This window comes from Bos indicus, chromosome 20, assembly GCF_029378745.1.
Source record: "Bos indicus isolate NIAB-ARS_2022 breed Sahiwal x Tharparkar chromosome 20, NIAB-ARS_B.indTharparkar_mat_pri_1.0, whole genome shotgun sequence".
NCBI classification, from domain to species: Eukaryota; Metazoa; Chordata; class Mammalia; order Artiodactyla; family Bovidae; genus Bos; species Bos indicus.
Window position 1 is genome coordinate 70,656,335 of NC_091779.1, and position 70,435 is coordinate 70,726,769.

The window sequence follows — 70,435 nt, forward strand, 5'->3', positions numbered from 1 at the left end:
GGATCAAACCCAGGTCTCCTGCGCTGGCAGGCAGGTTCCTCACCGCTGAGCAGCCAGGGATGCCATCCTCTGGATACTTTTAAGACCTTCTGTTTGTCTTCAGTTTCACTGTCTTGCATTTAGGTGCAGATTTTCGTTCATATAACTTGCTCTGGATTTGTGATTCTGCATCTAGGAAATCTTGATTCTCACCAATTTTATACAATTCTCAGCTATTAACTCTCTACATGTTCCCTCTCCTTCATTCTCATACTTATCGCCTTTGTGAGCCCCGACTAATAATATGTTAGCTGTTCTTACAGTACATTACTAACTGCCAAACTCTATTCACATTTTTACTTCTTTGACTCTGTTACATTCTGGGTGATTTTTTCAGGTTTTTCTTCTACTCCACTTATTCTCTCTTCATCTGTGTCATATCTGCTATTAAACCCATCTTTCAAACTTTGCTTTCTACTGTTATATATTTTTTTCATTTAGAGAAATAAACAAATACTCTTTTGCTTCTGGTATATGTGGTTGCTTTCAGTTTTGTATATTACAGTGCTTTATTTTGTAACACTTTATTGAAGTACAATTGACATACAGTAAGCTTATATATTTAATGTACAACTTGACACATTCTGACTGATGCCTGAGATTAAGAAATTATTATCACAACCGAAACCATACACACGCCCTAGTGCGTGCAGCCTCTTATTGGTGGACATCCGTCTGCGTCTAACTTGTGTGCATGTTCAGTCACTCAGTTGAGTCTGACTCTTCGCGACCCCATGGACTGTAGCCTGCCAGGCTCCTCAGTCCATGGCATTTTTCCAGTCAAGAATACTGGAGTGGGTTGCTCTTTCCTCCTCCAAGGGATCTTCTTGACTCAGAAATAAACCTGCATCTCCTGCATTTGCAGGCAGATTCTTTTATCACTAAGCCACCCGGGAAGCCTTGTTTCTAACTTGGGCTATTACAAATAAAGTTGTTCTGAATATTTATATACAAGATTTTTTATATAGCTATGCTTCACTGGTGAATTCTGCCAAATCTTTAAGGAGGAAATTAGACTATTCTACATAAATTCTTTCAGAAAATTGAAAAGGAGAGAAGCCATTCTGGAAGTTTTTTAAGAAGTTGAGCATACACCTACCAAATGATCCAACCATTTCACACCGAGGTATTTATCCAAGAGAAATGAGCAGAATGGGGCACTCTGGAGTGAGACCTCTCCCTTCTGGACAGGTTATCACACATACCTGCCGTTGAGGGACGGGCCTCCTCCCTTCTCCAGGGCAGGGTCCTTCGCCCCCTCTTGGACTGTGTCCTTACCCCTCTTATTTCAGTGGCCTATATCCTGCAGTAGCTTTTGGAGAAGAATGCATAGGTAATAAATGTTCTGATGCTGTTTACAAGGGAAACATCGATCCTTTCCTTATACCTGATGACAGTTGGGCTGGATAGAATTTTCTTCAGGATTTTTAATACATTTCTCCACATTCTTTTTGTTTCTGGTGTTTCAGTGAAAAGAATCTGAAACCATCTTGGTTCTTAGTCTTTTCTTTTCTTTTTTTTCTTAGTCTTTTCTTTACAGAAGCTTCTCTTTGTTCCTGACATCCTGAAATTTATAAAGAAATGCCTTGATCTGAATCTATGTCACCCATTTTTCTGGGACACCAAATATTCTTGGAAGTTTTCTTGAATTATTTCATTGATGATTTCATCCCCTCGTTTCCTCTCTTTTGCTAGTTTTTGTTTTTCTTTTCGGAACACTTATTATTTAAATGTTGGTCTATTTCCTATAATTTTGTCTTTTTTTCTTCTCTATTTTATTTGCTTCCTCAACTTAATCTTCTAATAATTTAATTCTTTTTAAAAATTTCTGCTGTTTTAAGTTTTTTCCAATTTTTCTTTTTTTCTTGCTGAATTTTCCTTTTCACAGCAGTCTCTCTTTGTTTCATGAGTATAACCTTTCTCCTTAACTTATTGAGAATATTAAAGACCTGCTCCTCCAGGTCTCTGAGGCAGCCTAGGGGGCATCACACCAGGGGGATTAGAAAGAGCTTTATCGCAGACCTGACAAGAGAGAAGGGAAGAGAAAGCCGGCCCCTTGGTGACGCTGTTTCACAGGAGCAGCAAGTCCTCATCAGCGCGACCAGCAGCCGTGGAAAGTGAGACTTTCTCACTGAAATGATGACACTCATGAAGGTCACTTGGCAGTGATTCTGGGGATGGGCAAGTTACGAACCTTTTGCAATTATTTTATATGCATTACGTAAATGTCAGTAGAATATGACGGCCCGGTCTCTGAGGAGGCCACCTGTCCACCAACATTGTCCTTCCACCCTTCACACTGAGACCCGAGTGAAACTCCTACCTGTGCCCTGAATCCCTGCTCCCTTGAAGGGTCGGCTCACTGCACGCTTGCAGGCAGTGAGGACTCTGAGCTCTAAGCTGATGGCTGCTCTGTGTCCTACAGCGAGAAACGTTTTCAGATGCAGTGGCAGGTTGGCTGTGGCAGAAACGGTCGTTGGCACCAAGTGATGAGACCACCTGCTCTGTGGCAGCTGCGTGTCTGGGAGGACTTGGGCTTGCTCAGAGTTTGCATAAAGCTGTGCACAGTGTCCGTCACACCACGGGGTCCAGGGCACCTGGCTCCCCATCTCAGGACCCAGTCCCTGCACTCAGTTTTATCAGACGGAGCAGAGGCCCCTGGAGGGGGCTTGGCTTCTACCCAAACCCATAAGCCCCCAAGGAGAGTTCAGGACGGGAGCTCTTTGAGATGCTCCTGAGAAATGCAACAAGGCCGCGGTGGAAGACACTCAGGGCCCCCTGCCAGCCTCCAGGGAACAAAACCACCTGAGTGTGGTCCATGAGCTCACAGCAAGAGGGTGAGGGCACAGGGCCTGGCACTTGAAAGTAAAGGCTGCAGGAAAGGCTGCCCCTGCCAGGAGAGCCAGGGACTCACACGGTGCTCAGCGGAGCAGGCGCATCGGCCATCTTCTCGGTTGGTTACCTTGTCCTTGGTTGCTGTGCGGAGGGACAGGCCAGACCGCCAAGCCCCTGTGGACCCCAGGCTGCAGGCCGGGCCTCGCCTCCAGGCCTCGGTGTGGGGCTGGGTGCTCAGCTTCTCCCCAGCTGCCACCTGAGCCCAGATCGGCCTTTGTTTTCCCCTGGCTTCAGGCAGGGTTTCACCGATGGAGCCGAAGACATCTGAAGTCCGTTAACCCTGTTGTCCAGTCCCGGGCTTCTGGTGTGATTTTAAGGGCTGCACCGGCACTCTGGTGCAGGCCTCTTACTCAGAGCTGCAAATGCCAGCTGGTCTCATCCAGGAAGGCCCTCAGCACAGTCTGGGGAACAGCCCCATCCTTGCATTCAGGAGGGCTTTCAGCTGCAAATGGACGTGGTTGTCTGGGACCCACATGACTCCCTTGATGGCTCAAGAGGCTGGACTCCAAGGCAGCTACTAACAGCTCAGGCTGTTTCCATTTCTGGCGTCCATTTCACATTCATAAGAACATCCCCCTCCTGTTTCCCATCCACAAAGAGATTCCCTATGCATATTCATTTAATGTTAAATTGATGGATTAAATTATACCAAGCTCAAAATCAATCCTGCACATATCCATCAGAATGGACCGAATGCCCCAGTGGGGACCGAGCGCAGAAAACGCATTCAGAGACGCTGATAAGTCTGGGTCCATTATATGTCATTTTAAACAAAGAGCCAAAAAGAGCCCTTTGGAGACGCTCTATCAGTGATTAAACAGAGACGCCGCGTACACGGGGAGATTGATGGTTAGCATTCCCGGCCTCCCAGTGACGATGACAGGGAAGTGCTTCTCCGTGTCGCTGTCACAGTTCACAGGCGAACAGATGTCTCTGTGCTGAGTTTTCCCTTTGTCTTTCCCAAGGCACCGTCGGTTAACAAGTGCCCAGCGGGGACCTCCCACTCGGCACCAGCTCAGCGAGCAGACACACAGTGTTTGAAGACTCTCGTCTTTCCACCTCCGGAAGCGTCGCAGGTGAGTGAGTGCAGGTCAGTGGCTGGCTCTCTTTTCAGGGCCCCGGAGCACAGCAGGGGCAGCCAGGGCTGCGGGCAGAGGAGAGGGACTGTAGTCACTGCCGCAATGGGGTGGACAGGGGAGCTTTCTGGAAACTTGAATTCTGGGTCTCGTTCTGGAGAAAATACTCCAGAACAGCCTGTCCATCATCTTCCCTCTCTCCTTACTAGCGAATTTTCCTGCCTTTCCAGTTTACTGTTTTCAACCCACGGCTGAAAGTGATGGAAGAGACCCTGGAACGCAGCCCACATGGGGACACGTCAACGCGCCTGCAGGAAGGCAGGCACAGGAGACCCTCTCTGGGGCATCTTCTGTCTCTCCCGCGTCGCATCTTTCCAGTACAGCCTCCAGCAAATGCCTTGGCTTCTCCATGATCACAAGCGTAAGCTGCTCAGTTGTGTCTAAGTTTTTGCAACCCCAGGGACTCTAGGCCGCCAGGCTCCTCTGTCCACAGGATTCTCCAGGCAAAAATAGTAGAGTGGGTAGCCACTCCCTTCTCCAGGGGATCTTCCCGACCCAGAGACTGAACCTAGGTCTCCTGCATTGCAGGCAGATTCTTTACTGTCTGAGCCACCAGGGAAGCCCACAGTCACAAGGCTTATACTTATTAAATTGTTCCAATAATTGGTTTTAAGTCACTTTCTTCATCAGTGGAAGTCAATAGAGTAATAAGGTGTATTTTTAAAAAAAAATCATTGGAAATTTTACTTCCTTCCACATAAGATGTAGTGGATACCAGCAGGACATTTCATTATAAAATCTAAAGGGGAAAAGTGAAATAAATGACAAAAATCATAGTTTTAAAGACTTTGGATAGCAGCAAGAGCGGTGAGAGCCAGACAACGTGAAACTTCAGGGCTGGGCCGGAGGTAGCACGAAAGTCCTGTATCTCCCAGCACTTGGGAGATGAAGCCCCACTAACGGAGACATCTGCAGCCAGCATGTCAGCTCTCCCATCAAGACACTTGCCAGGTTCTGAGTTCCCAGCAAGACAATGGCTCAAGGTGAACTGAGTGCAGCGACCACTCAACTCAACCCAATGCAAGTCCCACCCGGATGGGTATCATCTCCCCTTGCACTGTCTTTCTAAGGCGGAGCAGATGAGACACCTCCAGGAGAAATGACATCGCCTTTAACCTGGTGGTTCTCTTAATCCTATTGTCCGGCACACACTCAAATTTTGTGAGAACTGTAAAGATGCAAAATATAGATAATAATTAATAGAAATATAACAGCAATTAGAAACATATTTACAGATATTTCAGATTTGGGAGTTATCAAACAAGATCTATATATATATATATATATGTATAAAATAGGCAAAAATAGAATGGATTAAAGATAGGAAACTTAAATAGAGACTAGGAATCACACAGAAGAATCTAATTGGCATTCTGCAAGGTAAAAATATGAATTTAAGAGCTCATCAGGAGGGTTTGCTAATTCATTTAATATAGTTGAAAATAGGATTATACAACTGAAAGACAGATTAATAAATAATGCCTTAACTGAGAGCTTCCCCAGTGGCTCAGCAGTAAAGAACCCACCTGCAATTCAGGAGACACAGCTTTTACCCCTAGGTTAGGAAGATCCCATGGAGGAGGGTATGGCAACCCACTCCAGTATTCTTGCCAGGAAAATCCCGCGGACAGAGGACCCTGGAGGGCTACAGCCCATGGGGTCCCAAAGAGTAGGATACAACTGAAGTGACTGAGCATGGCCTTAACTGAAACCCAGAGAGGAGAAAAAAGAAACACACACCGGACTATAAAGGATACATGGGACATGTTAAAGCAGCAATTGTCAGATAATCCCAGCCCACAAGAGAAAGGATGGAACGCAGCTATATATGAAGACATGATGGTTGAGGTATTTTTTCAAAATGAAAGATACCAGCAGTCAGGTACAAGACACACATTAACACAAATACGATAAAAATCCACACCTGGAAACATTATCGTCAGGCTGTCGAAAACCAGCTACAAAGGAAAAAAGTCTAAGACTTAGCCGGAGGGAAAGGGATGTGCACTTTCAAAGAGGAGAATAGCAGGATGGGTGAAGGACTTTTTGAGAGAAGCTATGGGAGCCACAGGACACTTGTGTGCGATCTGTGAGTGCTGAAAGGAAAGGACAAGCGCTGTTAGCCAGAAACCCAGCCCCGGCACAGCAGCTTTTAGTTATGGAGGCTGGAAAAGACGTTTTTGTAACCAAACAAAATTATGAAAATTTATCTCCATCAGATCTACAGTACAAGCATAATCAGGCAAAATTTTTGCCTCAAGGAAAGGCAGCCTACAAGACATGAAGCCACAGAGAGCACCAGAAAGGACACGTTTCAGAGTAAGTCTGAGAGTTATTCATCGTTTAAAGCAATAACAACAGACATCTCGCAGCATGCCCAGTGAAAGCAGAAATAAAATCTAACACCGACAGCACAGAAAGCAAGAGTGGGCACACGGCGAAAACTCTAGTAAGGATCGTCAGCTGTTCAGGAAGCAAAGTGGTATGTAAAGTGGACTTTTATAAATCAAGTATGCATACTTGAAACCACAGAGAAATGAGAAATAGATAACTATAGTGCTGGTAGAGGAGGGGGAAGTAAAGTAATAAAAATACTTATTAACCCAAAAGTGGAAGAAAGAAAAGAGTAGAGGACAGCTCGAACAAACAGAACAGAAATCCGGGGATATTAGGCTACGCACCTAGCCATCAATGCGAAAGTGAAGGCGGCTCGGGCGGGTCTGACTCTGTGCCAGCCCGTGGACTACACAGCCCGTGGGACTCTCCAGGCCAGAATGCTCGAGTGGGCAGCTGTTCCCTTCTCCAGGGGATCTTCCCAACCCAGGGATCGAACCCAGGTCTCCCGCACCTCAGGCGGATTCTTTACCAGCTAAGCTACCAGGGAATCCCAATGCCAGTGGACTAAACACTTAAATTATGACAAAGTTAGTCAGACTTGTTTTTATAGAAAAATAATTTCCCCTATATGCTCTTCATGAGAGACATACTTTAGACACAATGACATCCACTGAAGTAAAACGTGGGGAACCAGCAAACACATGCTGAAAAGAAAGGCAGTGAGGCTATTTCATGTAAGAAAAATACATTTCGAAGCAAGCTTTTTCCTTGTGGTAAAGAGAGACATTTCGTAGTAATAAATGAAGCATATAACAGAAAGATATTAAAAACTTAAATTTGTATGTATAGCTTAAAATATAAAAAGTATAGAAATAATAGGTTAATCTACGACCCTAGGTAGAGATTTTAAAGATACTTTCCCAATAACTGATGGAAAAAGCGACCAAGAATACGGATTATAATCACACAAGCAGACGGGGACGGAAGGGACGCATGTCGAGCACTCCACCCGCGACTGAGGAGCTTACATTTCTTACGAGCCAACCTTGGGGCGTTCGCTTTGACCAACTACATTCTGCCCATAACGTAAGTCTAAGCTGTTTCTAGGACTTCAGTTTGTACAGAGTATGTTCTCTGCTCTGTGTGAGTAAACCAGGAATCAGCGACAGAAACACCTGTGTTAAAGAAGAAACCACAAGGGAAGTGACAATTACTTCTCAAATCACAGTTGGAAGGCAATTGAAACAAGACATACTGACACTTGTCATATGCAGCTAAAGTCTGCATAAAAGGTATATTCATAGTTTCAAAGGCATATATTTAAAGTAGAAAATAATACAAATCGGTTATCTATGCTTCTGTCTAATAAAACTGGGGTGGGGGGAAACCCTTGTAAGTAAACCCTAAGAAAGTAATAGGAGAAGGCAAGTAATAGAATAGGCAGTACAAATCAATCACACAACAGACACGCGATAGAAAACAGTCAAAATCGGCTCTAAGACTCATGAAATTAGTAAAACTCAACAAGAATGAACAAGAAAACAGAAACCACGAATTAGAAAGCTTGGGGGAAAACAGTGTTACTATAGAAGGCAGTGGCACCCCACTCCAGTACCCATGCTTGGAAAATCCCACGGACGGAGGAGCCTGGTGGGCTGCAGTCCATGGGGTCACACAGAGTCGGACACGACTGAGCGACTTCACTTTCACTTTTCACCTTCATGCATTGGAGGAGGAAATGAAAACCCACTCCAGTGTTCTTGCCTGGAGAATCCCAGGGACGACGGAGCCTGGCGGGCTGCCGTCTATGCGGTCGCACAGAGTCAGACACGACTGAAGCGACTTAGCAGCAGCAGCATAGACTCTACAGGCTTGTAAGTTAGTTAAAAGATATTATGAAGAAATTTATGTCATTAACTGTGCAACTTGGAAGTAAGCAGATCACTTAAAGCCAGAAGCATAAACCACTGAAATGCAAGTATGCTTGCTTCTTTTAAAGACATTGATTTTTTAACAAAAGAACTGCAAGTCCAGATCCCTTCACTGGTGACTTCTTCTGAACAATCAAGAAAGAAAGAGTAACTGCAGTATAGAAACTCCTTCAGAGGATACAGAAAAAGGAGATACTTGAGATTCATTTTATGAAGCCAAGACAGCACTGATGCTGCAGGCTGACAAGCTTCTGCAAGAAAGGAAAACCACAAACCAGTATCTCTCTGCACAAGTTCTCAGCAAATCAAGTCCAGCAAAGCACAAAGGACTTAGTAAGTGGGGTTTCTGTAACAGCAACATTTGATGGTAACATCATGATCAAGAGGTTTTATCCCAGAAATTCAAGATGCTTCACACTCAGGATCAAGGAACTTAATTCACCACATTAACACTTCCCTGGTGGCTCTGGCCGTAAAGAACCTGCCTGCAATGCGGGAGACTCAGCTTTGATCCCTGGGTCTGGAAGATCCCCTGGAGAAGGGAATGGCACCCCACTCCAGCATTCTTGCCTGGAGAACCCCATTGTCAGAGGAGCCTGGTGGGCTGGTTCAAAGAGTCGGACATGACTGAGCAAATAACACTACTATTCTTCAAATAACTATTAGAAACTATAAGTGACGTTATCAAGTTTGTAGGACAAAAGATCAATAAATTAAAAAAAAATCACCTGTGTTTTCAAATGCTAGCAGCCCATGGATTTTATTTTACTGAAAAATAAAATTTAAAAAAATTATTGATGTTGTTTTACAACGTGTCAGATTTTATTTTTCTGGGCTCCAAAATCACTGCAGATGGTGACTGCAGCCATGAAATTAAAAGACGCTTACTCCTTGGAAGGAAAGTTATGATCAACCTAGATAGCATATTCAAAAGCAGAGACATTACTTTGCCAACAAAGGTCCATCTAGTCAAGGCTATGGTTTTTCCTGTGGTCATGTATGGATATGAGAGGTGGACTGTGAAGAAGGCTGAGCGCCGAAGAATTGATGCTTTTGAACTGTGGTGTTGGAGAAGACTCTTGAGAGTCCCTTGGACTTCAAGGAGATCCAACTAGTCCATCCTGAAGAGATCAGCCCTGGGATTTCTTTGGAAGGACTGATGCTAAAGCTGAAACTCCAGTACTTTGGCCACCTCATGCAAAGAGTTGACTCATTGGAAAAGACTCTGATGCTTGGAGGGATTGGGGGCAGGAGGAGAAGGGGACGACAGAGGATGAGATGGCTGGATGGCATCACTGACTCGATGGACATGAGTCTGAGTGAACTCTGGGAGTTGGTGATGGACAAGGAGGCCTGGCGTGCTGCGATTCATGGGGTCGCAAAGAGTCGGACACGACTGAGCAACTGATCTGATCTGATCTACAACGTGTTAATTTCTGCGGTACAGCAGAATGACTCGGTTATACACGTGTACACGTGCCAAGTCGCCCCGGTCATGTCCGGCTCTTTGCGACCCTATGGACTGTAGCCCACCAGGCTCCCCTATCCATGGATTATGCGTTCTGTTTTATATTCGTTTCCATTATGATTTATCCCAGGAGAGAGGACATAGCTCCCTGAGCTGCACAGAAGGTCTTGCTGTTTATCCGCCCTGTGTGTGATAGTTTGCCTCTGTTAACCCCCACTCCCCCCGCATCTCTGCCGCCGCCTCCCCTTGGCAACCGCGAGTCTCTTCTCTACGTCTGTGAGTCTGTTCCTGTTTTACAGATAGTTCACTTGTACTATAGTTTAGATTCCGCTTCAAGGGACATCATACGGTGTTTGTCTTTCTCTGTCTGACTTACTTCGCTTAGTACGATCACCTCCAGCTCCATCCGTGGTGTGAAAACTGCATCATTTCATCTCCTTATGGCTGAGTAGTGTCCACTGTGTACACGCACCACGTCTCCTCCACCCGTTCACCTGTTGATGGACATTTAGTGCTTCCAGGTCTTGGCTGTCGTAAACAGTGCTGCAGTGAGCCTACACTGAAGTGCATGTGTCTTTTTGAATTGTGACTGTCCTCCAGATCTGTGCCTAGGAGCGGGCTTGCGGGGCCGAGTGGCAGCTCTGTGCTTAGTTTCTAGAGGAAACTCCACGCGGCTCCCCATGTGTCTGCACCAATTTACCTTCTCATCGGCAGTGCAAGAGGGTTGCCTTTTCCCCACACCCTCTCCAGCACTGGTTATTTGTGGACTGAGAAATAAACTTTCTAAATCTCTGTTTGCAACGGCTTCAAAAACACATAATAGTAGAAACCCATTTTTGTTAAAATGTGCAAGAGAAGCACACTGAAAGCTAAACATTTCTTGGACAAATTAGGAAGACACATAAATGAAGTATTACAACACGTTTTGCGCTAGGAAATTCAACATCAAGAGGCCCGTTCTCCCCACACATGCCTATCTATTAAATACAACCCTTTAGAAACTCCAGAGAGTTTTTAGTCATGGAAACTGGCAGGCTAGTTAAATTTGACATTTAATAAAGCAAAAGACCTAGAAGAGCCAAAGTAAGTGAAGTTTGAGGACAGTCCTTCCTGACCTCAGGACTCGCTGAAACCTGGGGCTACCAGAGGAGTGTGGCCGGCTGGAACAGGAGCCCAAAGAGACAGAGGGGAGAACCCAGACACGGACCCGTATTTTCAAGAACAATTGACTTTTAACAAAGACTAAAGCACTCTACCGGAAAAACAGAAGTCTTTGAACAAATGGAAATCCACACACAGAAAAAATCAACCTCAACCCAAACTTGTTTCACACAAAAAATTAACTCAAGATGGAACATGGGCTTAAACGTGAGTGTGAAAGCCACAAGCTTCTGGAAGAAGGTATAGACAAGATTCCCAACCCGGGACAGACCCAATCTCCTGAGATAGGGCACAGGAGGAAATGATCTTTAAAATTATCAGTTAGATTTCAACAAAATTTAAACTTTCAGCTGAATAGCCAAACCATATTTTGGGAGGCAATGTTCACAACATATGTATTTGGCAAAGAGTTTATGCTTGGAATATATAAAGAATGAACTTCTTCTATGATGTAATAATATAAACAAAGATCACATAAAAATGGGCCAATGGTTGTGCACATATTTCATTAAAAGTATATGAATGGAGAGCAAGCACATGAAATAATTCTCAGCATCATTAGCCACGGGGGACGTGCACATTCAAACCACAGCCCTCACCCTTCCAGACGGCTCAAACTGAAGCGACTGGCAACACAGCGTTCAAGGGAGTTGGCAGGGAGGCAAAATGATGCAACCATTTGGAAATACCAGACCGTACCTTACAAAAATAAGCATTCTAGGACCCTGTGACCCAGGAGTTCTAAGCATTCACAAAAAAGGATGACAGTACATAGTCACAAAAATATGTGTGTGCAAGAATGTTCATAGTAGCTTCATTCATAAATGCAAGAAACTGGGATAGACGTGGTGTCCATTAATAGGAGAATGGATAAACAAAGTAACATATTCCAGCAAGGACTACAACTCAGCAACAAAAAGGAATTACTGACTAACAAACCTAACTATGTGAATACATTTCACAAACGTTATCTCAAAGGACAGCAGCCAAACACAAAGCATACACGCATACGACGCTATGTAAGTAAGATTCGGGGACCACCTGAATTGTTCCGTGGAGAAAATAAATCTGAAGACTGTTACCTGGGAGTGGGGGATGGGGTGCATGCTGGCTGAGCGAGAGCGTGAGAGAGGCTCTGTGCTGGTGTGCTGTTCTGCCTCTTGGTGGAAGTTTGCACTGCACAGACACACACGTGTCAAAACTTACCAAATGTGCACTCAAAATGTGTGCATTTAATTCAAAATAAAACTGCTAAGTCACTTCAGTCGTGTCCAACTCTGTGCGACCCCATAGACGGCAGCCCACCAGGCTCCCCCATCCCTGGGATTTTCCAGGCAAGAGTACTGGAGTGGGGTGCCATTGCCTTCTCCAGAAAATAAAACTAGACATACATAAATCTTCAACTCTGCTTAGTGATACACACACTGAGAAGTTTAAGAATCAATCCTGATGTCAACTCACTTTGAGATACATCAGATTTACAATAAGCAGGCGAGAGAGGAGGATATACATGCGACACGCCAACTATCGGAGAGTAATCTAGGTGGTGAGTGCTCTCTGTATAGTTCTTATAACAGAACACTGGGGATACAAGCAAAATACTCACTTCAACAAACTTTAAAAAATCGTAAAATCATATCAATACACGCAGAAAGAGGACACTGAATACTCGTTTATGTTTCAAACCCTCAGCAAACCAGGAATGGAAGGCGTTTTACTAAGTGAAGAGCACCTTACACACACACACACACACACACACACACACACCCCTCCCCTCCACACACACACCACACACACAACACACACACACACAACACTCACACACACGCCACACACACACCACAAACACACACACACCACACACACACATCACACACACATCACACACACACCACACACCACACACACACCACAAACACAACACACACACAACACACACACCCCACATACCATACACACACATGCACAGAGCAGCCAACATCAAACCTAGTGGTGAAATATTGAACAGTGTCCCCCTGGGGTCAGGAACAGACAAGAACATCTGCTCTCACTACTTCCATTAAAAATTGCTCAATGAATCCTCTCCAAAACACTACGACCAACTTCAAATTTAAACAAAGAAGTGCATACATAAATGGAAAGTTGGCATGTAACAGAATTGCCATTGTTCACATATATTTTTATGTACATACAAATATAAAATAGTCTACAAAATATTAGGAATAAATAAATTTGTAAACCACTTGATACAAGGCCAATATATAAAATCAGTTAATAATATTTCTATCGCTACAAAGTAATTGGAAAACAGAATTTTTTAAATGCCAACAACATCAAAATATAAAACATATGTGCAAAACCTATACATTTAAAATAATAAAATATTTGCTGAGAGACATTTAAAAAGACCAAAATAAGTGGGACAATATAACAAGTTTGAGGACTGGAAAACTAAAAAAAAAAAAAAATAGTTAAAACACTTATTTCCCAAACTTTCTCTGTAGATTTAATTGGTATTTCAATCAAAATATCCCAACAAGTTCTTGTAGAAATTGACAAACTGATTTGATCATTTATGTGGAAATGCAAAGCACCTAGAAAACCAAGCCCATCTTGAACCAGATGAACAGTTAGACGTCTTAAACCACTTGACCTGGAGGCCCACCACAAAGCTACAATAGCTGATTTTGTGGTGTTGGCATGAAGGCCAAAGGAAGACTGGACGAAGCGTGGAAATGAAAATGGCATGAAGGCCAAAGGAACACTGGACAAAGCGTGGAAATGAAATTGTTCATAACAGCCCCTTAATTGCTGTTGTTGTCATTCAACTGCTGAGTCGTGTCTGACTCATTGCAACCCCGTGAACTGCACCCGCCAGGCTTCCCTGTCCTTCACCATCTCCTGGAGTTTACTCAAACTCATGTCCACTGAGCCGGCGATGCCCTCCAACCATCTCATCCTCTGCCGTCCCCTTCTCTTCCCACCTTCCATCTTTCCCAGCATCGGGATCTTGTCCAGTGAGTCAGTTCTTCACATCACATGGCCAAAGTATTGGAGCTTCAGCCTCAGCATCAGTTCTTCCAGTGAATATTCAGGACTGATTTCCTTCAGGATGGACTGGTTGGATCTCCTTGCAGTCCAAGGGACTCTCAAGAGTCTTCTCCAGCAGCACAATTTGAAAACATCAGTTCTTCAGCGCTCAGCCTTCTTTATGGTCCAACTCTCACATCCATACATGATTACTGGAAAAACCACAGCTTTGACTATATGGACCTTTGTTGGATAAGTGATGTCTCTGGTTTTTAATACATCCCTTACCTAATAGTCCCTCCCTAGAGCGTGGATGTTGCAGGCTCTGTGGTGGTGTCACCTTCTTGGCCTCGGTGGTCTGTGTCAGCTCCCTTGCTCTCTTCATCAGCCATCTCAGCGGGTGGACAGCCTATCGACCTAAACATTGAACACTGAATTGCCGAAGGTCAGCGATCTTTTCTGGGCACCCAGAGATTCCAGAGAGAAACCGAGAATCTGTCTTAATTGCTCAGCGCTTCTCGGTGGGCCAGGACGTGCTCCTTTTCAGGTGTCTTTGAGGAGCTGGATGCCTGAGCAAGGTCTCACCATACAGGCAGGAGCTGGAGGTAGACACTTGCGAGTTACCCCTGAGGCTTCGGGGACAGGGACTCATAGGGGACAGAGGAGAAACCAGGACTACCGTCTACACCCACGTCCGGTGCACCGGGCAGGCAGAGGGCCCCGAGGGCCCCGGGGCAGCGGGGCGCCTGGGGAGGACCACATGCATCCAACAGGCTCACCTCCGAGGCTGCGACAGGCCACAGCTCAGAACGGCACGCCCGGACAGATGCCCAGGTGGCTTGGATGCGGGGAGGGTCCAAGTTTACCAGGACCTGGAGCTTATCCATGTGGGGCCCTCTTAAGAAAAAGCACTGGAAAGTATTACTAGAAGGTGAGGGACTGGCCCTGGCGGGGGCCCCAGAGCCACCCCTGATGAGCTGCATGGTGGAGCCCACTGCAGGGGTGGAACCAGCTGTGTCAGCATCACTGCGGGCTGTGGTTCCTGGAGTCAACGCTTCCAGTGACTTTCCAGGCCCAGAGCAGGGCTGGTCCTCGGCCCCTGCCCCCGTACCACTGTGCACACACACACCCATGCTCACAGACAGACCCGGGGCCAGGGGTCCCATCCCAGCCCCGTCAGGGTCAGAGTGACGGAGTGCTGAGCAGGGGTCCCCATGCCAGGATGAGGAGCGGTCACTGGCCAGCATCCAGGCTGCGGGTGCCCTGAGGGGAGCCCGAGGCCCTGCCGTCTTCGTGGGAAGCTGACCACGCATCTGCTCACCCCTCCATCCTCGCACCAGGGCCCAACGTGTGCCATGCAGCCGCCCCTCTGTGTCGGTGAGACGTCAGTAGGAAGCGGGAAACATGAAAGGAAGAGAAACGCTGCCCCCAGAAGGGCTGCCCGCCCTTCCTGGACTCTGCAACCCTTCAGTGGGGAGGAAGGACAGGCCCCCGCAGTGCCAGAGGCGGGGCGGGGCGGGGCGGGGCGTCTGCAGGGACGGGGATGGGGACCAGCCCCGATCCCGGCCTGGCAAGTCGCGGGAGTGGTTGACTCCAGGAGCCACAGCCCACGTGGGCCCTCGGTCGCCTTCAGCCCGGGGACGCTGACATGGCCAGTCCCAGGCATTCAGGGCAGCAGATCCACAACCCAGTCTGGGTGGGTCTCCAGGTTAGGGATTGTTTCCCTGGGGGCTCAGCTGCTGAAGAATCCGCCTGTAATGTCGGAGACCCCGGTTCAATCCCTGGGTTGGGAAGATCCGCTGGAAAAGGGATAGTCTACCCACTCCAGTATTCTTGGGCTTCCCTTGTGGCTCAGCTGGTGAAGAATCCGCCTGCAATGTGGGAGACCTGGGTTCGATCCCTGGGTCGGGAAGACCCTCTGGAGGAGGGAAAGGCTACCCACTCCAGTTTTCTGGCCTGGAGAATTCCATGGACTGTATAGTCCATGGGGTCACAAAGAGTCGGACACGACCAAGTGACTTTCACTTTTCATTTTTTCCAGGTTAGGATGCAGGTTCATCTCACAGAGCTGAACCTTTGTCGGCTTTCTCCTGAGAGAAGTTTCCAGGGAGCTGAGGATGGGAAGGACCCTGAGTCGGGACAAGCCAGAGCCAGAGCTTCCGTCCAGAGCTAGACTCTGCCAGCACTGTGGACGGGGCTCCCGCCGCAGCCCTGGTGCCGTCAAAGCAGCAAGCAGCTGCGTTTCCAGCCGGCGTTGTGGTCAAGCTCCCCACCCTCACAGAGTCAGGCTTCACGCTCTCTGGCTGGGGAATCTGCCCAAAGTCCCAGGCTTCCCCTCTAAGAGTCAGTCTCAGAGCAGCGAACGGTCGGCCTGTGACACGAGGAGAGAGGGGGCCCTGGGGATTCCAACTGCGTTCATGGACCACCCTCAGGGCCTCCAGCCCCTGAGAGAAGGTGCCCTGAACCGGCTGCAGGCCTGGGCCCCAGACTCACTGCTGTGACTGAGGGGCCGCCAATGGAGGAGAACCCTGATGAAATGCAGGTCCCCAGGCTCCTTGGGCCCCAGACTCTGGACGACTGAAACTTCCCTGGCAGCCCGGGGGGTGGTTTGCGTCTGATTGAATCCTCTCCTCCAGGAAGGGTCCCCTCCGGAGTGCGGCTGGCGTGATGGAGCAGAAGAGACGGCTGCTGGATTATTTATAAGATGCTGCTCCGCCCCAGCCTGGGGAGGAGGCCAATTCATTCCCGGGAGAGCAGCTGTGAGCGCAGACAGGCCTCAGGTCCCGCGCCGCCCGCCCATGCGTATTGACCACTTAGAGTGCCTCGGTCCACAGGGAAACAGGCCAGCAGGCCGATTCCTCCCTGACCTGGAACGTGGCGTCAGGGGACCTGGAGGCAGGGCCCGCGGGGCCTGCCTGACCGGCCAGGGCAGCACCACTCACGGAACCGAGGGCCTTGAGGGTCCCGGAGCCCGCGTGGCTCCCCTAAGTCAGCCACCCCTTCTCCGGTCAGGCACAGCAACACCGGGCTCTTGGGGCGGCCGCTCCCCCTCCCCGAGGGCCCGGCCCAGGGCCCTGCCACAGCCTGCAGACACATGGGGCTCCTCCTCCAGGCCCCACTCCCTCAGGGTCCCTCAGCCGGCCCTGCAGAGTACGGGGCAGCTGCCCATGGCCACTCCACCCCTCCTGCGCCCCTCCCCAGAGCCGCTCCCGGCTGACCGCTCACTGCATCTCCATCTGGCCCAGCAAGCTTTCCTGGTGTCCCGAATCCCTGCCACCCCTGCTCCCACCTCCACCAGGAGACAGAGGGGCCGTGCTCCCACCTCCACCAGAAGACAGAGGGGCCGTGCTCCCACCTCCACCAGGAGACAGAGGGGCCGTGCTCCCACCTCCACCAGGAGACAGGAAGGCTGTGCTCCCAGGTCCACCAGGAGGTGGGGGGTTGCTATCCAGGTGACTCTGGAAGTGGGGTGCATCAAAGATGTGCTGGAGGAACCCACGAAACTAACTGCACCTCCTCACAACCGGCACTGGGGATGTGGGCACGTGGGTGCCTAGCATGACTCCCATGTACCTCAACCACCACACCTTCTGATACAGAAAACAGGCACCTGATGGAAGGCTTACTTCTGGTTGTATACCGGGAGGCACACGTAATAAATAGCACACACAGGCATGTGCACGCTGGCACACGTGTGCACACACGCAGGCACACGGATGCTAGAAAGTCTGCATGTTTGCTCTGGGCTCCTTCTCCTGCAGCCCACACTTCCTCCTCTCTGACGTTCTCGTGGTCTCAGTCATTTGCCGCAGTCCTTGAGGAAAACAGACAGCTCAGGATGTGAAGAGCTGTGGCAAAGAGCCCGCTCTGACAGAGCTCCTCACAGAGGCCCCGGGAGATCCAGGGCTCAAAGCAGGCCTTGCTAGTGAATCCTGACAGCTCAGCCATCCTGGGGAACGCCCGGGTGTCCCCCAAGAAACTCCATCCTCAGGGATCCGTGGCCTACGCTTTCCTTCTGCTCCGGAGAGTCTTAAAATCGACTAAGAACACCTTTGCAAATGGTAAAGGAAGATGCAAATGGTGAGCAAAACATCTGAGGGGGTGGGCCCCGGGCGCTTCCCTGCCACTCCGCGAGACGCCTCCGGGGCCGTGAGCGTTCACGCCTGGCTTCGGCAGCCTGGAGGGTCCCCTGTGCGGGGACACTCCTCTGAGCTGTCCTGCTTTGCCCCGTGGCCTCCGTCAGGTTTCAGGGATTGTGGTGCATGAAGGAGAGGAGCCCTGGGCGCTCCTCTGGTTTCCCAGCTGCTCACACAGACCACGATGCCCCTGGGGGAAAAGCAGACTGTCAGAGACGCCCAGTGGCTCCATTCGGTTTTCCCGGACACCGCTGGAAGTTAATGTTGAATGCCTCTGACCTCTGACACCAGGAAGACAGAGCAACATTTGTTTAGTCTGGCACTGATAGAGTAAATCTTCACTGGGTAACACTGTGCTGGGCTGTGCTCATCACATCAGTCGTGTCTGATTCTTTGCGGAACCATGGACTGTAGCCCACCAGGATCCTCTGTCCATGGGATTCTCCAGGCAAGAATACTGGCGTGGGTTGCCATGCCTTCCTCCAGGGGGTATTCCCGACCAGGGGTCGAACCCGGGTCTCCCGCATTGCAGGCAGATTCTTCAGCAGCTGGGCCACCTGGGAAGCCTGGGTAACGCTAGAGACTTAATAAACTTGGGCATAAATAGAAGTCAAGACTCAGACAAATGGGGAATCTGAAACAAGTCTTAAAATCACATGCAGAAAAATAAAACATGGCTTAGATGACTATTTTTACAGTAAGAGAAGACTAAAAATTATAGATAATAACAATGATAAAAAAAAAACCCTGGAAGATACACCAGGCCAGTTTCTTTTCTTCTAGACACCTGCAGGGGTATCTGGATTTTCTTTCTCCTCGAGTCACTTGTGGTCGTTTGGCCTCGCCATGCATTTGCCCACTTCATCTAAGTTGTTGAATCTATCGTCATAGTTTTTCAACACGTTTCCTTATTATCAGGTTAACCCGTGTGAGACCTGAGGTGACGGTCCCTCTCGCTCCTGATTATCAGGTTAACCCGTGTGAGACCTGAGGTGACGGCCCCTCTCGCTCCTGATTATCAGGTTAACCCGTGTGAGACCTGTGGTGACGGTCCCTCTCGCTCCTGATTATCAGGTTAACCCGTGTGAGACCTGAGGTGACGGCCCCTCTCGCTCCTGATAATCAGGTTAATCCGTGTGAGACCTGTGATGACGGTCCCTCTCGTTCTTTATTATCAGGTTAACCCGTGTGAGACCTGTGGTGACGGTCCCTCTCGTTCCTGATCATCAGGTTAACCCGTGTGAGGCCTGTGGTGACGGTCCCTCTCGTTCCTGATCATCAGGTTAATCCGTGTGAGACCTGAGGTGACGGTCCCTCTCGTTCCTGATTATCAGGTTAATCCGTGTGAGACCTGTGGTGACGGTCCCTCTCGTTCCTGATTATCAGGTTAATCCGTGTGAGACCTGAGGTGACGGTCCCTCTCGTTCCTGATTATCAGGTTACTCCGTGTGAGACCTGAGGTGACGGTCCCTCTCGTTCCTGATTATCAGGTTAACCCGTGTGAGACCTGTGGTGACGGTCCCTCTCGTTCCTGATTATCAGGTTACTCTGTGTGAGGCCTGTGGTGACGGTCCCTCTCGTTCCTGATCATCAGGTTAATCCGTGTGAGACCTGAGGTGACGGTCCCTCTCGCTCCTGATTATCAGGTTACTCCGTGTGAGACCTGAGGTGACGGTCCCTCTCGTTCCTGATTATCAGGTTAATCCGTGTGAGACCTGTGGTGACGGTCCCTCTCGTTCCTGATTATCAGGTTAATCCGTGTGAGACCTGAGGTGACGGTCCCTCTCGTTCCTGATTATAAGGTTACTCCGTGTGAGACCTGAGGTGACGGTCCCTCTCGTTCCTGATTATCAGGTTAATCCGTGTGAGACCTGAGGTGACGGTCCCTCTCGTTCCTTATTATCAGGTTAATCCGTGTGAGACCTGTGGTGACGGTCCCTCTCGTTCCTGATTATCAGGTTAACCCGTGTGAGACCTGTGGTGACGGTCCCTCTCGTTCCTGATTATCAGGTTAACCCGTGTGAGACCTGTGGTGACGGTCCCTCTCGTTCCTGATTATCAGGTTACTCTGTGTGAGGCCTGTGGTGACGGTCCCTCTTGTTCCTGATTATCAGGTTAATCCGTGTGAGACCTGAGGTGACGGTCCCTCTCGTTCCTGATTATCAGGTTAACCTGTGTGAGACCTGAGGTGACGGCCCCTCTCGCTCCTGATTATCAGGTTACTCCGTGTGAGACCTGTGGTGACGGTCCCTCTCGTTCCTGATTATCAGGTTAATCCGTGTGAGGCCTGTGGTTACGGCCCCTCTCGCTCCTGATTATCAGGTTAATCCGTGTGAGGCCTGTGGTGACGGCCCCTCTCGCTCCTGAGACTGGCAGTTTGTCAGTCTATTTCCCATCAGACGTCAGGTGTGATTCCCGTCCTGTTTTTCTTGACTAATTTATCTGACTCTTTATCATTTTTCTGACCTTTTCAAAGAGCCAATTTTTTTTTTCATCAACTTTCTGTTTTCTATTAGTTCCTCCCTTCTACTTCTTTAATTTCCTTTACTTGATTCTTCTGGTGGATGCTAAGATCATTGATTTCAAATTTCTTTTTTCCTAATTTATCTACTTAATGTTAAAATTACCCTTCAAGAACTGCTTTGCTGCAGCGCGTGATTTTTGATGTGTTATCATCTCTTTATCACTCAATTCAAGATGTTTTCTAAATTCCTTTGTGAAAATCTTCACTGAAACAATGGTTTAAAACCTTATTTAATTTTTAAGTACCTGGGGATTTTCCAAAGTCTAATTGTTGATTTCTAATTCAGTCGTTTTGTGGTCAGAGGATATACACTGTATCATTTCAGTCCATTTAAATGCACTGAAACCTGCTTAGTAGCCCTACACACAATCTGCTTTGGTGAACGCTCATGGACTTGGGAAGAATAAATTCTCGTATCAGGCATGATGCTCTGAAGGGCTCGGGCAGACCCTGACAGTTGCATTTGTCCCCGTCTCCCGCATGTTTACTGGCTTTCAGCTTCCTTGATCCCTCGGTTACAGTATCTTCAGCCACAATTGCGTAAGTGTCTATTCTCCTCTTGCTTCTGTAAGCTCATGTTTTATGTATCCTGAGAGCCACATGTCAGTGCATACATATTTATGGTTGTCACGTCTTTTTTTAAATGTCCCTCATCACCCCAATGTGATTACTTCAGCTTACTTATAAGTGTATTTAAATAATATTTTCTATCTTTCAATATTATGTTCAGAAACTTCTTAAAGGCAGCATTATTTTAACCCAGTCTGACAAAATCTGCACTTGGTTTAGTGTGATTAATTTGTTAATTTAAGTAATTACTCACATAGTTGGGTTTAAGACCAGCCTCTCGCTACACGTTTTATAGCTTTCCTATCTGCTGTCGTTACTTCTTTTTTCAATTAATTAATGTATTTTAATTGGCGGGTAATTACTTTACAACTTTGTGATTGTTTTGCCATACATCAGCATGAATCGGCCGTAGGAATACACGCGTCCCCTCCATTCTAAAACAAGTGTTAGTCGCTCAGTCGTGTCCAGCTCTCTGTGATCCCATGGACTGTAGCCCAACAGGTTTCTCTGTCCATGGGATTCTTCAGGGAAGAACACTGCAGTGGGTTGCCACTCCCTTTGAACCAAGTCTCCTGCGTCGCGCAGATTCTCTGCCGTCTGAGCCAACGCCCCTGTTTCTCTGTAATCTTGTGGACTGGGCGTTTCTTGGTGCTCTAGCTCGTATCTTCTGCTGACTCAGTGGCTGCTCTTTGCTTTTTGTATCGTCTGCTCCGTGGTTTCAGTACGGCTTTATCATGGTTTACCTTTATAAACCACTGTGGCACTGTACAGAAAGAAACGCTGCAACAACACACTCCCATCTCGCCTTTTCTGTCTCTCACACGAGTATTGGCATACAGATGACTTCCACACATGCTTTACATCATGCAGTGTATTGTCATTATTTTTGCTTTTGAGTGTCAGTAATTGTCTTTATAGGTTGAAAAACATGAAAAAAATTCATGACCCACATGTTTACTTTTCCTCGATAATCTTAATTCCTTCCGATGTGGGTTTCTGTGTGATATCGTTTTTCTTGCGGAATTATATAATGAATTTTGCTACCAGTTCTGCTCATGGTAAAGGCCACTCCAGCTGTGACTGACTCTCTTTGGCCTTCACGTCTGTGGGAAACTCTAACTGGGTGCAGAATCCTGTTGCAGAACGCTGCCTGTACCCAGCACGTCAGCGCGGGCACCACGTCGTCTCCTGCCTCGCGGTTTCTGATGAGAAGCCGGCCATTACGTTAGTCTGTCGATTTGTGTGGACATGCCCTCCTGTCCTGGACCACTTTTAAGAGGTTTTTCCCTTTATAATTGGTTGTCAGGAATTTGATTAAAATGTGCCTTGGTGTAGTTTTATTTTTTCTTTGAGCTTTTAAAATTTTTTCTTTGGTTTTTTTTTTTTTTAAGTTCTGTAAGTTTATAGTTTTCACCAAGTTTGGAGAAATTTCAATCATAATTCCAATGTTTTTCTGCCTTGCATCTTTTTCTTATATTTCAATTACACATATGTTAGCCCTCTTAATAGTAAGCCACAAATCAATGAAGACTTGCTGTCTTTTATTTTTCAATTTTCCTCCACGTTCTTTTTCATTTTTTAATTTTATTAATGTATTTATTTTTGGCTGTGCTGGGTCTTTGTTGCTCCAAGCAGACCCTCCAGTTGTGGTGAGAGGTGCAGAGGCTTTGTGGACCCTCTGCATGTGGAATCTTCCCAGGACAGGGATCGAACCCATGTCCCCTGCATTAAAGGCAGGTTCTTAACCACTGGGCCCCAGAGAAGCCCACGTGCTGCTCTCTCTCCAGCTGCTGCTGCTGTTGTGTGGACAGTTTCTGTTGGTCAGCCAGCAAGGTTACTTCTCCTCTATGGTTTCTCAGTTCCGTTCAGTTGCTCAGTCGTGTCCAACCCTTTGCAACCACATGGACTGCAGCATGAAGGCCTCCTTGTCCATCACCAACTCCTGGAGTTTACTCAAACTCATGTCCATTGAGTTGGTGACACCATCCAGCCATCTCATCCTCTGTCCCCTTCTCCTCCTACCCTCAATCTTTCCCAGCATCAGGGTCTTTGCAAATGAGTCAGCTCTTCACATCAGGTGGCCAAAGGATTAGAGCTTCAGCTTCAGCATCAGTCCTTCCAATGAATATTCAGGACTGATCTCCTTTAGGGTGGACTGGTTGGATCTCCTTGCAGTCCAAGGGACTCTTAAGAGTCTTCTCCAACACCACAGTTCAGAAGCATCAGTTCTTTGGTGCTCAACTTTCTTTATGGTCCAACTCTCACATTCATACATGACTGCTGGAAAAACCAAAGCTTTGACTAGATGGACCTTTGTTGGCAAAGTAATGTCTCTGCTTTTTAACATGCTGTCTAGATTGGTCATAGCTTTTCTTTTACGGTTTCTAGTCTATTCCTAAGCCCATCCAGTGATTTTCTTCACTTAAGAGACTTTGGGTTTTCAGCTCTGGAATGTCAATGGGCTTTTTGTAGCTTCCATTTCCTTACTATAAAATTTTTGCAATTTTCTTTAACTACTTGGAAATATTTAAAAGAGCTGTTTTAAAATTCCTTTTTGCTATTTTTATCATCTTTGTCATTTCTGGATTTTTTTCTCCTAAGAACTTTTCAAATTTCCCTGATTCTTTGCATGTCTCATCATTTTTATTGGGTGCTGGGCATTGTGATAATTATGTCTTTAAGTGGCTGGACTTTGTCTTCCATTAGTGAATGTTGAGGGTTTTTCTTCCAAAAGGAAGTCAATTTTCCCTGGATTAGGCTGGTCGTCTGAAAGCTAATTTCAGGCTGAGCTGGATACAGGTTAGCTGTTAGCCTAGACCTAGTTTAGCCCTGCAAGTGAAGTGTGCATTTCCTGGGATCTTTATTGAGAGTCCCACCAGGCACCAAGTTTTCTGCTCTGCCCGGTCAGACCTGGAGTGTGTGCCTGCCCGTGCCGCCTGACAGGTCTCAACTGTCCACTGCCCAGAGGCGGTGAGAAACGAAATTAGCAGACGAGCACTTTTAGAAAGGTCCTATGAACGTGTCCAGGGACTCAAAGAACATGGACACAGGGATCTATTTATTTTTGCTGACTCTTTTTAAGATCGTCTCAGTCTTTGCTGTTTTGCAGTTGTATGATGTATCTGAGAGTGAACTCGCTCTTGCTTGAATGTTGCTCAAGGTTAATCGGGATTCCCGAACTTCTGGGCTGTTGTCTGTAGTCAATCCTGAGAAATCCCCACTTTCCTCTTCACACACGTTCTCACACCTTTCCTGAGACACTGTGATTAAACAAATCTGTTATCTCCTAAATCACCTTGTAAAGCTAATCTGTTTTTCTATCATTTCCTTTTAAAATCTTTTTGTCTAGGGAGTATTGGGACCTATTTTATCATTCACTAATTCTCTTTTCAGTCTTGTTAACTTTCTGTTAATCACATCTATTGGGGGTTTTTTTTTTCAGTTTTTTAATATTTTTTTCTGGAAGTTTTATTTAATTATTTTACAACTTAGCTATGTCATTTTAAAAAATATTCTTGATCCCTGCAAGTATTTCCCAGCTCGTTTTTAATTTGTTATTTTATAATCTGTGTTCAATGATTCCAATTTCTGAATTCCTTTGGGCCTTTTTCTGTAAAGCTTGGTTGTACAGTAATGTGTGTTTCCGTATTAGATACAGCGAGAGTGGGCTTGAGAAGGGATGCTCTTCTCTAGTTAGAACAGAAAGAATTTCAGGGAGAAAAGGGAGATCTGTGCCTCTTCTTTATCGTCTAAAATGACAGAATCCATAGTAATTAACACATACTGCACTTTTAAATTTATACATTTCTGCTTTTATTTTAATTTCCACAAAAGCTTCCTGTAGGTGACTTTACTGCCTCTTCCCTGGATGAAGAACCTGAGGTTTGAATAAGTGATGTCCGGGCAAGTCCTGCACTTGCTGCAAGCTGTTGGCTCTGGAAACGACCCGATGCTGGGAAGATTGAGGGCAGGGGGAGAAGAGGGCACCAGATATGAGATGTAAAGACCTGATGCTGGGAAGGATTGAGGGCAGGGGGAGAAGGGGCCACAGATATGAGATGGTTGGATGGCAGCACCAACTGGATGGACATGAACTTGGGCAAATTCTGGGAGATGGTGAAGGACAGGGAAGCCCGGCGAGCTGCAGTCCATGGGTCACAAAGAGTCAGACACGACTTGGCAACTGAACAACAATAGAGTCCTACAGTGGGAAGCACCCAAGCCGAGCTCACCCTGGCCAACCTGACCGCAAGCACCACGTTGGATGCAGCTAAACTGGACAACTGTCTCATGGGAACAGAGACAAGGAGGAAGCCTGGGGAGGACAGATGAAAGTGAGGCTGTGGGAAATCCCGAGAATGAGCACAGGAGCCTCAGAGTGAGACACACAGACAGAAGTGACGGGGAAGTGCCACATGCCAGCAGAGGCAGAGCAAGAGCCCACGGAGTCCCCAGGAGAGGTGTGTGCGAATCTGGAACATTCTGGGCTTTTGTTTCTTTATCAGCCTTAAGATACCACCTGCCCTTGACTGATGGCTCAGAAGGTAAAGAATCTGCCTGCAATGCAGGAGACCTGGGTTTGAACCCTGGGTGGGAAGATCCCCTGGAGGAGGCAATGGCAACCCACTCCAGTATCCTTACCTGGAGAATCCCATGGACAGAGGAGCCTGGCAGGCTGCAGTTCATGGAGTCGCAAGGAGTCAGACATGACTGAAGCACCTTAGCACACACGCAAAGTGAAATTGAGCTCTGACTTTTTCTCACGGCAATAACACTCCCTCCTTCCTAGAGGACTTGTTAATGCTTTAACGTGGGAGCTGATATCCCTGTAACAAGGCACCCAAACCACCAACCCTGGACCCTTGGAACAAGGAACACTGCAATCCCAGTCAACAGCAAGACACCAGGAGTGTTTTGAGCTACCTCTTTAAGAGAAGCTCAGCACATGAAACCCCCTGGCCCCCTAAATTTCTAGGGCTTCCTGTTGGCTCCTGAAAACAGAAACATCCTCCAGTTCAACCTGCAAGGCACTGGCGCCCACTCGGGCAGCGGCTGGCACTCTGGTGCTGGTGCCAAAGTGGTGCCCGGCACCTCAAGTGTGAAATCAAGGACTTTTGAGCACAGGTCCTCAGCATTGTGGGCCGACACTACAGAAGAGTTCAAAGCTTATCTTTTCTAGGCTCACAGTCCATGCTGGGACGACCCACTGAACTGTGCAGATAGGACGCATCTGTCTCTTCACACGGAACTCTCTCAGCCCCGTTACAAGGCTGGGGTGGAGCCAAACACTGACCAACGGGGAGCCCGCAGGAGCGCCAACCCCACACCCCACACTGGCCCCTTACTCCAGCTGCCCACCACCTCCCGGGATCCGGGCCGTTCACCTCAGAGCGCTGGGATTACTGCCTAGGTCGCTGCACTAGTCCAGGCTGGGAGAACGCATTCAGCAGGGATTAACTCCTATTCTGTCTCCAAACTGGAAAAGAATGTTCTTTGTCCTCCAATATTTGGGAACCAGAGCATCTCAGTGGAGCCCATGGGGGCTCTCCAAACAGAATCCTTCCTTTTCTTATAAACAAATTATGCCAACTCTCTCCTCTTCCAGAAGTAGCAACGGCGCCATCAATTATGCAGCTGACAAGAACGGATTTGGAAGGACACTCAGGCTAGCGTGTCATGAATGTTTCAGCCATGTGGTCAAGACTCCAGCATCTCTAAGCGCATCAGCCATCATCACCAGGACCTCTTCTCACGGAGAGACCTGGAAGGTAGACCCGGCCAGTGGGCAGAAGGGTGAGTGTCCAGGAGAGGGAGCCACACGCACACGTGCCCAGCTGCATTTGGCTTTCTTCACTCTCCTCATTTCTTTTAAGTAAAGGGATTAAAAATGGATGGTAAAGTCTCATCACTCCAGCCCGCGCTTTCTTTGACAAGCTTCACTCTTGTTTCTTGCTCTGAGCCTGGAAAGGTTAAAGGACAGGGGACGGAGTCAGGAAGTCTCAGGCACCACAGCTTTTGTTTCCAACTGCAGGAAAATGAGAGGAGCCTGATGATGTTAGAAATGTTGTATTGTACAACAGGCTTCCTTCTGAGAGCTGAGAAAAAGCAGTTTTGCATAAGAAGTCAGCAACAGAAGGGGATCAGAATCAAACCCTCTGCCAAGTTACCATCAGAAGAGGAAAGTAGAATAAAGAGCAGAGCTGGGTCCCTGCAGATAATGAAAACATGCAGAAAGATGCACAAAACCAGGGCAAAATCTAAAGCTGCTGACTCAAAGTAAGCTGACTGCCACGGACCCATGACCTCAAACGTGGGGACAAGATCCTTCAAAGTCAGAGAAACTCAGGAAAGAGTACATAGGACCTAAGATACGGTTAGAAATAAGAGGAAAACATCGTTTCGGCGATGAAGACCAGAGCGGAAACAGGAACAGAGAAAGGTACGGCAACGAGAAAGCAAAATAAGCAGTGACCGAAGAGAATCACATCTTAGTCATACAAACACGTGAAGAGAGAGGCTAAAGAACTCGCCAGAACATGACAGATGCTGAAGACGCGAGGAGACCCCGCGGACGCGTGACAAGAGACCCTGAGAGGTGGGGTGGGAGGCCGGCCGGCGTCAGAGGACGGGGTCCAGGGAGGGCGCCACCCTGGTGACCATAGTAAGAGCACCGCATCCTCACGTGAGAGTTACTGAGAGAGAGGCGGTGGGAGGCGATGGTGTGTTAACTGACCACGGCACAGCACAAACGTCCCAGCCCCACAGTGCCCACCTCAGACTCCGCAGTGTTAGGGTCAGCTACGCGTCCCGCCGCGGGACTAGCAGGGCAGGTACTAACCAGGGGGACCCGGCCCCTCCCCAAGGCCGCCTGGCCCCTGCGGCGGGGCAGTCTCCACGCCCCCGGCCCCGGGGCCACGAGACACCGCAGGACCCGGGTTCAAGGGTTAGCACCGGAGGTCTGAGTGTCCCGAGGGGACAGAGTGTCAGAGCAGCCAGAGCGTCCTGAGGGGACACAGCCGGGAGGGCGCCGCCCAGCCTGGGAGCGCGGGATGAGGGACCAGGACCGGCTGCCCACGGACCCCTGGACCAGCGCAGAGGTGAGGAGCGGGAGGAGGCCGGGAGCGCCCCCCTTGGCCGCACCCTGGCCGCCCCAGGGAGGTCCAGCCGCGGGGCGCTGGGGAGGGGTCGCAGGTTTGCTGGTCTCGATCTTGCTCGGCCACTCTGGTCCCCAAAGGTCTGGCTCCTGGAGAGGCTGGCGTCGCTGGTGCCCCCCGCCGCAGTCCCCTCTGGGAGTCCCAGGTTCCTGTCCCTGCGGGAACGAGACCCCCAAAGTCTGGCAGTCGAGGGTCGCTGGTTCCAAGGGCCACAGCGCCGCCGCTGGGTGGGCGTGGGGAACGCAGGGCGGGGGCGCCCAGGGATGGGGGGTGGGGACGCGGGGCGGGGGCGCCCAGGGATGGAGGGTGGGGAACGCAGGGCGGGGGCGCCCAGGGATGGAGGGTGGGGACGCGGGCGCCCAGGGATGGGGGGTGGGGACGCGGGGAGGGGGCGCCCAGGGATGGAGGGTGGAGAACGCGGGGCGGGGGGCGCCCAGGGATGGAGGGTGGAGAACGCGGGGCGGGGGCGCCCAGGGATGGAGGGTGGGGACGCGGGGAGGGGGGCGCCCAGGGATGGGGGGTGGGGACGCGGGGCGGGGGCGCCCAGGGATGGAGGGTGGGGAACGCAGGGCGGGGGCGCCCAGGGATGGAGGGTGGGGACGCGGGGAGGGGGCGCCCAGGGATGGAGGGTGGAGAACGCAGGGCGGGGGCGCCCAGGGATGGGGGGTGGGGACGCGGGGAGGGGGGCGCCCAGGGATGGAGGGTGGAGAACGCAGGGAGGGGGCGCCCAGGGATGGAGGTGGGGACGCGGGGCGGGGGCGCCCAGGGATGGGGGGTGGGGACGCGGGGACGGGGGTGCCCAGGGATGGGGGGTGGAGAACGCGGGGAGGGGGCGCCCAGGGATGGGGGGTGGGGACGCGGGGAGGGGGCGCCCAGGGATGGGGGGTGGAGAACGCAGGGCGGGGGCGCCCAGGGATGGGGGGTGGGGACGCGGGCGCCCAGGGATGGGGGGGTGGGGACGCGGGGAGGGGGCGCCCAGGGATGGAGGGTGGAGAACGCGGGGCGGGGGCGCCCAGGGATGGAGGGTAGAGAACGCGGGGCGGGGGCGCCCAGGGATGGAGGGTGGAGAACGCAGGGAGGGGGCGCCCAGGGATGGGGGGTGGAGAACGCAGGGCGGGGGCGCCCAGGGATGGAGGGTGGAGAACGCAGGGAGGGGGCGCCCAGGGATGGGGGGTGGGGACGCGGGGCGGGGGCGCCCAGGGATGGAGGGGAGTCAGCCGGAGGGGGAGGGGTCGGTGGGGGCCGGGGTCGCCTAACTCCCAACATTATCCCAAAGTTACAGCTGCGCGGGGAGGGGAGGGGTTGCCTCTCTCGTGCCTCCCGCCCCTGTCCCCCACTCCCCACCCTGGGTGCGCAGGGAGTGTCCGCGGTCCTCGGCAGGCCTGGCTTTGGGCAGGGGCAGCCCGGCTGGGGGCAGCCCCTATAAATGGTTCCCTCGGAAGGTGACCTCGGGCTCAGGGTGGACAGGGTGGTCAAGCTGGGTCCCTCTAGCAACCCTGCCCCAACGCCACCCACCCCCTCCCCCACACACCTGGCTGGGGTGCGGGGGGACGCTCCTTCCTGCCCTGCTGCCCCAGGCCGGCTGCTAGATCTGGAGGAGCCGGCGCCCCCTCCCTGAGTCTCCCAGTCACAGGGCCCCTGGATTACTGAGGTGCCCCTCTGACTGAGCTCTGTCCCTCTAGGGTGACCAGCTCTTAGAAGTCTGCCCAGGGCTTTCTGAGCTTTAGGACTGAAGCCCCAGAACACCTCTCACACCAGGACCACTGGACACCCCTCCCCAGCCCTTCCCGCACCCCGCCCCACCAGGGCCGTTGCAGGACCTGCGTCCTGTCCCACCCAGAAGGCCTGTCCGTCTGGAGAATGAGGACACAGGGGCATCCTGCCCCGGCGGGCCTGAGGCAGACACTGTCCAGGGGCCTCAGACATGGCTGGGGCAGTGGGGCGGAGGAGCAGATGGGCAGGAAAGAGGGCTCCACGGGGTGGCAAGCGGTCCCTGTGAGTCCCAGAGCAGGGCCGGGGTGGGGGGCTTCCCAAATCTCCATAGACAGCTCTCCATGCCTCATTGTCCCCTGATTCCCTCAGGCTCAGACAGAAAAGAATCCGCCTGCAGTGTGAGACACCTGGGTTTGTTCCCTGGGTCGGGAGGATCCCTGGGAGGAGGGCATGGCAACCCACTCCAGTGTTCTCGCCTGGGAATCCCATGGACAGAGGGGTCTGGCAGGCTACAGTCCATGGGGTCGCAAAGAATTGGACATGACTGAGCAACAGCTGTAGTAGAGTCATGGCAGGGTAATAGTGGGAGAGGTTTTAGGGTCATCGTCTGCAGTCAGACGCCAGACTCAGGAATTCCTCTCTGCCACCTCCCGCGGCCAGCTGGGAGGCCTTCTCAGCCTCCTGCTGGGCGACTGGGACAGCTGCTGCAGCCGCTCCCGAGGCAGGGGACTGAGCAACTGAGGCAGGATGGAAGGGCTCGGCAAGTATCTATCCTACTGCGGACTGAGATGGGGCTGAAAATACCACCCAGCATGACCTGACGGTATCTTAGAGAATAACTGTGCCGAGACCCTCCAGGCTGCTGTCCTCTGCCCTGGGACCGGGCAGCTGTGTGGAGGCCAGGAGCGCCTCGACAGCACCCGCATCTCATGCAGGTGTGGCCGGGAGCCGGGTGGAGACAGGTGTTCACAGTGAGTGCTTGCACATCTACATTCCTCAGAGAAATAAAACACAGGTCCTGACGTTCAGAGTGATGTTTCAGGATCTTAGTCATGAAAGCAGGAAACCCATCTAAACTTGGGATCTAATTTGAAGGGATTTTAGTGATGTCTCCATCTAATCTTGGGTTGGCTCCTATCAGAGTCAGATAAGGTAACAGTGCAGTAGAAATGTAATCGTGGGCTTCCCCGGTGGCTCAGAGGTTAAAGCGTCTGCCTGGAATGCGGGAGACCTGGGTCCAATCCCTGGGTCAGGAAGATCCCCTGGAGAAGGAAATGGCAACCCACTCCAGTACTCTTGCCTGGAGAATCCCATGGAGGGAGGAGCCTGGTGGGCTACAGTCCACGGGGTCGCAAAGAGTCGGACTGAGCGACTTCACTTCAAAGCAGTGTGAAACAATGTGATGCAATGTGATTATCTTAGCTCAACTGCCAGTACAAGATGCGGCCGGGTAGCAATGTCCTAAATCAGGAGAAGACAGGTGGCTGTCCGACGCCGGCCCAGGTTCCCAGCAGCCCCTCTGCTCACACCTGCCAGCAAGGACGCCGGCACCCAGAGCTTCAGCCCAGGAGCAGCCCCGGTCATCCACCTCTGTGCCCCTGGACATGGAGGGTGCCGGGTCCCCGCCTGCTCTCCGACCTCTGTAAAACCTGCGGGCTCGTGGCCTTCCAGGTTTGGCCTGGAACCTGAGGGCTTCTCCCTGCAGAGACCTGGAACCGAGTCTCAGCCAGCTGTTCCCAGTCACCAAAGGTGCAATTCTTTTTATCGAAGGTGACCACGTCCACCCTCTGGAGACCTCCTGGGAGCCTGGAGTTCTTTGGAGGGGACCAGGGAAATCAGTTGAAATTTCAACCCTGGCTGGACTGCAATAGGATGGTGAGTCTCCACTGGAGTAGGGGTTCACACTCCCCCTCCAACCTGCCTCCATCAGTCTCTCCATTTCTTTTTACCCCCGGCCACAGGTGGGAGCACGGAGGCCTTGGTGAGCTGGACAGGGAGCCCCTGCAGTCTCTACCCTCCCTAAAACTTTTGAAAATGTGCCATGAAAAGCGTGACAAAGGAGAAGTATTTTTCTTGAACATTACCGGCATCATCGCTTTGAGGCACGACATAAGGAAACCCCCAAGTCCCGACATGAGCGTTTGTCAGCGTGGCTAGGCGTCCCTCTCATTCCAGTTGCTGTATTTTTGGTGAGCGCGTTCTGCAGACGTGATTAATGGCCAGGGCTGGCTCTCAGTGAAGGCGATCGTCCAGTGAGGGGTGCGCTTCCTCACCGGGTCCTCACGGGACAGAGGAGACTCTGATCGCCTCCTCCTCGTAGGAGGGCACCAGTCCCATCCCGGGACCCCCCTTCGCCATCTCCCACCCTAATCGCTGCCCAAAGACCCACCACCGACACCATCCCATCGGGGCTCAGGGCTTCCGCATGTGGGTGGGGGACACAGACGTTCAGTCCACAGCAAGGACCTTGAAGAGGTTCCCCCTGGGTTGCCTGGGTGGGCTCTAGATGCCGTCACAGGGGGCTTTGGGAGAGGGAGGCAGCGGGCGGGCTGACGAGTGGAGAAGGTGATGGGAAGGCAGTTGGGTGGGGGTGTGAAAGTGATGGACCCGAAGGCTGGACCAGGGTGGCCACGAGCCGAGGAGCGCCAGCCGCTGCTGGAAACCGAGGAGCAAACTCCCTGTTAGGGCCTCCGTGAAGGACCTGGAGCGGCCCACACCTGGCCGGGAGGTCTCTGCCCCTCCAGGAAGGAGCGGGGTGTGCGGCGGGGATTAGTCCCAGGGCAGGGGAGGGGGAGAGGGACCCATGGAAGCTAGAGCTCTTCGTCCCTGCAGCCTGCAGTCACCGAGCTCCGGGAAAGTCCTGCACACGCCTCACCAGGGCCGCCCCGCCCAGCCTCCTGGCTGGTCTCCACTGATGCCGCCCCGGTTCGGCCCCTCCCCCAGCTGACGAAGCCCCCAGATCCGAAGTGACCCGCCGCTGAGCCCCAGTCCCTCACCCCGAGTGAGGAGTGAGTCTGGCCTCTAGAGCTGAGTTGTTGAGCAGAGGCTGATGCCGAGCTGGAGGCGGAGGGCCCGAGAGCAGCCCCCCAGCACTCATGTGCGGCGGCCTTCTAGCCACTTCCTGAGCGTGGAGAGCGTCCCAGACCGCAGGCTGCAGGAGGAAACACGTGCCAGGGTCCAGCCTGCAACACTGTTTGTTGAGTTCAACTTCTGATTGGTGGCCACTATTAAGTCTCCGAGACCTTGGCTTTGGAGGCTGAGCTTGCATCCTGTGACCTTGCTGCTCTGACGGGTCAGTTCCAGCCCCTCTTTCTGTGGCTCCTTTGGGGTTTTCTGCATCGACAATGATGTCACCTGGGAACAGAGAATTTCATTTCTTACTTTCTGATCTGCCTGTTGTTTTCCTCTCCTTCTTGTTCGGACTAGAACCTTCAGGACGGTGTTGAATAGCGGCGTTGAGAGGCTCACTGCTGCCTCCTTCCTGACCCTGTGGGACAGCGATTAGTCGTCACTGTTAAGTGTGACATCACTGATACTGTTTGTAAGTGTGAAGACTACCGTCCCTTCCTCGCCTAGTTTGCTGAAACCATTTACCGGGACCGTACGTTGGCTTTTAAATTTGTGTATCACAATGCACCGCTCTTTCAAATCATTGTTGGACTCAGTTTTCTAAAATTTGCCAACACTCTTTTCACTTATGCTCATGAGGAACACTGCACGTGGTTTTTCACACGGCACGTCTTTGGTTCGGGGGTCGAGGCGGCGCTGGCTTCACGCGCTGAGCTGAGAAGTTTTCTTTCCTGTCCAGTTTCTGAGGAAGCTCCTGTGGACCCAGCAACTTCTCCTCCTTAGACGTGTGGCTGAATTCAGCAGGGAAGCCATCTGGGCCTGGGGCTCCCTGTCGGGAAGACATCTGCCGACGGCTGCTCGTTCGTATGTGGGACACGAGGGTTCTCTCTCTCCGCCCAGCAGGCTGCAGGGGTCGCCTCTTTCAGGGCTCTGTCTGTGGCATCTTGGCTGTTGACTTACTGTCATAACGTCGCTCCAGTGGGCACCACCTGCTCTCCGTGCCCTGGGCCTGTGGTTTCCATGAGTCTCTGCCCAGTCGACCCAGGTGGTGGGGTCACCCCATCAGCGCTGGCCCCCAGCTGGCATTCCCTCTGGGAGAAACACAAAGCCGCAGGGCCCACGGAGGGTGCAGGGGGACTGTTCCCCCAGGGAGGGCCCATCCTGGCACATCCCATCCTAGGACACCCCGTCCTGGCACACCCATCCTGGCACACTCCTGGCACACCCCGGTCACTCTGGCCACCTCCCTGGGCTCCAGGGGCTCCAGTGGGCAGCAGCCAACCCGTTCTCCTATGTCCCTCCAGCTTGTGAGGCCGACTCCCCTGAAGGTGGGGGTGACTCTGCATTCCAGAGCCACAGCCCAGGACCAGGAAGGGTTGTCGTGAGCCCCCGCCCCAGCGGGAGAAAGACATCACCTCAGGGAGGCAGCCCCCCTGCCCCGCAAGAGGCCTCCTGTCCCCTCCGCCACTCCGGTGCTGGGGTGCAGGCCCTGGAGACCCCCTTGAGGCACCCCCCAAGGTGATGCCCTCAGTCTCCTGCTCCGTTTACGGCCGACCCACCCCTGTCTTCCGTAACCAGGCACCCTCTGGTCTGTTTTCCAAATGCCCCTCTGCACCCCCATCATCCCAGCAACAGGTTCCTGAAGTTCCGGATGCTTTCTGCACCTGTAACCACCCCTCCATCCCCTTCCAGAGCAGCTACCAGGCTTGGAGACACGGGGCTAGATTTACTGAGTAATTGGTATGACAGGGTCCCCACCGTCTAGGTGTTCACGACTATGTCTGTGAACCGTTGGGAGTTCCGTGTGCCCTACTATAAGCGCAGCTGCTCTGGGCTCAGACACCACGGTGTGAGGAGCCCTGTGTCCGCGGATCCCCGTCCTCTTCGTGGTCCTGATAGGGGTGCTCCCGCTGTTGTGAGCATGGAGACAGAACCTCAGGAATCGCGAGGTCTTGTCAAAGGCGCACGGCTGAGGCGTCAGGATGTGAGCCGCGCCTGTTTCGTAAAAGTCTGCTTTCAACACCCTGCATCCATCTGCCCGTCTCCGTACATCCTGGAAAATTCTAGAAATTCGGAGACAGACTTGCTGTCTCTGCACCGGGAACTGCTGAAGGCGCTCTAGCGCTTATCAGGGCGGCGCCCCGCGGCGGGCGAGCGGGCCTGGGCCTCGGCTCTCTCCCTGCTGCAGTGCTTAGCGTCGAGAAAGTATGAGAACGTGGCTCCTGGCTTTGGCCGAGACACCTGACTTCAGGTTCGCGCGGAAAACGCAGCAGCAGGTGCCAAGGAAGCGAGGAGAGAGTCCACCCGACGGTGAAGCGCAGCAACTGCTCTGGGGTAAGTTGCTGGCACCTTTAGGGTGGATCCCAGAGAACCCAGGCCTGGGGATCCTGTCTTTCTTGGGGGGAATCTCTGTTTTTCTTTCTTAAGCATAAATACAAAAAATCAGATCTTGCAAAGACACTAAAATGGCCAGTAGAGAGGAGAGCGGAATGCTCTGATCAGAGGAGAGCGGAATGCTGGGTGGACGAGGCGGGTTTATGTTTCCAGGGGCCTCCCCTGTGGCCCAGTGGGTAAAGAATCCGCCTGCAGTGCAGGAGACCCAGGTTCGATCCCTGGGTGGGGAAGAGCCCCTGGAGAAGGAAATGTCAGCCCACTCCAGTATTCTTGCTTAGAGAATCCCATGGACAGAGGAGCCTGGTGGGCTGCCGTCCATGGGGTCGCAAGGAGTGGGACACGGCTGAGGGACTAACACTTACTCACGTTTCCCAGACAAGCTCTCAGTCAGCTGAAAGGCCTCGCCGTTGATGCTCTGACGTCACAGTGGCCGCCCTGAGCTTCCCGGACCAAAGCAATCGGGTTGTGCCCACGCTCATCAGCGCTCAGGTCGAGCGTCAACCGTGGCCCCTGCTGCCCGAGGGGCTGAACCTTCCCAGCCTTTCTCGTCACCACGGCCAGCGGGACCCTTCCGGGGCAGCGGGAGCCACACAGGGCCCTGGAGGGTCCCACCGCGCCTTCTGCCCGGCCCTGGCGTCAAGGAGAGGGCACGGCAGGCAGCGGACATCAGCCGTTAAGTTAAAAAGGCAGGAACCCCCTGCTGCCCAGTGGTTAAGAGCCCCCCTACCGACGCGGGGGACGTGTGTCCATCCCCTGGTCCGGGAAGACCCCGCCTGCTGCAGGGCAGCTAAGCCCGTGGGCCCCAGCTGCTGAGCCTGTGCACCCCGGAGCCCATGCTGAGCAGGAGGAGAAGCCCCCACGGTGAAAAGCCCGACCCCCCAACAAACACTAACCCCCTTCCTGCAACTGGAGAAAACCCACACACAGTGACAAAGACCCACCGCCAGCAGAAATAGATAAATAATTTTTGAAAAAATAGAGAGGACTCTTTTTAGAAAATGAAGAAAAAAAAAGGGGGGGCAAAAGGGACGTGGGTTCAGCACATCCGTGACCCTGAGCGGCAGATGCTGTCCAAGGTCCCCGCATGCTTTGCCCAGTGCGACCGTCAGGACCGACCCCGGGGTGGACGCGCCCCACTCGGCACATCACTGAGCCAAGCGCAGGGCCTGGCCCCGCCCTGGAGGGGCTGAGCCCCCGGAGGCCCTTCTCCTCCTTCAGAGGTGTCCTGCTGGGGCAGAGGTCGGGTCTCACAGGGCTAGGCAGAGGCGAACTGTGGCCGTCACAGCCACGGAGAGGACAGGGACCCTGCCGGGCACGGCCAGCTATGGGCGGACATGCAGCCAGGAACGGGGAGCAGGCCGCCGAGCTCACCCTCAGGGCCTGGCCTTGGTCGCAATCTGCCAATCACCTCTCCACACCAGAGGCCCTGGTCCAATGGGGCCCCTCCCGGTGGCCTGGACCGTGTTCTCACGGCACCCACGTGGCAGATGGAGGCCCCGTCGCCATGGGGACACCGCCCTGTATCACTGCCGCAAACGAGGTCCTGAAGCCCCTCTGGGACCCACTTGCCAGGGAGCAGAAGCCGGCTCGCAGGGGACAACCCGCAGGCCCAGCGCGGCGAGGACCAGCACGTTACCGCTGCCTCCCAGCCCGCGGCTGCTCCTGTACGTGCAGAGCTGTGCTCACGGAGGCGGGGGCTGAGCTGCCGCCTCCATGTTCACGGCACAGCCCTAACCCCCCGAGTGGCGGTAGCGGAGACGAGAGGCAGGTGAGGTGACGGGAGGGCGTCAGGGTAGCCTCGGACCTGAAGTGATCCCTGCCCATGTAAGAAGAGACCCCAGAACTGGCTCTGCCAGGCGAAGCCACAGCGAGCAGGCGGCCGGCTGAAGGGGCCCGCTGGGCATGGAGCACACCAGCACCCCGCCCTGGACGTCCACCCTCAGGCCTCGGGGAGAAACGTCTCGTTTCAACTGCCTCATCCACGGTGCTTGTTTGGGGCTAAGATAGAGAGCAGCCCAGAGCCCTCCAAAACCTCTGCCACCTTTAGCTGAATGGGAGGCCTTCACTTGCCAAACATAGGCCAGAAAGAAATCCACGACCGGAGAGGCACAGGTGGGCTCAGTCGGAGCCATCCACATATGAGGGAGCCCCAGATGGCAGGGTCCCCTCTGCATGGATGGCGGGGTCGCCTCTGCCCCGGGTGGCGGGGCCCCTCTGCCCCGGGTGGCGGGGTCCCTTCTGCCCCAGGTGGCGGGGTTCCCTCTGCCCCAGATGCCAGGATCTCCTCTTCCCCAGATGGCAGGATCTCCTCTGCCCCAGGTGGCCGGGTCCCCTCTTCCCCAGGTAGTGGGGTCGCCTCTTCCCCGGGTGGCGGGGTCCCCTCTTCCCCGGGTGGCGGGGTCCCCTCTTTCCCGGGTGGCGGGGTTCCCTCTTCCCCGGGTGGCGGGGTCCCCTCTTCCCCGGGTGGCGGGGTCCCCTCTTCCCTGGCTGGTGGTCTCCTCTGCCCCGGGTGGCAGGGCCCCTCTGCATGGATGGTGGGGTTCCCTCTGCCCCACATGGCCGGGTCCCCTCTGCCCCGGGTGGCAGGGGGTCCTCTGCCCAAAGGGGAAGGTGTGCCCAGAGCCCACAGCTGTCAGGGTGGCTGCTGCAGCCCCACACCGCCTCACCGTGGTGTGCTTCTGTGACAGCAGCGCCTTCCCGGCAGCGGGCCCCTTTCACCGGCAGAGAGAAGGTCTCCGGGGCAGAGACGGTGTCTCGATGGACTGTCCCTCTGATGACAAACCAGCGCCTCCTGCTTGGAAGCCGTCGAGCCCTTCAGTGAAACGGCTTCAGAGGCGCCAGCCGCTCTGGTGCCGGGAGACAAGAAAGCCGGGGCTCCCGGGCGGGGAGAGAGAGAAGGGGCGGCCCCCGGGCTTCGGGAAGCACTTGAAAGGTGAAAGCAGGGTTCTGTTTTGTGGCTGAAATGCGAGCATGTCAGAAGCTCTCATCCACCTGTGCTACCGCCCTGAGGCTCGACAGTGTCTCCTGCTGAAGTCCACTCCCCGGAGGACACGAGACGGCCTCCTTCACCGAGGCCCGGAGGGCAGGTGGCTGCTTGTGTGGGTCAACTGCATTCTCTTTTCAGAAATTCCGGCCCGAGGTAGCCTGAGGAGACCCCGGCGCCTCACCTGTCACCGGGGCCTTTGCCCCTCGGCCGCGGCCCCGCCCCTTCCGCCCCGCGGTGGGCAGCCAGCTCCCTCTGAATTAAAGCTGTAAGGCGTCCGTCCCATCTGCACAAAGCCTCGGCTTTGACACATGCAATTATTATGAACACAGAGGCAACACGATTGCTGAGGGCGCCAGGAGGAGAGTTTAATCAGCAGACGGGGGTTTCTCCGGCCGATTTATAATTTCACTCCTTGCTAGTCCTTTACGTTCTTATGTGTTCAGATAATTAGATACACTAGTCCTTGCTTCCCGAGAGGCCAGAAAGGGCAAAATTCCTATTCTTTTTACATTGGAAAGATTAAATTATAATATAGAAAATCTGTAACTTTGGGTAGAAATGACAAATTCACACTACATTAATTTCAGTGCTTACAAAATGTTACAAATAATTCGTGCGTCCTCTCCTCTCTTGTAGGTACATGTGAATTAATTACCTATCCAATTTCAATGTCTTTCAAGTCAGCTTGCCACAGACAACTTGGAAATTAAAAGGAAATAAGGTTTGATTTCCATTCGCCAAGTATATTTGTTTGAGATGTTTAACCATTTAAGCCCATGTACATGTCCCTGAGAACATGGACACGAACAAATGTGCCCACTTAGAACACAGACTCCGTGGGAAGCCGCAGAGTCTCAGGGCCAGCAACTAGGAAGCAGAGGGAGAAAGCTCTGTCCCACGCTGCCAACAGGAGGGGCTCCCCCAGCACCCAAAGGAGAGGTGTGGGCACCCTGCTCAGTGCTCAGTGGCTCCAGAAAGAGGCGCCCCCGGGCTCAAGACACACGTTGCTGGAGGGGGATGGAGTCTGCGAGTGGTTCCCGGGTCCACTGATTTGTCCAGAAAACAGATTAAGCCTGGTCCCTGCACCCTGGGTATCTAGTGGGCAAGTCGGGGGCTGTGAGACATGGCCACCCACCTGCAAGCTGACCCACAACTCTCTAAGAGAGGATAAAGGCGGGGCTTGGGGCTGATGCCGCTGCACCCCGCCCTCACTTTCTTGTCTCTCCCCCCATCCCTGTCTCCCCACCCCTGACTCCTCCCATCCCTGTCTCCCCATCCCTGTCTCCCCATCCCTGTCTCCCCACCCCTGACTCCCCCCATCCCTGTCTCCCCCATCCATGTCTCCCCCCATCCCTGACTCCCCCATCCCTGTTTCCGCAATCCCTGACACCCCTATCCCTGTCTCCCCGATCCCTGTCTCCCCCCATCCCTGTCTCCCCCCATCCCTGACTCCCACATCCCTGTCTCCCTAACCCCTGTCTCCCCCATCCTGACTTTCCCATCCCTGACTCCCCCATCCCTGTCTCCCCAATCCCTGTCTCCCCCATCCCTGACTCCCCCATCCCTGACTCCCCCCATCCCTGTCTCCCCATCCCTGACTCCCCCCATCCCTGTCTCTCTCCCCATCCCTGTCTCTCTCATCCTTGTCTCCCCCTTCATCCCTGTCTCTCCCATCCTTATCTTCCCCCATCCCTGTCTCCCCATCCCCGTCTCTCCCCATCCCTGTCTCCCCCCATCCCTGTCCCTCCTCATCCCTGTCTCTCCCCGTCCCTGTCTCTCTCATCCTTGTCTCCCCCCATCCCTGTCTCCCCATCCCTGTCTCTCCCCCATCCCTGTCTCTCCTCCTCCCTGTCTCTCTCTCCGCCATCCCATCTCTACCCCGACTCTCTCTTCTGTCCACTTTCTCCCTTGATGTCTTTGGGGCCCTGGATGAAGAGCTGATACACAGGTGGTCACAGGCTCCAGTCCTGCTTAGGGGGACTGTCCTGTGATCTTCTCACTGTCCTGGGGGGAAAGCCCCCCACGCCCCCACAGAGCCAGTGGGGCCCTGGGTCTGCTCTCCGGGGGCTGCAGCAGGTGGGGTGGCCCTGATCAGCGCGGTGGGGTGAGGACCTGAACCCTTTCTCAGTGGCAGGGGCACAGCGACTGTGCCCAGCACCCAGCCTCAGCCCTCCGCACGCAGTCAGCTCCGGAGGGGAGACGGCCTTAAGTGACCGTGCGGGCGCCTCTGACATCCCGCCCCGAGGGAAGGTCCAGGAGGCCTCTGGCCTCCCAGGTGGGCGGGCGCTCCTCCCCGGATTACCAAGGCGGAAGAACCCCGCGGCCTCTCTTAGGCCCACAGGGGCCTGTGTGCTAGAATGCAGCCGCGGACCCGCCAGGGCTGTGCCAGTGGGTCCGTGCGCCCAGGCACCTGCCTGGGGCCGAACCGCTCGCCCCCCCCACCTCCAACCCCCCACAACCTGACCCCAGAGCCCCGCGCTGCTGCTCTGCCTGCTGCTCTGCCCGGCGGCTTCGCGCGCGGAGGCCGAGGGGCAGCAGAGGGCGCTGTGGGCTCGGCCATGGCCAGACCCGCGGGAGCCCAGAGCCAGGGCGACACCCAGGATCCTCGCCGGTCCGGGGCTCGGGCAGCAGCTCAGGACAGCCCGCGATGGCCGCACCCGCGCTGCCCACCCCCTCGAGGGACCTCTGCCCCCACTCATCACCCTTCTCTGCGCTCCTCCCCTCAGCAGACACACACACGTGCACGCAGATAGGCTGCCCGAGACCCGAGATTGCACACATGCTTGCACACGTATGTGCAAGATGCAGAGTCGTAGATGACCCCCATGCACACCCACACTCGCACATCTGCCCACCAGGCTCATGCACACATGCACACACGGTGTGGGCACACTCATACATGCAGAGTCGTACATGACCCCGACGCACACCCACGCTCGAACGTGCACACCAGGCACATGCACTCCCCTGCACACTCACCCGCCCTCTCCCAGAGCTCAGGGGCAGACACCTCCACCCAGGAGGGTCGGGCTCTGGGCGCACGTGGAGGCCCTCAGGGAAGCCCAGGTCCCGTCCCCAGTCCCCCGACACTGGCACCTGCCCTGGGGACATCTTTCCCTGGAGCCTGAGGGAGGAGGGCCAAGGTGACCTGGCCTCTCTCTGCAGGGATCAGTGCTTCCTGGGAGGCGGGCGGCAGCCTCGGTCCAGCCCCTGCAGATGCCCGCACTTGGGACTGGGGATCCCCGAGCCCTGCCTCCTGAGACAGAGCCTGGACCCTGGGCGTCCCTAGAAGGCGGTGGGCTGCTCCGGCCCTGGGGCAGGCACGAGGGCAGGCTTCAGGCGGGTACAGGGTCACATGCCACCGTCCCAGAAACAGAACCAGGACCTGCCTTTGCGGCAGGACAACCTGCTTGGAAGGTCCAGAGGGCCAGGCCACACTTGCGTCCCTGGTGAACTGCGTCCAGACACCCACATCTGGACACTCAGCTTCCTGGGCTGCTGCCCTCACGTGGGGCTCCTAGGGATGGGCGTCGGAACGTGTGCTGACCTCAGGAGCCCAGGGGTGAGGGCCAGTGCCCACTCCCCTCCGCATCCCACCCGCTAGACTCCTCACCCGAGGGATGGGGTCTGGCCTCTCTCCCACAGCCCCCAGGGTGTAGAGACCCCCCCCCAGGTCAACATCCGGGGCACACAGGCCTCCACTCCTGCCCTGGCCCCATCTGGGCCTGCGTCTGTCCCAGCTTTGGACCACAGAGTTGGGGGGGCTGCTCCGGGGGTCTCCCTCTCCTCTCGAGAAAAGCTGGGTCTTGACACCCTCCCCAAGTGCCTTACAAACCTGTGCAAACACCAGCTGAAGTAGCCCAGGGGTGCAGACAGTGGCCACCGCAGATCACAGTGCCTTGGGGACGTGGTTAGTGGGAGCCCAGACTGAGCCATCCACAGGGTGTCACCCCAGAGGGAACGCTTTGAGCTGAAAGCAATCGGGAAACGCAGACGGGAGGTCCCTCTGCCTGAAGGAGACCAGTTCCCTGTGAGGGGCCCACCGCTGCAGCCTCCGCTAACGGACCTGAGACACTCGGGCGGGCCGGCCCCTCCGACACACCCCCTCTCTTTGCTTTGTCAGTTCCTGAAGTGCATCCTTCCTTATCAAATGGCACAAATCCCCCAAGCCTAGCCACTTCTCTGGGGGTTTACCTTCTGTGAAGCCGCCACCCCCAGGCACGTAAGTACAGTGCTTGTCTCATGCTCAGTCATATCTGACTCTGTGCAATCCCATGGACTGTAGCCTGCCAGGCTCCTCTGTCCATGGGATTCTCCAGTGACAACACTGGAGTGGGTTGCCGTTTCCTCCTCCAGGGGATCTTCCTGACCCAGGAATCAAGCCCACACCTTCTGCTTGGCAGGCAGATTCTTCACCATCTGAGCCACCAGGGAAGCCCTGAGGGGCATAAAACCAACATCAAATAAGTGAGTATTCTTTCCTCCGGAGACTGTCTGTGCTCAGATTACATCACAGACCCAGCAGAGGTCCCAAGACAGCTGAGAAAATCCTCCCTGCGACACACAGCTTCAGGAGGGGCATCTCCCAGAGGGCTCTCAAGGGGGTGGCCGGTGCAGGGGGATGGGCTGTCCCCTGGGCCCTGGCAGCCATGAGTGACAGGTGGGACCCAGGAGAGAGAACGGGACCACCCTGACGGGGGCCGACCCCAGGGGCACACCCCCCAGGCACACAGGCAGCCAAGGCAGGCACCCCAGGCCCCATCCATCCCGGCCTGAGCACACCCCGCTGTTCAGGCTGGCCTGTATCTGAGGCCTAAGTCCCTGCAATCCATCTGCAGGGGGAAGCACCTTGATATCAGGTGCTAGTGGGTGCCCGGGAGGGGAGGGAGGAAAGCTATGAAATTAATGCCGACCAGAAAAACACATTTTATTGTATCTTTTGAGAATGAAACGAGCACTGTAGTTGCGTGGAAAGCCCTAGAACCGTTCAGAGGAGCACGAGAGGGCGGGGCCTGGCTGCCCACCTCCCCCTTCTCTGGATGCACTTGCGCTGCGGGGCCCTCACGCCCGATGCCGTCCGCCCGCCCACCCCAGCTCCTTCGTGCGCGCCATGACACGGGGTGTGGTTGGGGCCCCTGTTCAGTGTGGGGAGGATGAGCAGGCCCCTGTGATGCTTGTATATCTTGACCAAGGACCCACTGGGAGATGAAGCAGAGGTCGCTCAAGGTGACGCCTGGTCGGATTTGCATCATTTTGTTCAGGGCCATTGCATCGACCTTCATATCAGAACCAGTCAGAACATGCGCGCCCTTGCGGGGGCTCATCACCAGCTTTCTTAAAGGGCTTGGGCGTCTTCTAGGAACGGGGTCTCTCTGGGAGTTTTCTCCTGGGACAAGGCAGGGGAGTGGGGGCACAGGCATTTCAGTGTCGATTTAGGGGAAAAGTGGAAAGTTTTGAACACAGTTCCAAAAATCTGGTTGACCCTGTTTTACAAGGATCCCAGTTGGTGATGGGGGTGACCCGGAGTCGGGTTAAGCGCGTATTTCTCGCTTGATTCCTGGCTTCATTTGCACAGTGGCACCTGAACTTGAGAGAGAACAGGCGAAGAGAAATCGGGCCCTTCGCGGAGACTCTTAAGAGAAACCAGGAAGCCCAAGAATGCAGCCCTCCCTCCAGCTTGTAGGTGACGGCACCCCTGGTCAGTTTCATCTTCTCTCTAGTCTAAATCCCCAGAGCGCGCCTGTTAACTTTATGAGTGGGACAGGAGACAAAGGCAGCAGGACGCTCCTTAAGCTCTTGGAGGAGAGTCGCCGCAGGTCCAAGGGGCAGCCCCAGACAGGGCAGCATCTGCAAGGAGAGCAGAGGTCCTGAGCAGGACCCCAGCCCACCCCTTCTCTCCCCATCCCTGTGCTGGAAGGACTCCCACTGATGGGCTCAAATGCTGGGTCTCCTGCGGCCCCTCCTCCCTGCTCCCTGCTGAGGGCCTGCCCGCCCTCTCACAGCTGGTCAGGGGTCTGCGGGCCTCAGGGAGCCCCAAACCATCACCCACCCTGTGCCCCTGCCTCCGGTGAGCGGCCTGCAGACCCTGGCTCCTCCCCCTCACCGGGCCTCCCCTGAGTCCCCTTCCCCCTTCCCCCATCCCCCTCCACCTGCACACCCCACTCTTCCCCTCCAACCTCCCCACACCCCCACACCGCCACCACCTCACATGGGCAGGGGCGCAGGGCAGGGGCAGGTGCCCACTGAGCCCCATTTCAGGATGGGTGAGTGAGCCGTCACCTCCTGTCTATACTCGCTCCGGCAGTCCCGGGAGCCCAAGCTTTGAGGGCGTCTGCACCCACATGGGGTGCTCCCTCGGCCGGAAGCCCGGCCGGAACGTGGGGGCACCTGGGACCCACCTGGAGGAGAGGCTTCTTGGAGCAGCTGGAATGTTGAAGGCCAGCCCGGGGTGCAGACGCCGGGCGGAGCCGTGGCCGCGCGGGGAGGAGGCCGGGCTCTGTGGGCCACACGGTGGCCCTGTGGGCCGGGTTTCCAGGGATTCCAGGGGGAACCTCAGGGAGGCCGGGGAGGTCTCCTCCTCAGAGCTGATTTCAAGCTGGGGTCAGGGAGCAAACGCGAAGCCCCAACACGGGGGGAAAACAAAAAGTCAAGGAGTGAGAGCCGGGGTGAAGGCGGAAGCTCTAATTCTTACACACGAGGGCTTCCTGCGGACTCAGCTGGTAAAGAATCCGCCTGCAAAGCAGGAGACCTGGGTTCCGTCCCTGGGCTGGGAAGATCCCCCAGAGAAGGGAAAGGCCACCCACTCCAGGATTCTACTCTGGAGAATCCCATGGACTGTCCATGCGGTCGCGAAGAGTCGGACACGACTGAGCGACTTTCACGTCATTTCCAGCACCTCCCTGAAAAACAACCGTGCCGTGTGTTCAAGGACCAAAAAGGTGCCCTGACGCCTCCTTCAGAGAAGCCGCAAGTTAGAAAAGGTGCCCTGACGTATCCTTCAAAGAAGCCGCAGGTTAGAAAAGGTGCCCTGACGCCTCCTTCAGAGAGAGCCGCAAGTTAGAAAAGGTGCCCTGACGCCTCCTTCAGAGAAGCCGCAAGTTAGAAAAGGTGCCCTGACGTATCCTTCAGAGAAGCCGCAAGTTAGAAAAGGTGCCCTGACGCCTCCTTCAGAGAGTCGCAAGTTAGAAAAGGTGCCCTGACGCCTCCTTCAGAGAGAGCCGCAAGTTAGAAAAGGTGCCCTGACGCCTCCTTCAGAGAGAGCCGCAAGTTACTCACAGTAGGAACAGTGTGAGCCTTCCTGAAGACTTTATTTAAAACGTCCTTTAAAGAGTGAGCGTGGTTCCTGGTACCGTTCTGGGGGTGAGGGGTGAGCAACAGTTTCCTTTCCTATTTCAGCACATTCCTGCCCCCACCCCGAGGCACCGTGCAGGCCTTGTTTCAACAGAACCAGCGTCCTCTGAATCAGGGCCCCTCGGGCCGGGCTACGGCCTCAGAGAAGCCCTGACCTCCGCATCCTGGGATCGGCATCCCCAGGTGGTCCCTCTGAGGGTCTAGGAGGCCCAGGGCTCCTTGGGGTCTTACCGGTGACCACGTTTGTTCCCTCCTCTCGATGACTCGCCTGGGCTGCCCCCACAGCTCCTGTGACACATTCTAAGGTTGACAAGCCGCGTTCCTGAACCACAAGTGAGTCAGCGTTGCCCCCGGGAGCCGGGCCCTCCCGCGGGTGCTGAGTCACAGTCCGCATTCCAGCGTGCCCCCTGCTGCCTCCGGGCCTGAGGACCCTGCAAGGACCAGGCTGGAGCGCGCCCCGCAGGCTCAGGGCTCACGTCCCTCCCTGGGATCTGTGGCCATGTTGCCATCTTGGCCAGTAGGTGGGGGGCTCCCCTTGCACAGGGACCCACGCCCACCAACCCCTTGCCCCCCTGGGTGTCTGGCAGAGGTGTGAGTTCACAGCTGCCACAGAGCAAGACCCGCCGGGGGCCCAGAGTCCTGGCGCCCCTTTCCCAACCTCAGCACCTCGGAGGGCCTGCCCACGTCCTCAGAGAGTCTGCTTCCAGGCCTCAGGGGCTTGGGGAGCTCATCCGGGCTGGTTGGCTTCTCAGAGGGCGTTCCCATGTCCTCAAAGGGAGTGACTCTCCAGGCAGTAATGAGGGTTCCCAGCAGGGCTTACAGATGGTCGTGGGGGTCTAGGAGGAACCTGGGCGCTGAGAACCAGTGCGGACCCCAGGAACTCCCCTGCTGGACACTCCTGGAGGCTTCCCCAAGGGCTGCCAGCCGCTGGCCCTCCACTCCGCACGTGAAAACCTCCTACTCAGTCTTCACAGGACCTGTCCGACAGGCTGAATGGTGTGTCCCTTCCAAGTTCGGCGCTGAAGTCGCGGGCTCCTGTGAACACGTGCATCTAGGAGGTGGGGTCTTCGCAGAGTAAGTTGGGGCGTCAGAGCGAACGTGGACAGAGCAGGGCTGGTGTCCTCACGGGAAGGACAGCTCATGAAGAGAAAGAGCCACCTGGACTCTGAGGGTGCCCGGGAGGGAGGCTTTGATCGGGGCCTCCCGTGTTCCCAGAGGGGCTCGGGCCGCCCACCCCGTGACCTGGGGCTTCAGGCCCTCTGAGCCGGGAGTCCGCAGACGTGTGAGGGTCCAGGACCATCTGCAGATCCTGTTCCAGCCGCATGATGACCTCTGACCAGCATGCACTGCTGCTGCCCGGCCAGACCAGACTCCCTCCCTGAGGCTGGGGCCGTGCTGCGCCTCTGGGTGAAGTCCCAGGTGGGGCTCTAAGGCTGCCGTCCCCGTGGTCCGGGTCCCAGGGCTCATCCTCTGGGTCTAACCACTGGCGAAACGGGGGAGCCCAGAAGAGGAGCACCCCCGGTGACTGCCAGCCTGAGGTGGTCCCAGCAGAGTGGGGGCAACCAGGGGCTGCAGCTCCCCCGAGCCTGGCAGTCATTCCGGCCTGGAGAGAAGCCGCCCCATTCTGGGCAGGGGTGGGTGCCCCCCACAGTCTGGGAAGAGGCCGCCCCATTCCGGGCAGGGGTGGGTGCCCCCACGGCCTGGGGCCCCATTCCGGGCAGGGCTGGGTGCCCCTGCGGCCTGGGTCTGGCCCCCCACAGCCTGGGTCTGGCCCCCAGCGGCCGGCTCGCAGCGTCGCTCCCTGCCCGGGGCGGTGCAGGCCTCGCCGTGGACTTCCCGCTGGTATGGTGTCCCCTCCTATCTGGTTTCCCCAGATGGCTTCTCTGAGGTCAGGAATCTCCCCAAGCAGAAAGCAGAACTGTTTTCCAACAGACTTGAGAACTATGAAAAGAATATGCAAACACCCATAGAAGGGCGACTAAATTTAACTACATCTGAGAATCAAAAAAACGCTGGCAGGATGAAAGGGATGAGGATCAAGACGAAAGGCAAGTGAGACAGAGCAGCGTCGGGAGCACGCTGGAAGGACCCGTGTCAGTCACATCTGGTTTTTCAAAACCCCTACAGCTCAAGAAAAAGGCAAAAACTCAAGAGATGCAAAGGCGTAATTCAAAGACAGGAAATGCAAGTGGGCAGAAGCACGTGACTCACTGACGGCGGTGAGGAGGCGCCGTGTGGTGGGCGGGCGCCCGCCAGGGGCGCGTCCGTGGCCAGCAGGTTCCCGGGAGCCTGCACTCGCCCCGCTGCTGCTTCCCTTCTGGAGGACCCAGCCCTGCCCAGCCTCTCCCAGCCCCTGGAAGCCCCTCGGAGCCCCCAGCACGGCCCTGGGCTCCTGCAGCCGTGCGGGACACACACGGCCCAGGAGTGCGTCCCCGAGGTGGGGGAGGCCTGGAACTTTCTCTGCAAAGGGCGCTGGGCAGCCCCGTCCGGGAGGCACTGCTGGTATTCCTGTGTCTCAGGGAGTGCGGGAGTGCAGGGCCCCCTGGGATGCACGGAAGCTGCTGAACGTCTACACAGGTGTAGGTATTCCGCCCCCAGGAAGGTCTCAGCCTGCAGAGGGGTCCCGGGCTCGAGGGCTGCTGACGGCTCCCACGTCTGGGGCACAGGGTGTCTGCCCTAGGAGACCCTCTTACCCGCACGGCCCCCACACGCAGTGCAGGGACAGGCTTCTGGTCTGGGGCAACGGCCTGAGAGAGCTCCCCTGGGCCCACCTGCTGGCCGCAAGGCAAGGAGAAAGGGCCCCAAAGATCCACTTCCAGGTTTCAGGGAGAGCGAGACCTTCACTCGATGGGTCTTCACCCGACAGGTGGGGTGTGCCCGCTGTCCTCGGGGCAACATGACCTTCGACCCTGATTGACCTCCCGCTCCAGAGGCAGCAGACCCGGCTGGGCCCCAGCAGCTCGGGACGACCACCCCCCGCCCCACCGGAGACCTCTGATCAGGCGAGGAGGCAGGGGTCCTTCAAGAGAGGCTTGCGTCCTGCATCCCGGGGCCGGGTGACCATCTGCGGTGACAACCCTCCAGGGGCCTGTGTGTCCACATCACTATTGGACATGGTGGCCTCCCCCAGGGCCCATGGCTGCTGGGGCAGCAGGAGGTGAGAGAGGCGCTGGCCTGAGTCACGGTCGAGCCCGACCCGCGAGCCGCCTCTCAGAGGGGCCAGCAGGTGCGTGAGCAGAGAGTGCAGCCCAGGGGCCCAGGCCAGTCCCACAGGGGGCCGTGGGAGTCAGGAACCACTTCCAGGGGGCAGGGGCCTCAGGGAGTGGCGTGCTGGGGGCTCCAGGCGGAGGGCCATGGGGGCTGAACGTCCCCCGAGGGCTGAGAGCAGAATCCGCAGAGGCCCCTGCCGAGCACTTGCAGGGCTCCGGCCGGCGTGCACTCCATCGCAAACTCCCTCCCGCTCTCAGGGCCTCGAGCAGCCCCGCCACCTCCATTGTCTCAGGGCCCCCGGAGAAGCAGCCTGAGTAGAACGTGTCCACCTGCTGAGGCCGATCGTCAAGGACCACCTCGTGCCGTCGCGGAGGCTGGCCCATCCCCGGGTTCTTCAGGGGCATCCTGGACCCGGGAGAGCCAGTGCTGTGGTTCGGCCTGTGAGCCAGCAGGCTCAAGACCTGGGAAGACCTCAGGCTGCAGTGCCAGCCCACGGCCAGAAAAGAGCAGAGGCCCAGCTCAGACGGTCAGCTGAGGGCGGTGGTCCACCCAGCACTGCAGCTGATTGGCCAAGGCCCACAGCTCGGGGCAGGCGGTCGGCTTTCCTGTCCACTCACTCAAATCCTCCTGTCATCCCGACTGAAGCATGTTCGGCCAAGCGTCTGGGCTTTCCAGGTGGCGCTAGTGGTAAAGAACCCACCTGCCGATGCAGAGACATAAGAACCTCAGTTTCGATTCCTAGGTTGGGAAGATGCCCTGGAGGAAGGCATAGCAACAGCCCACTCCAGTATCCTTGCCTGGAGAACCCCATGGACAGAGGAGCCTGGCAGGCTACAGTCCATGGGGCTGCAGCGTCGCACAGGACTATAAGCACACACACTCAGGCCCTGCGCACGCCAGGACCCAGCCAAGCTGACACATAAAATCCACCATCTCAGGGGCTTCTGTTTTCATTTTTTAGTACAGATTTCTAAACGGCCTTACTAAGAAAGGACCTTTTTCTCCACTAACGTAGAAATTGCTTCCTTTGTCGCTCAGCTGGTAAAGAATCCGCCTGCAGTGCAGGAGACCTGGGTTTGATCCCTGGGTTGGGAACATCCCCTGGGGAAGGGAAAGGCTACCCACTCCAGTATTCTGGCCTGGAGAATTCCATGGACTGTATAGTCCACGAGGTCACAAAGAGTTGGACATGACTGAGCGACTTTCGATGTAGAAGTTGCCCCCCGAGTGGAGTCACTTATGAGTCTGGGGATGTCCCCACTCTCAGCTGACCCCTCACGAAGCGTGAATACCAAGCAGGAAGCACGTGGCCACCCTCCCGATGTGAAGTGGCGGGGAGCGCGGGGAGCCTCCTGAGGCTGACTCGGGTCAGGGGGCGGCTCCAGCGGAGGCATCGGAGGCCGGAGCCCGAGGGGAAGGACTTTGACCCACTGAGGTGCAGGCCGCTTGGCTGATTCAGCTGTTTGTTGTTAAACCCTAAGAAGTTCCTTCTTCACGCTGTGATTTCCTGGGTCACTTCCTTCCGCTCTCACGGTTGTCGTGTTACAAGAGGCTGGGTTTATTTGCCTGGTACCATCATTTTATAAGTGAGGAAAGTAAAATGAAGTAAGAACAATTAACCCAAGTGATACTGTTCGTAACTGACGTGAGCGGTCCTGATATGGGGTGCCATTCCACTGAAGTGCCACAGTAAACGTGGCAGGGAAATCGGGCCGCCGCAGAGAGACCCGGCGGCCGGGGCGGTCGCGCAGCCCGGCCCTCCTCTGTCCCGGCCACGCCTATCCTGGAGCCACCTTCAGAGCCGGCCTGAGCAGAGGCGCTGAGTCTGACCTCCAGGGGTCAACGACCAGAATTCAGAGCTCAGTGATCACGGGGCCGCGGGAACAGGGGACACGCAGGCTTACCCTTCCAACTTTCTGCCAGCATGCGCTTCGTCCACACAGAGTCCACACGAGAGGAGGAGGGCAGTCAGAGCGATCGGCCAGCGTGGCCAGGACGCAGAGGGGCCAAAACCAGGAAACCAACAGACCACAGGCAGAGCAGAGCCACTGGGGGAGTGAGAAGCAGCGGGGCGGGGGTCACCAGGGGGCCTCAAGGGTCAGGAAACACCGACTCGGACACACTCCACCTGAGACGCTAGGAGACGCTAGGGACAGGGGCCCGTGGGGTGGAGGTGTGGACCCCGAACGGCAGAGCCTGGCCGTGGGCGACACGGGGCTGAGCCGGTGGCAGTTAAGATGCTCTGCGCTCAGGACTGCGGTGGGCCCTCGGGAAGGAACATCTCAGGCTGGGGGAGTGTGACCCCTGTGCCCCTCCCTGGGGGCCTGGTGGGGCAGACACACAGGAGGGAGCAGCCAGCACTCCAGGGCTGAGCCTCGGGGCCCCTCCTGCCGGGGGTCCTGGGAGCCATCCCAGGAGCCAACTTTGGGGCCCCAGGAATCTCACGAAGGCCCCCCACATGCGTCACGAAGAGCAGACGGAGTTAGAAAAGCTCCCCTTCCTGGGGGGCTGCTGCTAGGCTCCCCAGGCCCCCCTCCCCGCAGAAGGGCCCGGAGCTGAGAGTCTGCACAACAGCCTGTGCAAAAGTCATGCCTTCTCTCAGGGCTGCGGCCAAAACACAGGGGGAAACCTGCCCGCCTCTAGTCAGCCCAGAGGGGCGTGCCGGGTCTTCTCTTGACCATAGATTCTGCCACGAGAGCCCCCAAGGGGCCCAATGACCTTTCCCCCCAGGAAGGTCACCACGCAGCCCCTCGGTGTCCCAGGGCAGGCCGCAGGGCTCCAGGCACGCTCCCCACGGCCACGAGGAGAGGAGAACCTCAGAGCTGCAGGCACAGTCTCCCTCTGTTTTGCAGGAAAGGAATTGGGAGAGGCCCTGGGGTCGCAGCAGCCCAGCCCTGACTCTGCAGCAAGGTCAGGTGTGCTGTGGGCCCAGCGCCCACCTCTGACAAGTCACAGATCTTCACAGAACATGCGTGTATGAGTATGTGTGTGCGTGTGTATATGTGTGCGCGCACGTGCACTCCTGGGGTGCCCTCTGGACAATGACCAGTGTTCCATCTCTACAAACTTATTTCAACATTCCTGATTGAATCCTCCCTTGAACCAATTTTTGATACTTAGTTCTTTGATGCTTTGGTGGCTCAGAAGATAAAGAATCTGCCTGACGATGTGGGAGACCCAAGTTCGATCCTGGGTCGGGAAGGTCCCCTGGAGGAGGAATGGCAACCCACTCCAGTGTTCTTGCCTGGAGAATCCCATGGACAGAGGAGCCTGGCGGGCTGCAGTCCACGGGGTCACAAGCAGGTGGACACGACTGAATGAGTGGCACTTGGTTTCCTTGATGCTTTCTGCTTTCAATGTGCCTTTTACTGCACACATTTGTGGGCAGATTAGAAATAAGACAGGGCAGTGGCCTGTCCCCCTTAGTCGGGGAGGCGGGGGGGCTTCTGCACACGAGGACAGAAACGTGCCTTCTGTACCAAGACTCACCACCTCCACGCCACCACCAACCCCCACCGACCCAGCCGCCCTCCAGGGAGCAGGAGTGGGGGTCCCTCCCCGGAGCAGACCACGCAGAGCTGAGGTGAGGTCCTTTCCAAGCCCACCTGCCATCCAGGCCTCTCCCTGCTCCAGAGTGACCCCGAGCCTACAGCCCCATCCAGAGGGGGCTCGATGGGAAGAAAGCTCCCCCAGACTCGAGACTCTCACGTCGAGCAGGAGGTAGAGCGGGGGAGCGGTGAGACAGCCCCTTGGGACGGTGGGGGCTTTAGTGGCTGTCAAACGGAGAAGGGGCGCACAGGTGCTCAGTGGGTGGGGCCAGGCTCTGCCAAACGCACCCAAAATGCAGAAGGGCCGAGAGGTCTCCCCTCCGGGAGCCCCGGGTCTGAGTCTTCTCCTGCCTCATCCTCAGGAAATCCTCTCACTCCAGGCTGCCCCCTCGGGGAGCTGAGACTCCGAGAAGGGACAGAAAGATGGTGGGGTGCACGTGGACTCAGCGTCAGGAGTCCCAAGTGTGTGCGCTCAGCTCACTACCCCCGTGAGGACCTTGAGCTGCTTCCTGCTGAGAGGCCAGACGCAGCGGGCATGCCCCGGCACGGAGGAGTCCCCACGAACCTCGCAGATGCAGGTGCCGCCTGCACACTACCGCCGGCCCCGCCTTCCACTGATGCGAGCTTAACCTGCCTCCCGACGCCAGAGGGGTGCCGGGCCGCTCCCTTCCATCACTTGTACCTGAAGGGCCACAAGCAGCCATCTGCCCCCAGGAGACACGACCTCTCTGGGTCGGCCCCCGCCTCCCTGGACTCCTGCCGGATGGAAGGAGGTGTCCATACGCCCTGGCGTCCCTGGGCCTGGAGCAGCAGACGGTGCCCATTGGAGACGTGTGCGCCCACACAGTGCCCCCTCAGTCCTGCCCCCCGCCCCCAGGTGAGCCCTTGAAGCCCCCCACCTTGTCACGTGCAAAGGACCAGCCCCCATTTGGAGGCAGACACAGGCACTGCCTGTCACCACGGTTACTCAGACACCACGTGGGGCAGCCTACTCACGGGGCTATGGGCCAAAAAGGGTAAAAAAGGAAAAAAAATAAAGAGGCTGCCAGCTAGGAGTCGGACGTGATTTTTATTGACTTTCTCTCCACTCACTGTTGTCTCCAGGAGACAGCGTGACAGGCCCGAGTTCTCAGGAGCTGTGGGCTTCTCCTTCGACAGCTGGTAACTCAGTGGCTGCTCTGAGTCTGCGAACGTCAGAGCAGCAGCCACGTCTCATGACACAAGGTGCCCACCCGGGAACCGTCACCCGACACCCGGAGTGCTGGAGCCGCCCTCCGTGGGTGAAGTAGCTGGGGGCAGAGCTGGGGAAGCCGCGTTTCTGCTCTTCCTGGCATCCTGGTCGGGGGATGGACTTGTCCTAAGGGAGGACCCACCTCGTAGCCAGCTGCCCCTCCAGGAAGGGAGAGAGATCGTCCCTGGAGGAAATGAGGACCAGCACAGAGGGGGTGTCAGCCCCCACCATTCAGCACAGTGTGCGATCACCAGGGGTTTCAGCCTGATGAGGAGCCGCTCAGCCCTGACCTGGGCGCCCTTCTCTCCAGGCTCTGTGCTGACTCAGAGCACCCGCCCCTCACGCTCAAGGCTGGTGAGCTCTGGGGCAGAGGATCCACCAACAGAGGAAGCAAAGCTAGTCTCCCCCTCGAAGTCGGGAGCTGCCTATGAGCTAGGGGGACCTGCCACCCACCATGCGGGAAGGTGCTTCCTGGGATGCCAGACGTTCGTGCAGAACCCAAGACGGCTGGCAAGAGGGGCCACCCCGTGTCTCTGAGAACATCCGGAGCCCTGGGGGTCAGCACTGGGCTCTGGGCTCGGCCCCTGCCTTCCAGGGCTCCCACATCCCTCCAGTCTGCTCGTTTCCATCACGACCTCTGCGCTGTTGGCCCCAGGGATCCGCAGAGCAGAACTCTCTACCTCTCTCCTTCAGACAGCAGCCTGTCCTGCCAGGAAATATTGCATCACGCTGGGTTAGGTCTTCTGACAAAGTCTCAAAAAGCCACTACGGGGCTCCGGATCTCTCTAAACACTTGAGTTACTTAGAAAAATCAAAAGTGTGTGAAGAGCAAGCTGCAGGCAGGGTTGGAGCACCAGGGCACAGAGGCCATCTCGTGTCCTACAGAGAGAATGATGAAGCTTTTTAACATAACACGAAAAACCTGATGCTTTCCTGATGGCCTGGATATTTCTAGCCGGAAATGCACGCTTGGTCTCAGACCAGCCACCTGGTACAGTTGTGTGTGTATTAAGTTGAGCTTTCTCGACGCTTCGAATGGAGTGGGAGGAAGTCAGTGCTGCGAGCGGGCCCATACGCCATCCTGTCCCAGACACAGCTGTCCTCTGGACACTCCAGAACGTGACCCCGGCCAAATCCACGCAGCATCCCCAGCAAAGACAAGGCTTCGGAACCGTGCAGCCTGTGTCCGCCCTTGCGGAAAACTGTCCATGAGTCAGTACCTCCGGGGCCCCACCCAGGGCTCTTGGCTGGGACGTGCCCGTGAAGATCTTCTGAGATGCGGTATCCCCCCTTTGTTAGATGCATGGACTGGAGGGACATCCCCGGGAGGTCCGGCGGGGTCACGGGTTTGATCCCTGGTGGATCCTGGCGCCCCCTGTGTCTCCCAGGCCCCGCCCCACTCTGCCTTCCCAGCTCTTTTCCACAGGCCCCCCACAGCCACTGACCCCACGACCCCTGCACTGTCCAGCCTCCTCCGGGCACCGGCCTGGGAGGCCTGGGAGGGCAGCGTACCTTCCAGGGCTGCGGAGTCAGAGGACCCACTGTGGGACGCACCGGCGTGGCTGTGGGACAGGGTCTGGGATGTGGAGGTCAGCCCCCCAGTGGGCGGGGCTGCAAGGCCTGAATACGGGGGTGGGGGTCAATGGAGCCCACCGTGGAGGTCTTGCCATGTGGGTCTATTTCAGGGAGCTCAAGATCAGACAGAACTCCGCTCCAGGGACAGTGTTTACAGAAGCTCTGCTCCTGAGGGATCGGGGGCATCCCTGGGGGCTGGGGGGGATTGTCCGTGCCCTGAACTGGCCGACCCTGCGGGTCCACAGACACAGGTGAAAGCCCAGCTGAATACTCACCGTCCCTGCACGTTACTGGCTGTGAGTGAGTTACATGTCGGTAAGACATGGTAATCAGAGCCATGGCCTGAACGCCCAGGACAGGGGCACTGAGGCTGGCAGCCTCACAAGGACCCTGGGCTTCCTGGCCTTGGGGAGTGAGGAGGGTCTGTCCACACCAGTGGAGAGACTGGATGCCAGGCCATGAGCTCAGGGCCCTCCTGCAGGTGGCACCTGGGGGCCACGTAGGGAGGCCCTGAGACCCAAAGATGCTGGCCAGACGCCCGACCCCCACCCCAGACCTGATCCAGAACCACCCAGAACCTTCCGGAACTCCAGACCCCAAATCCGTCATTGGTTTGTAAAGCCTGGGGTTTGGGGGTCTCCAGGGGCTCAGCCCCACCTTCCCGGCCCCTTCTTCCTCCAACTGACACAGTCGGTGGGAATCCAGCATGAACACAGCAAGGCCATCCCTGGGCCTTCAGACAGGTGGCCAGGGACAGGACCTCATCCTGAAAGAGGGGAGGCCTCGGGGGTCACAGAGGGTGCCCAGCTGCCTCATGACTTCCCATCGCTTCTCCCACCTCACCCCAGATCCATGAGCTCACCCCAGGAGACTGAGCGTGGGGCTGCAGGGCAGGGCGAGAAAGCATGGGTCACGGGGACGGGGAGGCCTCCGAGCCCAGAGCAGAGGGGTCAGAGGGTGGGCAGTGGGGCTGCAGCTGCCTACATGAGCCTGCGGTTCTGAGGGTCCCGGCAGTCGGCGAGTCCCATGTGGGATGTGGTCCCATGTCCACATGTTGAAGGGCTCCGGGTCAGCTTGGGGGGTGGGGTGGTGGAGAGCGTGGGGCCCCCTCTGCCCAGAGGAGGCGGCCATCCTGAGCTGTCACCTCTCTGATGCCGGGCAGGCTCCCCGAAGGGTGGGGGTCTGGGTGTCCTGCGGCCGCCTGGCGGCTCAGAGACCGGTTCTCCCCTGGTGCTGGAGGCAGGGGTCTGCGTGGAGGCCCCACTGCCTCCGCGGCCCGGCCTCACCCCCGCCACCGGCCGCCGTGGCTCTGGTCCTTGCCTGTGACTTCACGTGGTCCCCACTTGTGTCGCTAATCCCTCCTGTCTCCCTCCTGAGGACACCAGCCCCGCGCTCAGGGCTGACCAGTTAATCCGGGATAATCTCCTCATCCAGGGTCTTTACCTTGGTCGCATCTGCTGAGTCACAGTCCTGCTATTTGAGGAAAGGTCACATTCATGGCTTCCGGGGACGGGGGCTTGGACTCGGTGGGCTGGCGGCTCCCGGCCATGAACCATGGGGAGACAGCTCTGCCCAGCGTCAGGAGCCCTCAGGGCTGCCGGGGGGACTCCAGGTGGCCTCCGACTCCCCAGGGAGGCTGGAGGGCGAGGTCCAGATCATGGGCTCCAAGGGGAGGGGGAGGACGGAGCCCAGCCAAGGGGCAGGCCTGGAACCAGCAGGGACAGGGGTTCCGCCTCAGCCCCTGGACCTTGGGGGCCCCCAGTGACCCAACCGCCCTCCCTGGAATGAGTTCCACTCCACATCTAGTTGTTGGCTGTGTGTCGAGGGCTGGGGGCCTGATTCCTGGAAGCCCTTAGCTGTGTGGACCCTTCATGACAAGAGGCCCAGTGGGGCTCCCTGACCGCACCATGTGGAGCCCAGGTTAGGGCCAGGCTGTGGGTGACAGCACCCACTCAGGGTAAGGAATAAAAGTCTGAGGCCATGGAGACATAGGGGTCCTCTCCGGGGTCCCCAGCCCTGCAGTGGGAAGAAGGCAGCCAGAGAGGGGAAGGCCCGAGGAGCTGACCTGCCCCCACCAGGCCCGTTCCTGGGCAGCAGAGCTTCACCCTCTGCCAGAGCTCCTGTCTGCTGACCGCTGACCACAGGAATCTGAGTGGTGGCGTCCAGGAACTTCGGGGCCACCAGGATGAGCTGTACTAGTTTCTGAGGGGGTCGCCTGCACCATGAGCCCCCAGGGTCGTGTTCTCCAAAAAGCAAGAAGGGTTTCAGATGCAGGAAAGCCACGTGACAACCTGGTCCTAGCTCCAGCTTCAGGCACCCTTGGAGACAAGGAGAAATTCACCGGTGGGGTCGGTTAATCTTTGAAACACGTTCTCACCCGTGGGTCCTGGGTCCCGCATTTCAGGCAACACGTTTACTTTATTATGAGAGCCTTAGAGCACACCTTCCCTCTCATTGCCCCTGGGCACTGCCACCTGAGGCCTCGGAAGCAGGAGGAACCTTGTGACGAGGGTGTGTCAGGAGCCTGGAAGGTGACAAGGGACATGTGGGCGCCAGCCACTGTAGGAGCCCTCAGGACGCTCCTTCCCCGAAGGAACTCTCACTTCCGTCAAACGCACTTGGCCCTTTATTTATAAAACAGGAGTGGCTCTTCAACTTCGAGTCTGAATTTTTTCCCCATATATTAGCAAAACACAACAGAAAGATTAAGTCCCAAAACACAGAGATGCTTAACTAACCAGAGGGCGAGCCCACGTTCGCGTGTGGACACGTTGGGTGACGTGCCAATTCTATGAGTTCACTGTGATCCTAATCAAAGTTTCAACACAGTCAGGCCCCACTCACATAGAAGAGCCAACAACAGAAGTGGCGCAGAAGTACTCGAAGTGCTTCCGCTTGGAAGGAAGGAACATTATGAAAGTGTGTGGTAGCAGCTCAGGCCAAACCAAACACCCAGGAAGCAGGTCGCGTGCGGGTCAGGCTGTCCTGTGCGGTGGCTTCCAGACCCGCGGAGAAAAGGCCACTCATGTGGTCAAGAATATTTGGAAAAATGACTCTTCCTTTCGGGGAAAAAAGCATAAAAATTGTATCCCAAAGACAAATGTCGAAAACCTTAAGATGTGAAGGTTGGAAAACTATAAGTGTATCAGAAGCAAAGATAAAGCAGTGGGTTTACGACCTTTGAGAGTTAGGACCGTCTTCCCTCAGACACTAAAAACAGACGCATAGCAAATAGGACGCCTGATAAAGTGGACCGCCCCAAAGTCCGGGGCTTCTCAGTTACACGGCAGACTAAGTGCACAGACCAGGGAGTCTGGGACATAAAGAACGATGAGACTCATGACCCAGAAACCGTAAAAGCTCGGACAATACAAGGGGGACAGACAGCAGGAAGACAGGCCAGACGCAGACTCAGACGAGGAAGCCATGGTGTAAGAGCTGAGAAAACGCTCAGACTCCCCAGTGAACACCACACAAATGAAGGCCACACCTGCCCCGGCCCAGGCTGCAGTCATGGGGTCTTTTCTAGGTGGCGGGGGCGCGGGGGGGTGTCTGCGGCTGACCCCAGGCATCCAGCGTCGCGTCCCTTGCTGCTCCGTGGAGTCCCCGACACCGAGCTGGGGCCTGGCCTCCTGGGACGGGTCATCTCCCAGCTGCCCTGCACCGGTGTGGCCACGAGGCCGGTCGTGGCTTGTGAGCCAAGGGGAGGCTGTGCACCCCCAGGCTGGTGGCATGGGGGGAGTCTGTACCCACATCTTCCTTGTAATTGGTTGGTTTCTTGGGGGGATAGGCAGGCTGGAGCCTGACCTAAAAGTGGCCCCACTGGCTGATGACGGTGGAGCCATGGAAACAGGGGCACAGGTCCCCACCTGACCACGAGCCGGCACAGCAGCCGCGCCAGCCCCGTCCACCCGGACTTTGATTTTACAGCCCCTCTCTTTGCGGCTTTCCGCCCACAGCCACTGAGGCGAAGCCTCACTGCGGGAAGTGTACATTTGTCCCCCAGTGGGAGCCCACACACACTTTCCTCTATGGTCCTTGGAAGGTCCCATGTGGAACCATCCCTGAAAATAGCCCCTCGGGGAGACAGCCAGGCTAACCACAGTCCAAAGACCACACTCAGTGAGGAGACGGCGCTGGCTGACGGGTGCGGGAGCTGGTGATTGGCAGCACGGCCGTCAGGCTGAGGCCGCAGTCAGGGTGAGTGTGGGGCACGGGGTCGGTGTGATCCTAAAGGGTCACGGGGGTGTCGATGCTGCCTATGGAGCAGGGCCCCGCGTGGGGTCCCTGGACGGACCAGCTCGTGTCAGCCCAGGCGAGGAGCCAGGAGGAGGGCCCGCTCCCACCCAGGAGGCCTCCGCAGAGATGCGGGGAGCCAGCCACTCCGGGAATCCCGCTTCCCGGCTGCGACAGGTGAGTTTCGAATCTGGGTGCCTTGGGGCGTCGCCCTGGCCGCCTTCCACGTGGAGGGTGAGTGTGCAGGTGGGTTTCAGCTGCCCCTTTTGCTTCCGTCTCTCGCTCCCGGCAGCAGTGATGGTCAGGACGCAGTGTCCATCTCCTCATTGGAGCAGAGAAGGCCGGTTCCCTGCTGCACTCCTACAGGGATTTCAAGGCCGGAAAACCTGATCATTTCATTAAACTGACACAAGAGAGTTCACGAATTCAAACAGGCTCATCTGCTCCACAGAGCGACTCACTGATGGTCCTTAAATTATAAGGAGCTCAGTGGCCAGAGCCACCCCGCCAATGGGTCAGGGCCCGAGGCTGGCCAGCGCTGGGCCGGCTGGTCACCACCATCGCCAGGGGGCCACACCCCCCGGGACTCGGCGGGGGTGGGTCAGACCCTGCCTCGCTGGCCGAAGCCTGGACCGTCGGTGTCATGGAGCCAGACCGCGTCTGGTGGGAGACCCAGGCCAGCGTGGAGGCAGGCGCAGGTTTTGAGGGAGAAGGTTGCTCACAGTGACCGAAGGTGCCCGAGTACCCAGGGACAGCTGGAGCAAAGCTGCCCGGAGGGTGCCCGTGGCCACAGGTCACAGGACAGGCTTCTGGAAGACACGTTTGCTCTTGCTGAGCAGTGGACACAAGCAGGCACACCAACCGTTTCACTGAACTGTCGTCACTAAAACAGCAACCGTTCCCTTCATTTAGCACTTGGTTCCTCCTCTCCCCCCAGCCGGGGTGTCGGCAGGACGCTCTCCTCCCACCGGTGCAGGACAGCAGCCGGGGTGGGGGGGGTGGTCTGTGTGGCCCCCCGGGACCGCTCCCACACCGCTTGGTCCTGCCTGCCCGCCCAGTGTGTCTAGTTATGACCAGAAGCTGAAGCCAAGAATGGCAGTCTCCCTCACGTCGTGCCCACCCCGCCTGGGCTTCTGCCCCACACCACCCGGGGACGCCGTTCGGTCCTCACGTCTCAGCGGAGGCTGTAGGAGAAAGGGGCCCGGAAGGAGAGGAGTGTTTAAAAGTAAGAAGCTTTTTAAGGAGTTTTAGGCCTAGTCGGACACGACTGAGCGACTTCACTTTCACTTTTCACTTTCATGCATTGGAGAAGGAAATGGCAACCCACTCCAGTGTTCTTGCCTGGAGAATCCAAGGGACAAGGGAGCCTGGTGGGCTGCCGTCTATGGAGTCGCACAGAGTCGGGCACGACTGAAGCGACTTAGCAGCAGCAGCAGCAGCAGCAGGCCATTTACATTTTGAAGGAAATGAGGGTGAAGCTGCCAAAATTCCCAGAGGCTGGCCTGGGCCGGGCACCGCAGGCCAGCCTCACACCCTTGCCCAGTCCCCGGGAATGGGGTGCCCTGGGCCTCACACCTCACCCACTCCCCGGGGATGGGGGGTCCTGGGCCGGGCACCGCAGGCCAGCTTCACACCCTTGCCCGCTCCCTGGGGATGGGGGGTCCTGGGCCGGGCACCGCAGGCCAGCCTCACACCCTTGCCCAGTCCCCGGGAATGGGGTGCCCTGGGCCTCACACCTCACCCACTCCCCGGGGATGGGGGGTCCTGGGCCGGGCACCGCAGGCCAGCCTCACATCCTCGCCCACTCCCCAGGGATGGGGTGCCCGGGGCCTCACACCTCACCCACTCCCCGGGGATTGGGGGGTCCTGGTCCGAGCACCACAGGCCAGCCTCACAGCCTCGCCTGCTCCCCAGAGACGGGGTGCCCTGGGCCTCACACCTCACCCGCTCCCCAGGGATGGGGAGTCCTGGGCCTCACACCTCACCCGCTCCCCGGGGATAGGGGGTCCTGGGCCAGGCACCGCAGGCCAGCCTCACACCCTCGCCCACTCCCCAGAGACGGGGTGCCCTGGGCCTCACACCTCACCCGCTCCCCGGGGATGGGGGGTCCTGGGCCAGGCACCACAGGCCAGCTTCACACCCTCACCCGCTCCCTGGGGATGGGGGGTCCTGGGCCAGGCACCTCAGGCCAGCTTCACACCCTCGCCCCCTCCCCGGGGATGGGGAGATGCCGTCCCGGCTGTCGCATAGCAGAAGTTGTCTGCCAGCCGTGACCTCATCAACCATCTGCCCTTGACACGTGAGGAAAACTCCGAGCCAAGAGAAAACATTGATTCGTCACTTAGCAAATAAGGCCATCGATTGAAACAGGTCTGCCCTCATTGGGAGCCCTTTGAAAGGACAGCAGTTTAAAGTCCTGGTTGGTTGTGAAATGCTTGTTGAGGCCGTATGCGTGTATCTAAGTGTTACTGTTTATACAGCATCATTATCTCTTAAAGACAACATATGACACGTGACAGCCAAATAGTATTTAATCCGGTACATCCTGCGGCCGTGCCAGCATAACCAGAGCCCGAACCAGCAGGCTCGCAGGCCCCACCGTCCGGCCACCCCCAGCCCCTCCAGCCCCTGTCCCCGCCGACGCCGCACAGCTCTGCCCAGCTTGTCCAGCTGGCTCAGCCGAGCCAGGACGCAGGCTGGCGTGGGCTCCCAACACCGCGCTCCTGAGACCCGTCCCGCTCGAGCGCGTCCCGGGTCCTCTATCCGTCTTGCTGTGCTCACCCACCACTGATTTCCGTCCGCTGTGCTGTTAACGGGCAGTGGCGCTGTGTCCAGTCTGGGGCTGTGGACGCTAACGCCGGTGTGGTCTGTTGGGTACACGCCTTGGAGGGCATCACGGGCCACTGTGTGCTCCTGAGCAAAGCCGCAGCAGGGATTCAGTCTTCCAGCTGCAGCTGCTCCACCCTGGGACCATCGCTTACAGTTCTGCTTTTCCATTTCAGCCATCCTTGTGTGGAGCAGAAATCTTGAATCCTGGTGTAAGTGAAAGGGCCCCGCATGTTTGTTCTGGAGGCCCAGTTTGTCCTGTTGGCCTGGTTTTCTTTCTGGAGTCCCACACTGTGTCACTTACTGCAACTTTAAGCCGCCTGGGACTTCCCTGGTGGTCCAGTGGCTAAGACTCCAACCTTCCAAAGCAAAGAGCCCGGGATTGACTCCTGCTCGGGGAACCATAGTCTACATGCTGCGACTAAGACCTGGCCAAAATAAATAAACCATTGTTGTTGTTCAGTCGCTAAGTCACGTCCTACTCTTTGTGACCCTGTGGACTACAGCGTACCGGACTCCCCTGTCCTTCACCAGCTCCCAGAGCTTGCTCAGATTCATGTCCATCAAGTCGGTGATGCCATCCAACCATCTCACCCTCTGTCGCCCCCTTCCCCTCCTGTCCTCAATCTTTCCCAGCATCAAGGTCTTTTCCAATGAGTCGGCTCTTCGCATCAGGTGGCCAAAGTACTGGAACTTCAGCTTCAGCATCAGTCCTTCCGATGAATATTCAGGGTTGATTTCCTTTAGGATTGACGGTTTGATCTCTTTGCTGTCCAAGGGGCTCTCTAGAGTCTTCTCCAGCACCGCAGTTCAAGGGCATCCATTCTTTGGTGCTCAACCTTCTTTTGGTCCAACTCTCACATCCACACATGACTGCTGGAAAACCCATAACTTTGACTAATGGACCGTTGTTGGCAAAGTGAAGTCTTTGCTTTTCACTCTGTCTAGGTTGGTCATAGCTTTCCTTCCAAGGAGCAAGCATCTTTTAATTCCACGGCTGTCGTCACCAACCACAGTGATTTTGGAGCCCGAGAAAATAGAATATGCTACTATTTCCACTTTACCCTGTCTAATTGCCATGAACTAAGTAAGTCCTCTGTCCAGGAGCAGTAGCTCTCCAACTTTGTTCTTCCTCAAGATTATGCCTATTGCTGGCCTTCATTGATGGCTCAGTGGTGGGTAACACTGAGTGATAACTCAGTGGATAACTCGGTGGATAACTCAGTGATGGATAACAATTGGCCTGCCAATTCAGGGGACCTGGGTTCGACCCCTGGTCCAGGAAGACCCTATGTGCCTCAGTGTAACTAAGCCCTGTTGCCACAGCTCTCACTACACAGCTGCTCACTAGAGCCCACTCACAGCAGCCACTGAAGCCTGCCCGCCGACCGCCCGTGCTCTACACAGCTGCTCACTAGGACCCACTCACAGCAGCCACTGAAGCCTGCCCGCCGACCGCCCGTCATCACAACGGGAAAAGCGACCGCAGTGAGAAGCCCTGGCGCCACGAGACAGGCAGCCCCGCTCAGCACAACCAGAGAAAGCCTGTGAAGGTGAAGGCCGCTTGGTCGTGTCAGACTCTTTGCCATCGCACGGACTGTACAGTCCATGGAAGTCTCCAGGCCAGAATACAGGAGTGGGTAGCCTTTCCCTTCTCCAGGGGATCTTCCCAACCTAGGGATCAAACCTAGGTCTCCCGCATTGCAGGCGGATTCTTTACCAGCTGAGCCACCAGGGAAGTCAAAAAGAGAAAGCCTGCATAGCAACAAAGACCCCGTGTGACCAAAATAAAGAAGATTATGTCTATTACTGACTCTCTTGATATTTCAATACATTTTGCAGAAATATTCAGTCGATGTCACAGACGCACAATCTGCTACGATTGCCATCGGAATTATAGTTAGCCTATAAATCTCCTTGGAGAAAATCTATATCTTTAAATATGAAGAATCCAGTTCATGAACATGGTATTTCTCTCTATTCTTTAGGATTTAAAACTTTTTCTGAATAACGTGTAAATTTTTGTATAAGATTTTGAGTATATTTGACTAGATTTTTCTTGGTTGCTTTTAGTGCAGCTTTAAATATTTAAAAGCTTTTTTCTAATTGTTTTTGCTAGCATATAGAAAGACAACAGAGTTTTAAATAATTCCTAAACTTTATTTTTTATAACACTTCTAAGTTTACAGAAAAATCGAACAGAAAGTACAGAGTCCTCACGCACCTCTCCTCCCCTTGACCTGCAGTTTCCTTATTACAAATATCCTGCTCTGATGAGGTGCCCCTGTTACACTTGATGGGCCCGTACTAATACACTATTAGTTTATACTAATACATTACTAATACTAATACAATACTAATACGCTATGATTAGCTGAAGCCCATGGCTCACATTGGGGCCGCTTGGCGCCATGAATTCTGTGGGTTTGGACAAATGCACAGTGAGCTGCATGAGTGGTCTCCTCGCCTGGACTCCGCCGTGCTTCCTGCTGCTCACCCCAGCCCACACACCCTGGCGGCCACAGACGCGTCTGCTGTTCCCAGGCTTCGCCTTTTCCAGCACGACCTAGACTTGGCGTCGTTTCAGATTGGCTCCTCTCAGTAACGTGCATTTAAGATTCCTCCGTGTCTTTTTATGGCTTGATAGCTCATGTTTTAAAGCAGCGAATAATATTCCACTGTCTGGACGGACCGCAGTTTATCCATCACCTACTGGCAGAAATCGTCCTTGGAAATGCTTAGTTACTCATCTTTTGCCATCTGTCATCTAACATAAAGAAAGTAGCCTGTGTTTCTCTAAAGGGAGCCTCTAATTCAGACTCTGATCAAAAAAAAAAACAGGTCCCCAGTCACCCCGATGGTCAAGTTTTAGTGACACGGCAGTTGTCGGTCACACAGAGCTGGGCGCTCTGAACTGCCCTTCATCTCCAGTAAAACTCCTTCCAGGTATGAAAAGTTGTTGCTGAGCCATGAAAGATGCCAGGATTCTTGGCCTCCAGAGAAGAGGAATTCAATCCGGAGCCAGTGACGAGGCTTGATCGCTCAGAGCTTCTGTGTAATAAAGTTTTATTAAAGTATAAAAGAGATGGAGAAAGCTTCTGACATAGACATCAGAAGGGGGCCGCAAGAGTGCCCCGGGCCAGTCTGTAGCTGAATGTTAATAGCTACTAGCGGTCTGCTAATTAGAAAAAGGAAAAGTCTCAAAACTCAGAGAATGGCACCAGACCCCTCACCCACACATGCATTCTGAGATAACATTGGCACCAGGTGGGTCATCCTGAGCCATAAGACGATTAACGTGAATCTTGAAGAAAGGCAAGTTTCCAAGCAAACGCAGTCTCACTAACATAGCTTACGAGAGCAGTGCATGAGTACAAACGCCGGTTTGTCAGTTGGTCCTGAGTCTCAGGCAGAACCGATTTGAAGACAGAGTCTAGGGTAAATACACAGTTCATTAACATAGCTTAAGACAAACGTTTCCACAAGAAAAACGCATTGTTTAGCTCCAGGTTTGAGAAAAGTTCAGGTGGAACCAGGTGTCATCATGGCAACACAGAATTTTAAAAGAAGCCTCTTTAGATTTGGATAGAGAAGGGAGAAAAGCTAACACTTGTTTCCTCCTGCCGCTTAAGAGAGAGAGAAAAAGTGTCTGACACTTGCAGCCTGTCTCCTGGGTTTGGAGACCCCTGGCCTTCCTGCCTGTTGCCCTCTCAGGTGTGGCTTCCCTTGCTCTGAGCCGGGCAGTATTCTTGGTACAGACCACATCCCTGCCAGCCCGGAAGACACGTGTTGGTCAGCAAGAAGAACGGGAAGAAAGTGGGCAGGAGCCAGGTGGGTGCCCGGACGCAGCCCTCCGCTGATCAGACAAGGCCCGCCTGGAGAGGTGCACAGAATCACCTGTTCTCACCCAGAAACACCCAGAATAAAGTCGGACCAAATATCTGACCACTCGGTGACCCAGTTATGTCACACTGCGTGATGTTTCATGGGTAGTTCTGGCTTCTGTCTGGACGCTATGCTGGTGGCGGAGGAGGAGCTGGAGGTTCCTCCAGAGGCCACTGCTGCCGCCCCAGTGGGACACAGCCGCTCGCGTGTCTGAGGCTCCAGTTGGCTTCCTCCAGTTCCTCCAGGGCTTCTCCTCCTGATACCCACTGGCATGGATCTGAGGTGGGGCCTGTTCAATTTTTGTTCCATCACTCAGTCGTGTCTGACTCTTCACAATCCCATGGACCACAGCACACCAGGCTTCCCTGTCCATCGCCAACTCCCAGAGCATGCTCAAACTCATGTCCGTTGAATCGGTGATGCCACCCAACTATCTCATCCTCTGTCTTCCCCTTCTCCTCCTGCCTTCAATCTTTCCTAGCATCAGGGTCTTTTCCAATGAGTCACCTCTTTGCATCAGGTGGCCAAAGGATTGGAGCTTCAGCATCAGTGGGGGGCTTACAAGGGGAGAACTTGGAGGCCTCCAGCGCCAGCCTCCTAACAGTCCCCCCTACCTTCTGGGGGAAGTTGGCCTAAGGAATATTTCTGAAATAAACAGATAGCCCAGGAAAGGGCCCAGGCTGCAGCCACCTCTGAGCATGACACGGTGTCCCTGAAACCCCAAGTCTGAGCACTTGAGGGGATTTCTCTCCCGTGAGTCCTACTCCCTCACCTGTGAAACAGCTGACAGCCCCCAACCCTGCTGCCAGGCCTCCAGGGTAACGTGCACAGCACTTCGCAGACTCCAGTAGTTTGCGGTTGCCGACATTATCGTTATGATGAAAAGCTTCATCAGTTGATCTAAGAAAGAAATGAAAATCTTTATTCAAGCCAAAGTGAAAATTATAACCTGAGAACAGTCTCTCTGGGACTTCCCTGGTGGTCCAGTGGTTAAGAATCTGCCTTTCGATGCAGGGGACACGGGTTTGATCCCTGGTCAGGGAACTAAGACCCCCATGCATCCAGGCGACTAAGCCCATGAGCCTCAACCACTGAGCCCGCAAGTTCTGGAGCACGCGCCGCACAACTGGAGTCCGTGCGGCTCAACAAAAGATCCTGCTTGTGCAACGAAGACCCAAGGCAGCCAAACAAATAAATACATAAAAGGATCCAGCTTGATCTGCGCCAGGACAGGGACAGAGCTGCCAGCCCGAGCTCCAGGAAGATGGTCCCGGGCACTGCCCTTTCGTGCCAGGGATGCGCAGGCAGCCATTGAACCAGCAGACAGAACTGCTGCCCAGATTCTAAGTTTGTGGGTGGATGTGACCTTTACAGAGAACACTCCTGAATAGAGGAGGTAAATTTTCCAGCACGTTTCCCCGGGGTGGGGGGTGCGGCTGTCCATCACGGGCAGGTCTGGGAAGTAGCCCCTAGCCACCTCCTCCACCCCCACCAGCAGCGCCCCCAGATCTGAGGTTCAGGGCCTGCCCAATTCATCCAAAACCCCACTCCGTGTAGCCCAGCCTGAAGCCCAGGGCCTCTCCCACCAGGGAGGACAGCCCAGGCCTGGTCAGGGGTCACCGGGGCCCCTCAGGCGTGGAACCCTGGGTGCTGCCTTCCCAGCAGAGCAGGTCAAGCCACTGAAGGGGCACTGATTCCGGCCCAAGGGCAGGACTGGAGCCGGGGGGTGGCCTTCTCCCAAAGCCCCACATGCTGGACACGCCCACTTCCTGGTCAAGGTCAGCACATAGCCGGGCACTGCTTGTTCCCAGGGGTCAACTGACCTCTGACAGCCAAGTTCCTGTTTGCAGCACAGACACTGGGGTTGGGGGTGGGAAAGCCTCTCACTAGAGACCCGCAGCCCGTCCCCACAGCCCACACCCACACCCACACCCACAGCCCCTCCCCCACAGCCCCTCTGGAGCTGAAAGGTCTCATCGACGCTTGGAAGGCCCCTGGCATCGTCCACAGACAGGCTTCAGCCCTCCTAGAGGAAGCCTGTGGTGACAACGAGCGCCTGCTTGGAAAAGAACTACGAAGGCACTGATTCCGGGGCCTCTGTCCAGAAATGACCCCCACACCCCACCGGGAGTGCCGCATTGCCTCCCAACTCCGAGGGGTGCAGGCGCCTTGGAGGCCCCGGGGGACGGAGCCCACTCTCTGAGGGCACGGATGCGGGTGCAGAGCCCCAGCTCGGACAGCAGTACGCGGCCTCACCAACACTGGCGGTCTGGGTATCTCACACCTGCTGCACGCGAGGGTCTTGCCTCGAGCCCACCTACACCCACTCCCAGCTGGACACGGACCCTACAGTTCAAGGCCCCCTTTGCCCATCTTTGGTGGGGGTCAGCCAGGACCCTGCCTGTCCCCAGGGGTCCCTGGAGGCCCACCCATGGCCGTGCGGGGCTGGCCCCCAGGGCTGTTGGCTTTGTGGCCGTTCAACCTCAGCTGTGATCGCTCACCCCATGACAACAGGGGGACAACGGCTACAGCTAATGCGAGAACAGTGGCAAGGCCGAATTCCAGCAGAACCTCAGCTCTCAGTGCCTGTCCGTCCCCGGACCCCTCACACTCGTGAGGTGTGACCTGTGAGGGTCCTGACTGCACGGACGACCAGCCGCCACGCCCTCCACCCTCGCCAGCTCCACCCAATTTCTGGGGGCACCTGCTCACCGCCAGCCTCACACAGCGACTTCTTCCTGGGGCAGCCTTCCCTGTGCAGGCCACACTGTATCTGACCCCCCAGGTCAGAGCCGGAGGTCATCAGGAATGTGCTTTTGTGTCCCGGGACGGGGGCTGAGGTGCAGGGAGGGGGTGTGGAGGGGTGGGTGAAAGCCAGAGCTGTCTTGGCAGACGTGTTGGGTCAGTGGCAGGACGTGACAGCCACCCCTGCCTACAGTTTGGAAGTAAAATGACCCTCTTCCCAGACACTAAAGAACCCTCCTGCAATGCAAGAGACCCAGGTTCAATCCCTGGGTCAAAGTAAAATGATCCCTTCCTCAGACAGTAAAGAATCCACCTGCAATGCAGGAGACCCAGGTTCTATCCCTCGGTCAGGAAGATCCCCTGGAGAAGGGAATGACCACCCACTCCAATATTCTTGCCTGGAGAATCCATGGACAGAGGAGCCTGGTGGGCTATAATCCCTAGCATTGCAAAGGGTCAAATACAAAAACTGAGCAAGTAACACGTTCACTTTTCGCCCAGCTCGGGGGTATCCGGCTGGACGGCCTGCATGTGAATTCCTCACGGTCCTCAGTCACCGGCCCTGACCTCGTCCTCACATGTACATGACCCCCAGGTGACTCATTCCATCGAGAACACACAGGAAGGTGGCGACCTCACAGCCATAGACACGGGTGCGGTGGCTGCGCGCCCTTTGCCCCTCTGGCGGTCCTGGTTCAACACAGACCCTGCAGGGGCCTCCCTGCTCCCCCTCCTACACCCAGAAGCCCACCCCGTCCTGGGTGCCCCTGGAGCAGAATCACAGACAGGCAACTCCGGGAGGAATGACAAGAAAGATCACTCTGGGAGCAGGTGAAACCTCGTGGGAAACCAGAGCTGCCACTGTGGACAGAGTCGGGGGGCGTTGTATCTCGACATGTCCTCCCGCAGGGAACATCTGAGAGCCGTTTTCAGGAGGGAACCTCGGATTGCACAGCTCAGAGCACGGAGGAACACTCTGAGCGCCCGATTCAGAGCTGGAGCTGGTTCTGCCAAGATCAGCCCGGGCGGGGTTGGGGCGAGGTGGGTACTGTGAGCTTACAGTGATTCTCCGAACTCCGCGCCCACCCAGTGCTCCCATCACATGGACACACCCGGCCCTCCCACCCCGCCCTGCTGCACACGCCCCGTCCACTCCAGCCAGTGCCCTGGTGAGCGGAGAAAGGATGCTCTCGGCCCCAGAACGCTGCCCCTCCGTCCCATCCCGAGGTGTGAAACCGAAACCACAGAAGGTGTTCAGGAGGAAACAGGAGACCACAGCGCGCTTC

General features: G+C 55.6%; 2 long non-coding RNA genes across 5 annotated transcripts in view; both read right to left on the bottom strand.

Moving 5' to 3' along the window:
* Window positions 1-43,456: 43,456 nt before the first annotated feature.
* LOC139178035 (uncharacterized) lies at window positions 43,457-48,346 on the bottom strand. Of its 2 annotated transcripts, none has more exons than XR_011562470.1 (3): window positions 46,125-48,346; window positions 44,942-45,442; window positions 43,457-44,124 (listed from the first exon to the last, which is right to left on the bottom strand). It is a non-coding gene; the product is annotated as an uncharacterized lncRNA (long non-coding RNA). The 2 variants fall into 2 exon arrangements; XR_011562469.1 differs by having other exon boundaries at window positions 43,457-44,390.
* Window positions 48,347-64,664: 16,318 nt separating this feature from the next.
* The window catches only part of LOC109574920 (uncharacterized), an 8,398-nt gene continuing 2,627 nt past the window's right edge, over window positions 64,665-70,435 (bottom strand). For 2 of the 3 annotated variants that reach the window (XR_011562471.1, XR_011562473.1), the window contains one exon: window positions 64,665-67,304. This is a non-coding gene — a long non-coding RNA (uncharacterized lncRNA). The remainder of the gene's footprint in view (window positions 67,305-70,435) is intronic. The other variant, XR_011562472.1, reaches the window with a different exon arrangement.